The sequence below is a fragment of the Corvus moneduloides genome, chromosome 1, assembly GCF_009650955.1.
Source record: "Corvus moneduloides isolate bCorMon1 chromosome 1, bCorMon1.pri, whole genome shotgun sequence".
NCBI lineage: Eukaryota > Metazoa > Chordata > Aves > Passeriformes > Corvidae > Corvus > Corvus moneduloides.
In genome coordinates this window covers 118,064,672-118,136,760 of record NC_045476.1, presented here as the reverse complement: position 1 = coordinate 118,136,760, position 72,089 = coordinate 118,064,672, and the positions used below count along the sequence as shown (strand labels likewise).

General features: G+C 38.7%; 1 protein-coding gene across 2 annotated transcripts; it reads left to right on the top strand.

Moving 5' to 3' along the window:
* The first annotated feature begins 18,210 nt into the window (after window positions 1–18,210).
* Window positions 18,211–44,599, top strand: DSC1 (desmocollin 1). 2 transcript variants are annotated; one of them, XM_032124188.1, is made up of 17 exons: window positions 18,211–18,465; window positions 20,919–21,003; window positions 23,513–23,715; window positions 24,190–24,309; window positions 25,491–25,646; window positions 26,525–26,669; window positions 27,852–28,018; window positions 30,189–30,323; window positions 31,230–31,415; window positions 32,828–33,087; window positions 33,294–33,436; window positions 34,595–34,810; window positions 36,383–36,616; window positions 39,265–39,386; window positions 40,467–40,703; window positions 41,340–41,385; window positions 41,471–44,599. In XM_032124188.1, exons 1-16 carry the CDS (start codon window positions 18,427–18,429, stop codon window positions 41,376–41,378), a joined length of 2,487 nt encoding a protein of 828 aa, XP_031980079.1. In that variant the 5' UTR covers window positions 18,211–18,426; the 3' UTR covers window positions 41,379–41,385; window positions 41,471–44,599. The 2 variants fall into 2 exon arrangements, with proteins under 2 accessions (XP_031980079.1, XP_031980072.1); XM_032124181.1 differs by lacking the exon at window positions 41,340–41,385 and having other exon boundaries at window positions 18,212–18,465.
* Window positions 44,600–72,089: the final 27,490 nt, after the last annotated feature.

The following is a 72,089-nucleotide window of genomic DNA, read 5'->3' as shown; positions in this document are numbered from 1 at the left end:
TCAACAACGCAATAATGTAAAGATAAAAGCTTTTCAATGTCATTTGCTCATAGCAACACAATGAAGAAGGAAATTAAAACAGTTTAATTTTTTTAATAAGATGTTCATTCTTTTGAATATCAGACAAAACTAGAGATCAAATGAAAGACAAAAAAGATACATAAACCAAACTGATTACAAGAAAGGGTATAAATTAATTAGACCAAAAAGTGTTTTGGTTTTGCAGACCTCTTTCTCTATAATCTCAAAAAGCCATCTAAAATAATAAATGTTAAACGTGTGCCGAAACTAAAGTGCGTGTAACAACTCGTCTATGCTTACAAATGGAATAATTCAAACAGAACATGGCAAGGGAATTAGAGAAATAAAGAAACAACCACACCTATCCTTGTAAAGCATGAAAACTGAATAGCATGAAAGAGCATGAGTGAGTGAAAGAAAATTGTATGTGTGTGTGTATAAGCTACTTAAGGTGATGATATTAAATTAATGTATCACTAATGCAGGGTGGATGAGGTGGACCTGGTCAGCTTCCTCTTTCCATGACAAAATAAGATCTGATCAACACATTAATTAAGCAAACATTTCATCTGTTAATTACTCTGTTATTGTCATAGTTTTAACAATTCATGTGAATGCAAGCCACAATGCTGAGATTTTACAGGAAAGATCCTTATGACATTAACCTGATATAAGTGCAAGATTTTAATATGGGATGCAGTCAGGATGGAGAAACTCTAAGTGAATACTTTTGGGATTATAAATTTATCCAAGATGGACTCTACATAATGCAGAAATCACAAAGGGTCTTCTTTTGTGGTTTCTGTAGCCACCAAACCAGAACTTCATAACAAAATTCTATAGAACTTGAAAATTATCTCAGTAAGAACAGTGTGTCTTCACGAATGCCAAAGCATGAAGTAGAGACCGAGATATCTAATTCCATGTTCAAAGTTTTGCCCTAGTAATGCAAGGCAATGTTAAAAGTTTTTTAAAGTTGGACACATACTTGGAGATTATATTTGAGCATTATAAAGTAGATGGGAAAAAAAGTGACCAAATGTAAGCCATGTGGAAGTCATAATCAAGGTGAAATATGTGAAGTTATCAATAAGTATATACTGGTTATGCAATTTGAAAACAGCTTTTGGAGTATAACAGTTCTATGTATATTCTAGCACGTATACTGAGACTTAAGAGTGCTCCAACATCAAGCAGAGAACCCCAACCATATCCTGATGGAAAAAAAGGAAATCATCCCACGTTCCCATCATCACTCCTTCTCCTCTGTGTCCTGATTTCCACTGGATGGGAACTTGTGCATGTGGACAGCCCGTTGTATGACAACAGGTCACAATGTAGTTCTCGGCACAAGCACAAGGCCAAGACTTCAGGAAGAACTGTGGACACCCAAGCTCGCCAGTTAAATCGTAGAGTCACAGAATGGCCTGAGTTGGAAGGGAGCATAAAGATCCTCCATTTGCAAGCCTCCTGCCGTGGACAGGGGCACCTTCCACCAGACCAGGCTGCTCAGAGCCCCATCCAATCTGGCCTTGAACACTTCCAGGGATGGGGCATTCACAACTTCTCTGGACAACCTGTTCCAGTGCCTCAGCATGTGCACAGTAAAGGATTTTTTTCTACCATCTAATCTAAACCTATTCTCTTTCAGTTTGAAGTCATTTCCCCTTATCCTGTCCCTACATGCCCTTGTAAAATGTCTCTCTCCATCCTTCTGGTAGGCTCCCTTCAGGCACTGGAAGGCCACAATTAGGTCACTCCAAAGCCTTCTCTTTTCCAAGCTGTATAATTCCAGAGAATGTACTGTTAGCTAATACTAAAATTATGCCAAGCATAAAAATGCTTCTTCTTTCTTCAATTGTCATTAGAACTTCCAATTGGGGTGTCTTTGGTGTCATATAGTATACAGATGTAACAGTTAATCTCCATTCAAAATTATGAGAATTTAAACAGAAAAAACTGCTACAGTACCTGATCTTTTGTCCTTTCCTACATTTTGGGTCAACTCCTCTACCAATAGGCTCAGTAATTTGTGCTTGAGTAATACTTTCGGTCTTAGGGAGTAATTATTCGTAAAGGTTTCTGGTCTTGGTTTAAGATCTTCAGCAGCACAAGTCTCCAACTCCTTCACTCCTCTTTTTTTAGCATGCTGAGCTTTTACAATCTCTCACCATGTAGAGTACCTACCAATTTTCAGATCCTAAGCGCAGCTTTTTAGCTGTTGCTTTCAAATTCTTTACCATAAGAATTAGGTACTTTGTTCTAGTAGTGTTCTCACCACTGTATTGGATACAAATGTATATTTTCTGGCTTTTTCTCCTAATCTCAATATATATGTCATTATATCTGAGGGTCATATTAACTCTGCTTTGTTGACTCCTAGCAGTGGAAATTTGTGTTCAGTTGCTGCTTCTGTATAACATGAAAAAGGCCAAGGTACTCCACACTTTCTTTGTCACTGCTTTTATTGGTAAGACCTGCCTTCAGGAATCCCACATCTCTGAGGTCAGACGGAAAGTCTGGAGCCAGGAAGGCTTACCTTCAGTGAAGGAGGATCAGGTCAAGGAACGTTTAGACACACTGAACATACACAGATCCATGGCACCAAGTGCTGGGGGAGCTGGCTGATGACATTCCAAAGCCACTCTCGGTAATCTTTGAAAAGCTGTGGTTATTGCGGGAGGTTCCCAAGGCTTGGAAGAAAGCAAATATTATTCCTATCTCCAAGAAGGTCAAGCAGGAGGATTACAGGCTGGTAAAACTCACCTCAATCCCATGGAAGGTGATTGACCCTGTAATCCTGGAAGCCATACCCAAACATTAAATATAAGAATGTGACTGGAAGGAGTCAGCATGGATTTATGAGAGACATCCTGTCTGACCAACCTGATGAAGTGACTACCTTTCTGGACAAGGAAAAAATTCCAGTGAATATTGTTTGCTTTGACATTAGCAAGGCTTTTGACACTGTTTCCCAAAACATCTTTAGATGAAATACTGAAGTATGGGCTAGATAAGTGGACAGTGAGGTAGACAGAAAACTGGCTCAATTTCTGGGCTCAAAGGGTTGCAGTCAGATGCACAAAGTCCAGCTGAAGGCCAGGCACTGCTGGCGTACCCTCAGGCTGGCACTGAGGGATCTGATACTGCTAAACATCTTCATTAGTGACCTGGACAGTGGGACAAAGTCATAAGTAGGACAGAGACTGTATCCTCAGAAAGTTTACAGATGACCCAAAACAGAGGAGGAGCTGATACACAAGAGGGTCACGCCAACATCCAGATGGGATGGGGCAAGGGGCAAAGAGTCCAGCAAAGGGCTACAAAAGTGATTAATGTCTGGGAGCATCTGACTCTGACATGGAATCATAGGGTGAGAGAGCTGTGACTTCTGAGTCTGGAGAAGTCTCAAGTGGGATCTTGTCAATGTGCATAAACACTTGAGGGTTGGAACAAAGGAAGCGGACCCAGGCTGCTCTCAGGGATACAAGTGATGCCTTAAGAGGCCCAAGGGACAATGACAAAATGAAACACAGGAAATTTCACTTAAGCAAAAGAAAAAACTTTTTTACTATGAGAGTAGTGAAGCACTGGAAGAGGTTGCCCAGACAGTTGGTAGAGTCTCGATCACTGGAGATACTCAAAATCCAGCAGGGCACAGTCCTGAGAAACCTGCTCCAGCTGGCCCTGCTCTGAATACAAGGTTTGGATAAAATGATCTCCAGAGGTGTCTTCCAACCTCAGTCATTCCATGATTTTGTGGTTCTGTAAATTACAGGATATAGGTTCAGTAGTTGACGTGATATAGTATTATATTGCTGGGTGCACCCTAACTGTGTTCTTCCAACAAATAGGCACCTTTTATTTTAATATAATTTATTTTTTTATTTTCAAGATATGGTACAAGTAGAAGAAAACTTTAAAAGCCTTCAGGGGTAATTTCCCTAGTCTTTATTAATTGCCAATTGCCTTCAGATATCACAACTAATTTGATAAGAGAAAAATTGTTACAGAAATGCATGAAACACCACAAGCCAATCATGTTAGGGCCAGAACAAATAATAGGACAGCTACAAAGATAGAAGTAGAAGGTAAAAGAGCTTTAAAGATGGGTACAAGATGCCTTCACGTAAAGTGACAGGAAAAGTAGGAGTGGTAAGTTACTAAAAAGGAAAAATAAAAGATTATGTGCTTATTTTTTAAGAATCTATTTTTTTATATACATTTTCCCCCAAAATGATAAAAGATATATTTGCTTGATTTTTTACCATCAAATATAGGACAATAAATTGGGATCCGTAGACAGGTAGTGACTGAGAGTAGAGGGGATCATCTCCACAAATCCCCTCACCACGAAACATTTCTGCAGGGGGACGATTTTACCCTACAGAGGAGTGAGGGAATTTGGGGGAATGACTTATGGAGAACTCAGTAGCTAAACTCCAGAAGAAACACTCTTGGACAGTCTTTCAAACTAACACAGACCAGAATTAAAGGCTACTAGTAATTTCAGGTGACTGGAAACAAAATAAATGATTCATAGTTTTATGAAAGCTGTTTTGAGATAATTATTTATCTGAGTTATGGTAGGATAAAGACTGGGCAGCAACATGTTTCTGGGCATGTATATCTCAAAAATAATCACAGAAGTGCTTGAGGCACCTCAACAATGTAGACAAAACTAGGTGGTGGCAAAGGGCATTTCACATGCGAGTGAGTTGGGATAGAGGAATCTGGGAGTTCAAATAGACACTGTATATCTGCTGAGGTAGGAAGGTTTAGAGGGCCTCAGGAAACACTGGGGAAGCAGCATAGGAGGAAATAGGAAAGGTCTGTGGGGATTATGTGGCCTGTGAGAGCTCAGCAACCTTCCAGGCAATGAAGCTGGGGAGAGGCCTGAGACAGACCATGGAAGTTTCAGAAGGCTCTAGAGTGTCAAAAGGCTCCAGAATTCTTTTCCTGCTTTTGTCCTTGAAAAATCCCTCATTTACAAGCTGATTTGATTTCAAAATCACAGATAGCTGCCAACATAACCCGCCCCCCAGAGAGTTTTATGGAAGGGTTACATGCGTTACCCTCCCATGCTGGATGCCATGTTGTGTGCTACGCACATCTGCTCCTGCTGTGGGAAAAAGGAAAGGATGAGGCTGGGCTGGGGGCTCAGGGATAGAAGGGGGCTGCTGACCTTCAAATAAAGCCTGAGAGATGAGCAGAGCAAGATGCAACAGCTGTTGCAAGAAGGAGGTAAAACCAGCTGGTGACCATTGATCTGAACTGGCTCTTTGGAGACAACAGGCACCAAATTTAGTGTAGGTAGACAGGGCTGTGTAGTCATCCACTTCCTCTGTCTCTTACAAAGGCTGTTTAACACTGTCCCAGAAGTTGGCCACCCTATGTACCTGCTTATTTTACTCTATCCTAAAGCCAGCTGTGCAATAAGCATTTGTAAAACTTAGGAATCGACGTAATTTAAAAGAAAATCACTGGAGTGAGAAATATACTACATGTATTCCTGTGTGTAGCAAAATCTGGTAGATCAATGTACCCTAACGACCAGTGAAGTCACCCATCCAGCTGCAGCTATGTCAGCGAGGACATCACATGATTTTCAACGTCAGCTACACAACATAATACATCTTTACATAAATCTCTAAAAATGCATGCTCAAGACTCCATTTGACTGACTCAATGCCAGCTTTGACTTAGCTTCTGAATAATTTCTACATTTCCTTAAATAATGTTTAAGAGATATGTGTAAGAATAACGAATTTTACATTTCAATACAATTCAACTAAGGAGCTTTCATTTCCCCTATCTTCCTGAACGATGATTCTTAATGGTCTTGATTAAGGTCATAGCTGACCTTGCAGAATGGATGGTATGTGGAAGGTATATATCCATCTTTTTTTTTTCAAACTGCACCCCTTGTCAGACTAGTGTTGATCACATATACAGGACTGGCAAACCCTGCTTCGCAGTGCTGAAGTCAACTAAAGAGTTAGGTAAACATATAGAGAAATAATCTTACAGACTTAAACTAGTTCTAAAAGAACAGATGTTACTGGTTATACCCAACACGAAATCATTCAAATTAAGATTAGTAAACTCAAAATGATACATTATCTGCTTGCCTTTCTTAGATCAATAATGCAAACAGTTTCTTTTGTTTGAAATGAAGTAATCTCTCCAAATACTTTAATTGCTTTTGTTTTTTACTGGCCACAGAAAACTGAGAAGGATCCAAATGTAAACAAACTTACTGGCCACAGAAAACTGAGGAGAATCCAAATGTAAACAGTCTAATTGGGAATTTTTCATTTAGAAGCATTAGCTAATCAGGTATGCAATTTTTTCATATGTTGTGGATAGTGCAGTAGCGTTACTGAGATCACTGACTATGTTTTCTCTTAAAATGTTCATTTCAGAGCACAGAATGAAACCATACATCGTATCATTTAAAGAGAGTATTTTTTTGATATTATGGAGTTAAATTAAGAAGGTAATAAAGAAAAACTCTCTGAAGCATTTTCCTCTAAAACTTGTCACACTGATACATATGAGTTTGATCACGAGTGTATACTTTTGAACAGAAATAAAAAGAGTGCTCATCTCATCTACTCATTATCTAATTGATGCTCTAGAAAAGCCCTCATTGCTTCATCCCATATTTAGTGAAACAGCATCTCTTTTGCAAACCTTCTCCATTACTTTTGGCAGCAATTCTAGATGCATAGAGAACAGTTAGAAAGCCAAAGTACTGCCTGTATATTGAACCTGTCACACATATTGGTAGCATTGTGTCTTTTAATTGTAGTCACAGAAGCTCCAGTTGCCATTTGATTAAAACAAATATGTCATTGGCATTTCACCGACAGTCCTATTTCCACTAACTGAATTTGCTTAACGACAGTAACACACATTTACAGAAGTTCACATGAGCTAAAAGAAAAAAAATTAGAAAGGAAGGAACATTTTGCAGTATGTCAAAACTTTGTTTGTGAAAAGAAAGTTCACTATTTTTTATTTCAGCAGCACAACATTGGGAATTGAGTTTTAAATTTTTCTGCTCCCTTCTTTTTATTTTCCTTGAGATTAACAGTTATCTGTTTCCTCATTCACAAGAGATACTACTGCCCTTTTGCAGTTCCCAATCCCCTGCACAGAGACTTTTAAAATGTTGTAATTCTCAAAAATCATTAATATCTGCATATTTTACTGATCCTCAGGGGAAAAAAAAAAAAAAGAGTAAACCCTTGGGATTATGTTGTTGCCAGAGAAGGGCATATTCAAGGACAATACATGTCCTAGGAAACTCTTTTAAAGACAATTATTTGTGTGAGAGGAAAAGGAAGAATTAAGTTAGAGCTTCACAAATTTCTTTGTCAAGAGAAACCAAAGAAACATTGGGTCTTAGTTCTTTTCTTCTAAAAAAGATGAAATGCTGTAAAACAGTACCCTGCAAACATGTCAATTTGCTACCTTTACTTACATATGAGAAAGCAAGACTCAACAGCTAATGAAATAGAACGAAAATAGAATGAAAATATACACAGTTGTCAAAAGAAGCCTTTTTGGCAAATGACTATTTCAGATTCTCAAGGCTATCAAGGCTATTTAAATGCATGCCATTCATTAGCTGAAACATTACATTTCAGGACACATTTTTAATTTTCTTTATACTATTTGCATAGTTCCTCTAACACAGTATAAATACCCTTGCATAGCATATTTGCATTTGGCAGAGCAAGGAAGCAGACCAGACATAGCACTACTAGATGTAGCAGTAGAAAATGTAGTAATAGAATTACAAAACAATAAAGCTACAAAACTAGTATCAGCTGTAGTAATATTTTCAAAACCTGTTTAGTCATTCTACTTTCTCCCTTGTGTCTGTAACATTACTTTTTTTTTCTGACATGCACAGTATATAAACATCACCAAAAGACTGTTTTCTCTAGAGTATTAAAGTTTTTCTTCTTGATTATAAGAAAATTAAGGTTTGAAGGTGTACTTATAATTTGTGAAATTCATACTTCCTTTGTTAAAATAACTATTTTTCTTAATCAGATGAACCTAAATAATAAATTTGCACAGAAGACAAGAGGAGAGAAAGACATCCTTGGGCAATTCTGTGTTTTCACATGGAATCCCAAATGGTTGTGACTAATTTTTGTTCTGGTTTTTATTCTCATGGGCAATTCCTGAGTTTTTCCTTATATTACTGTTTTATATAAAAATACTGAAAGTTGCCTTATGGAGTTTCCCTTCCAGGAAGATTCATCTTCCAGAAAAAGTTTTCATGTGGTGCTGTAGGAAAGAGAGGAGGGAGAACAGAGGAACATGTCTACAGTTCCATGAAAAGCATGTAGACTTACAGCTCTGTCTTCAACAGAAACCTGTCTGAAAGACAGACTAATGTATCAGAACTTAGCCAAATCTTTACCAGAAAAATAATAACATGCAACTTTGAACTAGATTCTCTCATTTGCCTCAACAAATTGTGTTTGATTCATTAATTGGAGTTAAACAATAGTTATTTTGGCCAGCATTCAGTCAGAATGCCACTTTTGCCTTTTGCAAGTGTTCCAGCAAGGTTTTTTCATTACTTTTATAGTAGTTGTCACATATATTCTGATCAGAACTCTTAAAATAGATGTTTAGATTTAGGTTCTTCATATTAAATGAAATTAAATGAAATTAAATGAAATTAAATATCAAATTAAATATTAAAAAGCAACTACATGGTCTTAGGCTCTGCCACAGCAAAAATTGTTCAGCAAATATCTGGGTATCCCATTCTGCAAAAGTTAATGGATTTTTAAAAACAGTATTCGTGAGGAAGCTGCAGTATAAAATTGAGAATAAGACTCACTTCTGTTGTAAGCCCTAGCTAGCTCTCAATATCATGGTGGAGAATGGAATTACAGTCTATAATCAAGAACCCTTTAGAAAATCTAGTTCATCTACCTGTCCTTTGTACATCCACCAGAGAACATGACAGAGACTTCTTAGAATTTATTAAAAAAGGTTTAGATCTTTAATAAAAAGCTATATCTTGCCACATGCTATGCCTGCCTGGGGAGAGAAGGAATGTTACTTTGGTCTGTGATAGAAAAAAGATTCAGAGTGTGAAATATTCTCAAATACTCTGATCCAAAGAATTAAAATATCAGGCATTCTAGGAAAAAAAATGCAAAAACAAAGAAGGAATTCCAAAACAAGGGCTTATGATTCTTGCATCTGAGGAGAAGTTACTTTCTGATTCTAAGACAATATTGATGATATCCCTTCCTGTTTTCTCTCTTTGATACCTTCCAAACCTGGAAGAAAGGGAATTAAAATTCCCCTGAAGTCTACACTGTGCATCAAAACTTGTAAAAATTCTTTCCTGCCTTATGTACAAATTAAGTGAATCCACTATCCATAGGATAAGTTGAATTCAATAAAAGACAATGCAATAAATATTGCCAGCACATTAAAAGCAAGTATGAGTCTGTAAAACCCTTCATAAACTTCCTGAGCATCATATTTAGACAATGAGGGTTTCTTGCCTACTACTTCATTTGAAAAGCACATACAGGGTTTCCCTCTTTGAATAGTTACAGACTTTATAGACACAAAGCCTTTTGTAAGATCATTATGCCTAAAAATCATTCCATCTTTGAATAGATAAAGATATGATTAAAGAATAATCATATCTTCTCTAAAACTTCTACTTTGATAGTTTAAATAACCTTTTAAACTTTCTAAAGTACCTCTTCCTATTATTATATTAGCCTTTCTCTATTTTAATTCAAATTTATATTATTTTATAAGCATGGAACATCTTGTTAATACTATGCACTGTAATGCTGAACTTCCTCAGTCTTTACTGAAAGTTCTCCTGTGATCTTCCAGTAAATCCAGTTCCCTCTCTTTAAGTGACAACTCCAGTTGATAAGCCTTCAATTTAAACCAAAAATTCTGGATTTAGTCTCCATATGCTTTACTTTCTACTATGCTATTTTAGCCTATATTTTTAATTCCTGTTCACAATGTGCAATCCACCTGTTCCTGTCAACATTGGCTGGATTTTTCAAGTGTTACACCATCCACACCATGGTTTATTAATACCAAGCTTTTTTAAAGCAGTGTCACAAATAAAGATATTAAGCAGAACTTGTTCTAAGACTGGTTCTTGGAAAATATAATTTCTAGCCTCTACCCATCTGGACAACTCCCTTATCATTGTAATCTTCCCTTCAGCTACCATGTTAATAATTTCACAGTCCTTGTTTTAATTTCCACTTCCATTTGCTTTCCTTTGATATCAGTTTTAATTCCTTTGAGTCACCGCTTAACTTAAACATAGATTATTAAATTGACTTCATTGATCCCACCTGAAGGATATAAAAGAAAGATGTAAATCTACTTTTGCCAAAATCATAATGAATTTATCTTATTTAAACTCCACGTTCTTGGTTACTCTTCCATACAAAACCTGCATATTTTATTAAGGATTAATGAGGGATTCTTTCGGATATTCCATTTTGCCTTATCAGATACATGTATCACACATACTATTTTCTAATGGGAAGCAATAAAGTAACATGACCAAAATTGCAGCTTCTTTTAAAATAACTGTTGCTGGACACTATCCAGGCTGTTCAGATTTCACACAATACCTGCTTATTTTTGAATTCACCATGGATGTTATAATTTCCATTTCCTATTCTTGTTGGATAATCTTTTCTTCGTCATATATATAATTTCATCTATTAAAACTGGGGCAAAGTATTAAGATGTGTGACATTCAATGTCCCCTAATCTCTGCCTGATTCTCAGGATATGACCCCACTTGTCCCCTTCATTTTATTTCTAGAGTACTGTGGTTAGAAACCTTCTTATAATTTCGTTTCATTCCTTTGAAGGATCTAGCTCAGATAGATATTTTGCCCTTTTGACTCCATTTTTGTACTTTCTGACTTACTCACTGATAATCTCATTTCAGTAAATTCCTTGATCACCTACTATGTCCTGTTTGAGGTGTTTAGTGGTCCAGGCAGGTCCATAGTAATTTATTTTCTACAATTTTCTACTTAAAACTCAAGCTCAGACTACTGAAATTTTCTCTGTATGTGATTCCATGTGTCATTTGCATTTTAGTCCATGAGTGCCTCTTAGTTGCTTTATTGCCTCAAAATTTGGAAGCTTTGATTATTACCAATCTTTGTCTACCCTGCACTTGAACCTATTGTGGGAGTTTTGAACCTACCTGGGCTTGCTCATTCCAAGAACACTGTCTCAAACTACTTTTCTCTCTGGTCAGTCCCCACTCTTGAATTTATGAAGATTCATGGCTTTTAAAGTAAGTGTAATATGGCAGTTATATTTTTCTTCTTAGTAAAGAAATCCTGTCTGGTATCGTCTCCAAGAACACCTAAGCTGCTATCATGGTATAATTAATACTGTAAACTATTAGCATTTTTTTTGCTAAACCCATGTCTAGGAAATCCATGTATCATGTATTTCTCTCATAGTTTCTGAGAGTTTTCCAACACATCTCCGACTTTGTTTTGCAGATTATAATATGTGTTAGGGAGTGCTCTTGGCTTTTTTAAAAACAACATCTTCTCTGAGTTCTTTCTCCCTATAATTTTTCTCTTACATGTAAGAAATATGACTAGGAAGTTTCAGCTTTGACACCTGTTGTGAGTAAAAAGGAGTCATAGGATTAGTAAAGATAGTACATGAAAAAACGTATGATGAGCAACACTCAAGCAACTCCTGTATCAGCCCCTCCTATGCAATTTTATTATGCATCTTTGATGTAAGACAAAATAAAGCTGGGCAGAACAAATAAATCCGGTTTCAAAGTATTTGAAAAGTTGCTGTCATTCTGTTTTTCATCTATATATATGTAACTAGGAAAATAGAGATGAAAGCATGATATAAAACTAATTCAAAACTTTAAATGTACCCAATGTGTTTTTTAAGAAGTACAAAAACATTTGTCTCGTAACACTTAATGCCCTCATGTCTGCTATATCTCCAGGAAAATATAATAGACAGACACTATGAGAGAAAAATAAAATTAACCTGCCTTACCACACCCTTTTGAAGGCCCATTACATTCATACTATCTCTCACAGCAAATAGGAATTGATGTTTAGCTGGGAAGTATAAGAAACAAAGCATGTGTGTATTGTCTTTTCCCAGTATACTCTCCAACTCTGCCAATCAGTGTTTAGGGATTTCCAAAGTCAAGCAGTCAGGACTGTGTCTCTAGCAATCACTGATGAGCATGCCTTGTGTTATTTTTTCTGATCCTTTTTCTGACATATTTATGCTTCTTTTCTCCATAACATGACAGTACTAACATGCAACATTTGATCATTTACTGTAAAAATAAACATGCCTGCTTTTACTTGTTTTTATCTTATTGCCTCAGCATTTCCCCTGATAACTTTTAAATTCTCAGCTTGCAAGAAACTGTGACTAAATAGTTCCCATTATTGTCCATATGCCATTTGTTACATTGCAAATCCCTGTCACAGTCCTTTTCCTCACCTATCTGACCTATTACCCATGGCCTCCCATTGTTGATTCTGGATTTAGTTTTATTATATGAAAACCACTTTTTATTTCCTTTCTTGATAGCTTCTCTGCCTCCTGTAGGTGCTTTCTGAGATGCCTGGACCAGCATGCAGTATTTTCAGTCTAAATTCCTGCATTTACACAGTGGCATGATTCTGTTTTTGACTTTGCATCCCTCCTCTTCCTTTCCTAATAAGTTTTCAGATTTCACTTACTTTCAAATGCCCCGGAGTAATGACTTGAGGTTTTCTGAGAAACAAAAATACCTTTACTATGAGAGGTTTCTGCATTGAAAGCTGTTCATGCTTTTTCCTGTAACTCAGGACCAAGTGTGTACGTTTGCAGAAAACAATCACTTATATTTTGGTAATAATGAAGATCAGTTAGTTAAACACTTGTTAAACACAGAAAAAAAGCTGCACTATTTTCCTACTCACAAGACATATTTTGTCTTCTACTACTCAATTTTTTCATTAGTTAAGCTTATGACACTTCACCACCAACCACTTACTTCTAAATTCTTTTGGTTTGGACAAAGTTTTTGAACTAGTTTTGAAAAATCTACTTTTAATGTGAGCTTTTTCCTTCCTTTTGCTCTTGGTTTTGGCCTGAACATGGCAAAAACCCCCAACTATAATATTTCCTTCACTGTCACTAAGAGGTAGAAAATTCTAGATCCTCACCTCCAAATAAACCGATATAGCAGTCACTATTTTCCTGGCTTTTTACCTGAAGAGACAGTTTTTTATCCAAGTGTTAAAAATTCCCATGCAGTTTTAAATAAACTATTTCAATTTAACTTAAACATTCATGATCTGTATTTAAAATTATTTAGCTAAAACAAGAACTACCTAATAAAGTGTTTAAATTCCTAAAAAATGTTTTTCTATAAAAATTTGGAGGTATTTTTCTCTAACAGCAAAGAAAGAAATTAACTAGCATTTGTTTTAAATTGCACAATGAAATACCTGATTATTTCCCCTCTGAAAAATGCATACCAAAATCAAGATCTGCTGTGACAATAGGTATACTCAGATCATGAAAAGTACACCTTTTACTAGGCAAATAGTGGTTTTCATATAAGAATAATAATGAGAATTACTAAGTGCAAACAAGAAAAGCTAGCTTAAGTACAGATGATGCATTTTATTATTCTGTGATGTAAAACTGATATAAACTAAAATTTGGATAAACATTTAAATGAAAACAGTTTCAAAATTGGAGATTAAATCTTAAATTTCAGAGTATGCTTGCATTTTAATATGAAAACAAGAAGGGCAAAAGTGTGAGGCTAAAGGCTCCGGTGTCTTATTCAATCCAACCCTCATGTGGGAATGAGTAATGTGGAAAGCTTCAGACCACTGATAATAATTATTCTCTAAATTAAAGATGAGCTTTAGCCCATCTTCTTTGATGATTATGAAAGCCAAATTTTCAAAGCTAATTGGTTTCTCAGTAAGGGTCATTGTTGCTTATTGTTCAGGCACTCTTTAGGTAATTAGTATGCCTGACCTAAATTAGGCACATTTTGCACATTTTATTAACAATGCAGAGTAACAGAAACCCCTGACCAAAATATATGCTGTGACTTTGTCTTCTGTGGTGGCCTACCAAGGAAGCAAATTTCACATCCAAGGATGCTTCCAACATAAACATCTGGCTGCAGGTTCTGGGTTGCTTGAGTAGCAAAAGTTGCGCCATCCCACTGTTCAGGGAAAAGTGGCTTCCATGTTTTCCAAACCCTTTGTTGGTGTTACATTGCTTCATGTGTAGTGAGGAACTGAGCACAGCCACAGAGAAAAATACTCTGAACTACTAAAGGAAGCAGTAAGGACTGGTTTGCCATTCTATCTCAATAGTTTGCTACCTCAGCAGTAGAAAGTAGCTGATTTTTACAGAAAAAGAGTAGAAATCATAAATTATTGAATGATCTCTCCTACCTGTAAAAATATATATAATCTCTTCTAGCTTCCAACCATTTACATTTTAGAACTTTCTGAACCAAAGATGAAACTGCTTTTAATATCCAATATCTAATTATTCTGATATTTAGATTATGAGAAAGTATGCAGTCCTTCCCAGCTCATTTTCTCTGTATTGTTACCTATTGTGTATACCTCTAACATACTCCTTCTTTTTCCCAAGATCAAGAATCTGTTCCACTTAGTCTTCATAGCTACAATCTTCTCCTGTTGTTTTTTTGGTACTGTTTTTCCTTCTACTACTCCTTTTATGAAATAGCTTAACAGAACTGCAAATATACCCTTTTCAATATATGGAGGTAACTGTGGTTACAGATCATACATAACATCAAACATGAAGAGGTTTATGTTGTTTCTTTCAAAAGAATTACTGCTGGTTTATTTCCCTTTGATTGACCTTAGTCACTGACCTCAAGATATTTGCAGAGAACTATATAAAGTCTATTCTCAGCAAGGTAGCAGCAAGGCTAGAGCCTGCCACTCTATTTGTATCACTTTAGTTAATCTTACCATTCTTATACTAATTTAAAATTTCAGTTATCAATTTAGCACCTTTTCACTCAATATGGTAACATTTTTGTTTTACTTTGGGTAGCCAACCTTAGATATGGCTATCAAGAATATGACTAATTCTCCATTGTTATTGTGTTACTATTAATCTCCTTTCCCACATCCTTTATGAAAAGATGGTCAGGTCCAGCTGCCAACTGCCCCTACAACACAACTTCCATAATTCTTCTTTTCCCCATTTAAAACCACCTATGATCACAGCAAAACCTCTACTCTGACTGCAATTTTAATTTGGGGTATTTTTTGGTGAAAGGCTTTATCAAACTTTTGGATAGAACTCTTGCACTGAACAGGTGAAACTTAGTAAATTGTGTATTGAGTCTGGTCTTACACTATGGTTGATTTTTGAGATGTGACTTCCCTCTATGACAGTCATGCTAACTCTTCTCCAGCATTTCATATGCTCAATGAGCCCACCCTTTAATAATCCCTTCTACTAACTGGACTCCAAGATAATCAAATTACAAGTAAGTTTTTTTGTTAAAACTTTTCCCCCAAAACTATCACGCATACCAGGGCTGTCAAAGTTTTACTTAAAACCATCGGAGGATTCATCCTTCAATTATGTGACTATTGTGGAAATTGGTAGGGTCTTTGTGCCCAAAATAGCATGAAACAAAGGGATGCTTTTCCCCCTCACATTCTTTTTGCTTGTCTCTAGACTTAAGGATGCACTCACAGGAACTTAAAACACAAGCATATCCATGCACACCGATGGTCAAAAGCAAGGTAAAGGAAGAAGGTTAATTCAGAGCTCCAGCTATGAGAGATTCCTCATGATCAAACAAAAGCCTTGAAATCTGCTTGTAAGCTCAGGGACACACAGCGTATAGGGCAGGGATTTACTGCAGTTACACAATGTAACTCTTCCGATGGGCAGGACAGCCCATTGTCAAATACCTCTCTGCTGTACAAATGCTTCCTGGTGATGAGGAAGGCGTGAATGACTCCAAAAAGTGCTTCGACTAAAAGGCATTTACTCACTCAGGTGGAATTTCCAACAGGATTTTCGAACAGCAGAGCAACTTTGATGCAACTGACATCAAGGAAGACCCAAGATTTTCTGGGAGAAACTCATGGTAGCACAGGAACACGAGAGACCAACCCAAGTTGTGTCAACGCCGATGGCGTATCCAGCCCAGTGTGCTTTCTCTAGCTGTGGCTGTAAGCCAACAGCCAGGAAAAGCAAGAACCCAGCAGCCTTGGGCTGAGGGTGCCACAATCCCATCTCATTATTATTCCTGCCTATAGCTCTCCTTCCAGTATTTGCCCTGTCTTCCCTTGAAGTCCTGCTTCTCTCAACCACAGCAGCACCATCACCTTCAGTGTAGGGGTCCAGTGTGTTACTGCAAATACTGAACAGCATGTAGGAGGAGGAAAACACGAGTGGTACGAAGCCAGGCCAGAATTTAAAGATTGTTAATTAGGGCTTTGGAATAGACAGTCTGGGTCAACCCAATCTAGGCACCTATTCTGACAGATGTGGGTTTGTCCCACACTGACACTAAACAAAGAATTAAAAAGCTCAAAAATGAAGTTTTGACCACAAGGTAAATATTCCGGGTTGTTAGGTTTGGATGGAAATTATTGCAGGTCCAGACAATTCATTCCCTTTCTATGTCTGCAAGTGCTTGAATGGAGCATGAGGAATTAAAATAGAAATTGGGCCCTGTGCTTCCCACAAGGCTGGAAACCTCACTAAGGCAAAGTGGAGGGTCTGGTGAGGCTGCAGGGGGCTGCGGGCTCCTACTCTGTGCTTATCTGAACACCTGAAGTGGGACAGCCAGGTATGTGAGGTTGCTTCTTAGGACAAATCAGGCTCTACCAGTTCAAACAAAACAAAAAAAAAGTGTTACAGCCCTTTTTCCTCTGCTCCCACAGAGTCGGTATGCTGGAATTCAGTGCAGTGTTGTTATGTTTATGGTGCAACCATCAGCAGAGCCATCCTACAACACCAACATGCCCTGGAGTACTGCAGCACATAGCTGTGAATGATCATAAGTTATCACAGGTTACCACAGGTTATCATAGTGCCCTGCACCCAGAATGCTTTGTATGTAACCAGTTCGTCACACAGCTCTATGGATGCCCACATGACTAGAGGGGGAACATGGCCATGCTTTTAGGCATTCCAGCATTCTCATGCTCACACAAACGTGCACATCCCACTGCCACCGCCCGATGGTTTTACCCCTCCCCACCTTCTTGCCACCTACAGTCACTACTGGTGACGTCCAGCAGTGAATGTCTCATGCTGTCAGATGCAACTGATCCTTCCTTATTAGCTTGAAACTGTAAGAAACAGAAGGTTTATTTTCCAGAATTTTTGCTCCTGAAGTGTGAATTGCAATGTACACAAATGTAAACAAATACTGCAGTCTACTCGATCCCCTTTTTGGCGTGCTTCGGCACCGGCTACAACTCAGAAATAAATAAAATGTAGCCGGCAATAGAAACAGAATAGAATTCCTTGCTTCAGGCTCAAAGGTCTTTTGAGTGCAGGCTGTTCCCATGGGAAGCCCACCTCCTGCGCGTGCAACCCGCGGCTCCGGGTTTGTTACTGTTATTTCGGCTTTTATTCACCTGCAGCCACTCCGAAGAGCTCCAGGAGCCACAGGCGAGCACGCTCGGCCTCACATAGATCAGTACAATCGTCCCAACAAGAAGAAATCCGGCCAAAAATCCAAAACTTTGTCTCTGGGCGCGGGGCACTTTGGCCCGCCATGGCGGCCGCCGGCCGGCACCGCCCCGACGGGAAGGGACGGGACGGGACCCGCCCGCGCGGAACCTGCGCCCCGCGGAGCGCGGCCCGCACGGAAAGGGAACGCAAGGGAAGGGCAGAGAGAAGGGAGGGGAGGCGAGAGAGCCGCGCCCGGGAGCGGCACGCCGGGGCGGGGGCAGAGCTGTCCCGGGCGCGTCTCCCCTCCGCTCTGCGCGCAGCCGGCGCCGCGGCGGGGCGGGGTAGCGAGGGGAGGGGACGGGCAGCGCCTCGCCGCGGAGGTGGGCGGCGGGCGGGCGGGGTGTTCCAGCGCCGTGCCCGGGACGGGCATTACCCAAAAGGCGAAAAAAAAAAAAGGGAGTAATTAAAGTCGCCGCTGCCGCGCGCGGTCCCACCCTCCCCACCGGCCGGCTCCTGTGGCAGACGGGAGGGGACAGCAGAGCCGGGATCCCGCGGAGTCACGCCGCCAGCTCCGCGGCCACTTCGCACTCGCTCCCTCGCCCGCCGTGGCAGCACCGACGGCCGCGGCTCCCCCCTTCCCGCGCAGCCCCGCGCACCATGGCCCCCGCAGCCCCCCGCCTCATCCTCGGCCTCCTGGTGAGTGAGGGAGCCAGGGAGTGGGATCAGTGGGATCAGTGGGATCAGTGGGTGCGCACCGGGGGGAGCGCAGCGGAGCGGGCCGGCCGCTCAGGCACCCGGCCGCGCCTTTCCTCCGCGCTGCTCCTGCTTCACCGCGGGTGCGCAACGCACCGGAGAGACTTCCGAGCGGGTGATCTCTCTCTGGCTCCTGACTCCAAGTCGGGTTTCTCCTCGGCGGGGCCCTTGCGATGGGCGCAGAGCAGCAGGGAGGCTGCGCGGCCGCGGGATGCACCTCGGGGGGCTTCGGCGCGAGGAGGAATGCAGTGGGATGCGCAGCTCGCGTTGGGACGGGTGGTCGGGTGCCTTTTGGAGCCTGCCGTGAGGTTACGCGACGGGCACACGCTCGGGTCGCTGATGCTGCTGCTGGTTATTCATAGAAAAAATAAACCGCAGTTCTTTTTATTTAAATCTCCCCCCTCTGCTTCTCACCTGGTTGTCCCTTTGCCGTGGGAAGGATTGTGCCACAGCGTGTTGAGCTCCTTTGAAAGAATTAGTTGTGCATGGAACACTTTTCAGCGATTTCCTTTGCCTTCAGTTTATTGTATTTGTACATAATTATCAGCTCCAGAAAGGTCTTTGCCGGGGAGAGAAGGGGAGTTCTCTCTCAAATTTTATTTTAATTTATAGTAGATGAGTAAAAGTGATTTGTCTTTTGTTTCCTACCCCCTTCTCTCCCTCTTATCATTGCATTCACAAAAAGAGGGCAGATGATCTTTTGAGCCTGTGAAAGAAAAATACTTGATAGTGTTGAAGAACTGAATTTATTATTTTAATATTAATTATATATGCACATTTTAATGTTACTATTTCAGATACTCTGTACCTGCCTTTGCAAGGATATTCAAGTAAAACCCAAAAAAATGCAAGCAACTTTACTCTTACATTTAATGAAAAAAATAAAAAATAAAAAAATTTTTCTGCCAAGCAGAAAAAAACAATACCCAAAGAAAAAAAATCCTGAGGTGTCTTCTTTGCGTAAAGTGAAAGGACATCACATCTTATTTTTACCTGATGTTTCCTTATGTCTTGATGCCCATGAATAACTATCAATTACTTTTGTTTAATTCCTCAATCGTTCTTTCTACTGACAGCAGACTGAGCTTGGCATTACTATTTAAAAATTAGATGTTATTGATTCTTAAAATATTTCAGAACAGTGTAAAAAGATGTTGCGATTTCAATAACTTAAAAAATAGTGCAAGGTCTTTCAGGAGAGAGTGTTTTATTAAGTGTGTGTTAATATGGAAAGCCTACTAATACATAAGAAGGGATATTTAAATTATTTGTATATATGCATATTTTTATATCTCTGTATATATATAAGGAACTATATGAAGAGCTTTTATGGCGCAGACACTGCATTTTTTTTTCTGAAGGGTCCTAATGTCTTTAAGAGTTTAAAGTATTTTTATTTAAATATTTTCTTAATAAGCATCACAAGTAATTTTCAGGATTTCCATTAACTATTTACTCCTTTATACCTTTAATTCTAAAGGTATGTGCAAAATAAAAGTGCTTTTCCATTTTTGCTGGACTTTCATCCTGAAAGAGTAAATGCACATAAAAGGGTGGATAGATTTATTTACATTTTTCTACATCTTTGTTTAATTGTCTGTGTGATTTTTGGATTACAATTTTAAACCTAGAGATAGAAACTAGGCAAAAGCACACACATAATCTGAGATCAGGATTCATTTGCTCTATGCTGAGGAAAATCTTTGTATGTGATTCTTTTTAGAAAGAAGTCTGGTTATCTACTACTCATTTGAATTTTTAGGAGGACCTATTTTGTAACTGGTTATATGGGAGTGGACTGCAATACATGACATTTTATTTATGTCATATCTAATTGCTGAGGCTAGATTTAATTAGTTTGTTGAGAATGCACTTTGGAGATGCAAAGTGATATATATTAGTGCAAGTGTCATCATGTGGTTTTAATGAGACACTTGTCCCTTTAATGTTTAGCATCACCACAGTTCTACCAAACTGAGTGTTGATGAATTAAACCTTAATATTTAGAGACCTTGGATCTAAATTGGCCAGGAATGCTGTTGGAGGGAGTGCACAGCGAAGCTGTATTTTATCTTTTCTCTCCTGAAATAGTAGTGTGGGCAAAATCTTCTAGTCAAAGAGAACTCTTGCCGTTAATGTCAGTGGTGCAGTGATTTTAGAAAAAAACAAAACATGAGCCATGGACAAATCCAGGAGCAGTAGTCAGATCTTGTTTCCAGTTTAAAACTTTCTATGCTGTGCTGCACAGTACCTGAATTTTTAGGGAGGAGTGCTTTCTGTGCTGTTTCACTCGCTTGTCGTAACAAACAAACAAACCAAAGTCAGCATCAGTGTCTAGTTCAAAATACCGTGTAATTATGTAGGGTTTTTTCCTGATTTCTTCATTTGTTTTCTAGGTGCTGAGTTTGTGCTGTGAAGCTTGCAAGAAAGTAATTTTTCATGTTCCTTCTGAACTAGAGGCTGACATGTTAGTTGGCAGAGGTGAGAAACTATGAGATTCCCAGCTTAACAACACAACATTGCACCTTTGCTGGAGATGCTATTACCAGTGGAGGAGACTTTTTTTATGGAATGGATGGATGACTGGACAGCCAGCTAAACAGCTGGATCAGCCTTTTTATGAAGGATACGCCCTATGTTTGTTACGGATTTGAACACTGGCTCCATGCATCCATTTGACTTTTGCATAAAGAGCTATTGTCAGGGTACAGTATTTAAAACTAAAATGGCAGAATTTAATATTTTCAAAATTTGGAATCTGAAGCTTACCATTTAAATAAATGCTTGATATTCCCAACTGCACCCATAACCCATGGTCATATGAAGAAGAAAGTCATGTGGACAATTGAAAAGATGAAAAAAAGAAGACAAAGCCCACTTTATCAGGCACCAAGAGGCTGCTGCTCTGTGGAACACAGCTCAGCAGTGCTGGGGCATTCAGGGCATACGAGGGGCTGTGTTGCAGAGGTATCCTGCATGCACATTCTGTTTGGGAGAGTGCTCCCATCTGACTGGACAGTCTGTCTCAGTTTAGGGCAGCTTGCAGGTGACTGGGAGGAATGGGAGAGACCAAAAAACACCCCACACCTTTTTTTTTCAGACCAGTCTTTCAAAGGCAGCTTTGAAAGGTGTGGCATAGGAGGCGCTAAAGGATTCTGTGCTGCTTGAGACTGAGTTTGAGGATTTAGAGGTGCCCTTTGTGAGTCCTATGACAACAGGGGAATATGCTCCAAGTCTGCAGTCCTAATCCACATTTCTATAGAAGGAACAAATAAAGTGAATTGGTAGTTCATCACAATTGCTCAGAAAATCTAGCTTTATAATGGAAATTAATTGACCTTACTTTTAAATTTTAAAATGAAGGCTGCTACAGCTGTGTGAGTTTTCGTAGACTTCAACATTTCCGTATGTAAATAAACTTAATTTATAAAAATAAAACTTCATGTTACTGCAGTGCTGTGAAAGAAATTGCATAACATGGAACTTAAACTTCTTTTCCCCCTAAAACTTTTAACACAATCATTATAGCTCAAATGACATTACTTAAGCATTTATGGAGAAATATTTTGCATTGATACAAGGACCATACCTTGACAGTGAAGTTAGTCAGGATTTTCCTGGCTACTATAAGGGTTTTTTATATCTTATACCAGAGGTTTTAAAGAAAAAAAATCCCACAAAGCTATAGCTAACTGAGCGTAGTGTTGACTCATATAACCACCAGAAACAAAATCTCCAGCCTGGTATTTTTGGAAATGAAGTGCTGTAATAGCAGCGTAAGGTACATTTAGGTGAGGCTATGATATTCTCTTCAATACTCCATTTGCACTGTACAGATGAAAGAGGATGGGAGTCACTGCTGCAGTACCATAGAAAGTCTGGGAAATCTTTATTTGTGCGTTTAAAGGACAGACTCAAGAGGAAGAAGAAATCACGTATTTAAAATTATGCTTCCCACTTGTTCTTGCAGTTTTGAAGGCAAAATGAAATGTAATTTATTGAAAATGTCATCTTCATATACAGGATGAAATTCTGAATCCTTGTGAATTTTGCAAACAGCTTTCATACAGCAGTGTTCCACCCGCTATGATACCATTGAAAGAGTAGTGCAAAGTTTTCATTTTGAGAATGTGACACACGTCTTGTACTCTGCAATGATCATTTGTCTGGAGTTTGAGTCTCTGACTTCCATCCTTTTCAGGGTACCAAATCATTCTTGGTTAGGGCTGTGGTTATATCCTGATTTTGCTTTTTCTCCAGCTGTAGTGCTAAACTACTTGCTGGTGAACTGAGTTCACTGAAGTACAAAAAATCTATTTTAGCCACAAGTGATAGCAAATGCAATGAAAAATACCTGGGAAGTATGCTGAAATTACCTATATGGGACTCTATCACATACATATTAAAAAATTGCTAATTGTTTGTTCTAGAGTTAGTCTTTATCTCTCCCATCTGTCTGCCTCATAATTTAAAGGCCTTTGTCCTCCAAAGCCTATTAAATCACATAGTACCAGTCAGTGCTTTCCTCCTGAGGGCAAAACTTCCAAGATGTAATATCACCATTGGGCATTTGCATTAATTAATCGTCTTCACTGATATTGTAGGGCATGGAGCACGAGGCAAATGTAATAGCTACTGGTCCAATAATGGGCATGTCTGCAATGTTTTTTGCATTTAATGTACATAATTTCATCTCTGATGCTTCTATAGTTTTACCAGTTTCATAGTGTTTTGTGAGCAATATCCACAAAGCAGCCATGTCCTTTAGGAAACACTGATGAACAAGAGTGGAAATTAATGAAAACTTGGTTGGATCTGAGTGCATAAATAGGTTTTAAAATCTGTGTGATGCTTAAATACTGAATGACAAGCTTTTGAAGACTATGTGTCAATAAATATAATTTTTACTTGGGGCATGGGTTTCTTTCGTTTTGTGAGGGATATTGGGTTTTTGCTGTTTGAGTTATTGTCTGAATATTTTTTCTTACAGTTGATCTGAAAGAATGCCTTCAGTCTGCAGAGTTTATCAGTTCCAGTGATGGTAACTTCAAGGTTCTAGAAGATGGTTCTGTGTATACAACGTCTGCTCTTTCTCTGTCTGCTGAGAAAAAGACTTTTACCATATTACTTAAGGACATTCAAGAACAAGTTCAAAAGAAAATACACGTTAGCTTGGTGGAAGAAGAAAAAAAGGTTAAGTTCTATTTCAAGATACCTTACTTATTTGAAATACTTTTTCACAGAGTACAGCTTCATGCCGAGTATCTGTAGTTGAATTTTAGAATTCAAATAATCAGGCAAAATACTGGTGGAGAGTGTATTTTTATTTAGCAATCGTTGATTACTGTGTTCCTTTAGTCAGCAGATTTCCTTTCTCAAATGGGAGATGCTAGCAAGTAGCATAATGAGGAATGTCAAGAATCTTAAAAGCCACGTTTGAGGAATTAAACCAGATATTATTCATGCAAAGTATTACAAGAAATGAAAAAGCTTGGAATATTATCACAGATATAATCAGAAATGAAGACCTTGGAAAAACAAATTGTCAGTAGGAAGACTGGAATGGAGGGAAAAAGATGGAAATGCAGGATGGCAGTTAAGCAAAAATATATGCAGTTAAGAATATATGGATGTATTCTCATCTGTCTTTTTATCTTCTCGTCCCAGACACCAAAGACCAGGCATGCTAGAGATACAGTTCTCAAGAGAACCAAAAGAAGGTGGGGCCCTATTCCATCTGTCATGATAGAGAACTCACTGGGACCTTTCCCACTGCAAATACAGCAGGTACATTTTGTATGAACCTTAATTTTATGACCCATGCTAGTTTTGTATGTGACTTTTATGATGAAGAAATGAGTTGTGTTGTATTCCCTACCGATGACATTCCTGCTATTATTTCTCCATCTTGTTCTGTCCTGTTCATTGTATATTTCATGATCTTGTGCCTGAAATAACTTGCAATCTTAGTTGTTGGAGTGAAATGGAATTGTGCAAAAGTTGAAAAAAGGAGAGAGACTTACTATCAAAGAGAGCTCTTTGGCCTGGAAATCAGTCTGTGTAATTAAAAGAAAAGCAGCAGCAAACAACCCTCCACTAAACATTGCCTAGAAAAAGGTTTTGTAAACACAGGCTGGGGTAAATTTTGCCTGCTTGTCTACATCCTTTTTGGAGCTCAAGGTGTGTACCTTCAGCCTTGAAGACTGAGTATGGCCTGTGTTGTTCAGAAAAGTACTTACTGGAAGAAAACAAGTAGGCGTGAAAGAGAAATGCAAGAACTAAAGTTATCATAGATCCATCTAGCCTTCACTAGATTACAGAGTGCCTGGTAGCAGATGTGTAGAGACAAGTGTAATAACAGAGTCTGTGTAGAGCAATCATTCTTCTACTAATCTTACCCTCCTAACTTCTGACATCCAGTAAATAAGGAAAGTATTTTGAGAGAAGGGTGTTTATAAATAGATAAGTCTAATGTTGCCTCCTTGGTGCTTGTAATGACATGCAGATGCTATCTGAATTGGCATATCTCTTGGACTATGTGGTCTTTCTTCCTCCTTTCCTTCCTTCACTTTTTTCTTCTTTATGTGCAAACCATGTTCTCAGTGAATGCACTAAAACTGAAGTCTCTTGAACAGCTTCAGAAATAAGCCCTCTGTATCTGAATATGCCTCGTGTGTGAAGTATTCTAGAGAGATTTGATCTCAATTTTTGTTTCTTACATACTGCCATTTCTCTAATTCAATAGTTCTAGATATTTATGAGTTTGAATTAATTCCCCTTCTCATGTACACGCATTATAAAGGAAGGCAGTCACATGGCAGGCTGTTCTCCTATTCTGTGAACTGTAAATCAAGTTTGTTTTTTTGTTTCAGAAGTTTTTGTTTGTGCTAAATATGATCATGAAAAGGGGGAAATGTATTGAGATGCTGTTACTGTTTTTCCTTGGGCTTAAAAATGTCTTCTTATAGGTCCAATCAGATACAGCTCAGAACTACACAATTTATTATTCTGCAACTGGACCAGGAATTGATCAAGATCCAAAGGGTTTGTTTTACATAGAAAGAGAAACTGGAAATATCTTTGCTACTCGTGCGGTAGACCGTGAACAGTATCCAAGTTTTCAGGTACAGGCCTATGTTGTGTAAATATAATTAAATATATATATTTTCCTTAATCTGTCATGCATATATTTGACTATTTGACAGTTGGGTTGCAGGGGAGATGGCAGAAAACAAGATCTGGAATCACATGAGTGATATCCTTGGTGTTGAAGAGACAAAATCAGTAGCAAGTAAATAAATAGCTGGTCACTTGGATCTTGAGTTTTGCTTTTCACTGCTTAATCTCTAATTGCAGCATAAATATAGTGAGCTATTGGATTTGTATCACTTCTAGGAAGAATTTTTCAGGGAATGTTTAAAATATCTGCAGAAAAACAAAATAAAGGTAAACTCTAGACAGCTGTGGTTTTCTGAGTTACGCTGTTCAGTTCTGTTAACAAGGTACACTGCTCTCTCTACTGGCTGAGAAGTGTAAGAAGGCAATTAGTAGAAACAGCTTCCAAATAGGTAATTTTCAGTACCTATTGCTGCATTTTATTAGATTATGTTACAATGGGCAAATAGTTTTGCTCTTACTCTTGTTTTGTTGTAAATAACATCTAAATTTTGGTAATTGAGGTTGCCTTGTAAACACCTGAAATAAAATGTGTTCAAGAAACTTGGAAAAAGTGATAGAGTTGGAGGAGGGGTCAGGGAGAAAGTGGTTAAAATACTTGTAGTGTGTGAAGAATGGAAGGGGGAAAGATTGGAAAGCATTCAAAGGTTTTGTTTTGCTTTCACTCTAAAGATACCAGTCACATCCCCTTCCATGTGCCTGAAGAGCGTGTTCTTGAGAAGGATGGGCTTTGCACACTATATTTCATTTCATTTTATTGACTCCTCCATTGAACTAAAACTGTAATAATACTGCATGTTTCTTAAGCACTGAATTTTTCTTACAGATCATTTGCTTTGCAACCACTCCAGATGGTTATTCACCGGAAGTACCACTTGTGCATACAATCAGGATAGAGGATGATAATGATAATGCTCCATATTTTACACAAGACCTTTTTGAATTTTGTGTCCCTGAAAATTCCAAACCTGGTAAGAGTTGTTTTAAATCACTGAACACACTTACCACTACTCAACTCAGTTACATATCAGTATGACTAGATGTAATCCCGCCTTTTAAGACATTTCAGTGGGATTTCCTGGGGAGTATTATGTTACAGCAAAGGCTGAATTTGCAAAGAGCAGCTGAAGATTTCTTAATGATTAGAAATTCCAAATTGTCATCTCAGTCATAGTGAAAAGTGTTGTTAGAAGAAGGTTTTAAAAACTGTGATTCAGTGTACCTAAAATGATTTGAAAAATTTAAGAATGTTACTTATCCAAAAAACATCTGTTTCTATAAAATGTTTTTAAAAGTCTCTTAAACAATTAAAAAGGTGATTTTCTAAGGTGTAAAATTCCTGTGGTTAAGGTTACAGTGTATGTCCAAGCTAACGAACTAAGGTGGGACTTTTCCTGGGAGAGGGCAGGGTTGGAGAAAGTTTTGCTTTTGACCATACGTGTAAAAGGCTGGGATTTGCCTGTTTCTTCCTGTGCTGTGTAACAAACAACAAAAGCCAGGAGAATGATGGACCCCAGAAAATAAGGAATGCAAGAGCCACGGTTTCCCATTCCCCATTCATCTCCTAGGCCAGGATCATAGAGTGGGGAAAGCCTGATTTGCTTCACAAAAAAGGAAGCGAGGTGTCTTCCCCATTATCCCAAAAACCCACTTGCATTTCATTCTCCGAACTGCTGTACTTCTTACTGTGTGAGCTATTGATTTAAAGAGAAGTTCCAAACCCACTGGGGCTATGGGGTGTGGTACAGCATTGCTGTGTGAGGTGGTAGTGCAGTTTGACCCATGTCAGAAAGCTCCAGCCCCCTGACAAGAACTTTTCAGCTGTGTTTGAGATGCTTAATTGGAAGTCAATGTCAAAAACACTAATTGAAATAAAAACTTCCATTATTTCTTTTGATTATTCTTTTTTGACAGCTGCAATAATCACAACTTTGTCTAAGAATGAAAAAAAAAAGCCCAGATGACGAAATAGATAATTTTACACCATTACTTTATTTTTGCTGCTATTTATTGTGCTTTAGATACCATTTTCATTTAGAGCTAAATGATCAAATAGCTATTTTCACATGTTTAAAACAGAAATACCCACTCAAATAATTTTTTACTATTTGCAGATTTTTCTGGAACTAAAAATTGCTATGTTGTGTTCACAGGTGTTGTTGTTGGAAAAGTGATTGCAGAGGACAGAGATGAGCCTTATACTCTGCATACCACGTTGAAATACCGCATTGTGTCACAAACCCCACCAATTACCCCAGCGTTTTCTTTACATGGTGACACTGGTGTCATCTCTGTATTGCTGCCACAGCTGGACAGAGAGGTGATCTTTCCTGGAACATTCTCAGCTGTCATCTAGTGCACACAGATAGCTTCTTAAGCTCTTGTGAGACCCCACCTGCAGGGCTGCATCCAGCTCTGGGCTCCTCAGCACAGGAAGGGCATGGACTTGTTGGAGTAGGTCCAGAGGAGGGATGTGAAGAAGTTCAAATCCAAAAGTTGGAGCACCTCTTCTGTCAAGACAGGCTGAGAGAGTTGTTCAGCCTAGGGAAGAGAAGACTCATTACAGTATTTTAGTTCTTGAAAGGGGCTTATAAAAAAGGAGAGTGACTTTTTTTGCATGGGCAGATAGTGATAAGACAACATGAAGTGGTTTTAAACTAACAGAGGAGATATTTAGGTTAGATGTTGGGAAGAAATTCTTTACTCAGAGGCTAGTGAGGCACTGGAGCAGGTTGCCCAGAGAGGTTGTGGATGCCCCATCCCTGGAAGTGTTCAAGGCCAGTTTGTACAGAGCCCTGAGAAAACTGAGCTAGTGGATGGAAGCTCATAGGATGGAATCTCATGGCATTGGCAGGTTGGAACTAAATGATCTTCAGAGTCCCTTCCAACCCAAGCCCTCCTATGATTTTATGAAATGCTGGCATGGAAATCACCAGACGTAGCTTCTGTTACCCATTTTTTGTTAATGTCTCTAAGGACCTTCTGAAGCTTTTCAGAGACCTGTAATTAGTCCAGAGAGTTTCTGCATAGATTACCATATTCTAGCTAACCTTGGCAGAGAACTTCCTACTGCTCAGCTGTTCAACCTATGACTTTTTTATTCTTTCTGTGTTCAGGAGTCCCATAAGCTACTTTTTCCTCCTAATTAAGATTGATTTGCAGTGCTTCTTGCTTCTTCACAGAGAAGATGAACCAGGTTCTCTGGAAGTAGTCAATCATCCCTTATTACCTAGAAATATCTCCAATAGTTGAAACCTAAACAGTAATATACCGTTTCTTAAAAATAAAGTGCCACCCATTTATTTTTAGCAGCTAGCTTTCAAGCAAATAAGATACAAGATTTCTTTTTTTTGAAAGAATGTCATGTGAGAGATAGTTTATTCTAGAAGAAAAATGACAGGCACGTGTAATTCAAAATAATAATTCTAGCATAAGACAGTCATTCTAGAAAACATTGCTACAGGCACATCTTTTCTGAAGATTGAAGGAGTTATATTATGGCATACTTACATTATTTCATGGCTGAAAGTCCACATAAAACAGAATGTTGCAAAATATTGCACATGCAGATACAGTGCTCAACTTTTTTAGCCAGAGCAAATTGCAGTGATTGTGAGTGTCACTGTGACTACTAAGGAAGTTGTCACAGTGAAGAAGAAAGGATTGAAAAACTAGTCCACTGCCTATCTTTTAAAGATAAACTTATGAAATACAACATGAGATTTCTTTCCTGCACCAGAGAAACTGAATGCTACTTCCAGGCATTCAGAACTAGAGTTATTGTCTTGATTTACAGACTTACTCTTTTTATGCCTAATCCCTCTGTACTGTCTTGCGTTCCCTCCCCTCCACCCACACTTTTCTTCCCCTTGGTTGTTCACATTAAAAAAAAGCTTTCTGCTGTTCTGGCTCAAGTCAGGGATTTAAGTGGTCTGCTTATCAGGGAGCCCCTTGGAACTGATAAGGACATTGACTCCTTCAGTGCCAGACTGAGAAATGGCAGGCATTGCCTTATCCTGTATTGCCCAGACAGAGGCTGGTCGCAGCACAGTTTTCATTCATCCTCAGTGAAATAAGAGACGTGCATCGAAACACTTTACCTGCTAGCAACCTAAGGGAATACTCTGTTGCTGCAAAGGGCAGACAAATAACAGCTGAAAGTGTGTCGTCTGTATCTTCCAAAACTTCAGGTTTTTGGAAAATAATGCTGATGTTGTGAGAAGCTTTCTTTGATACAAGATATGGCATGCACGTTACTAACAGGTGTTGAGCTCAGCACTGCTTAGCCACGGAAAAATATTTTGCTGCTTTTCCTTTTGAGCTATAGTGAAAAAAGCCCCAAAGTGAATTGTCTCATTTTGTGAGGAGCACTGAATTTAGAGCAATGTTGTGCAACAGGAGTGAAACATTTAGTTCTACTCCTCTGTGTAACTATGCAATTTAAAAAGTGAGTATGACAAACTTCTCTATGCTTTTATTCTTCTTTTTAGCTCGTACCCAGTTACACTTTGTTAGTTGAAGTGAGAGATATGGCAGGTCAGCCTTTTGGTTTGTGCACTACAGGAACAGTTGTCGTCAAAATTGAAGATACAAATGACAATGCACCATCCTTTAAACAGTTACAAGTAAGTCTGCATAAGTAAAATGTCTTTATGAAGGTCAAAAAAAAAAAAGTATTTTCATCCCCTTTCTAATTTCCTGATGGACAGTCCCTCAAATATGAAATCTAATGCCCTGAGACAGTTAATGCCAATATAAATGTATTTGCTTATTCCAGCCATGTATATGATTCAGGGCAAAGAGTATGTCTCAATAACCGTGTACACATCTCATAAACTACAGGAGATTTTGTAATACAAAATGTATGAACAAAATGTATGAAAAAATAATTCATTATTCATAAGGATTACATGTAGTTTACCCTTTCTGTTCACTACTGTAGAATATCATCAGCAATATTAATTGAGAATCACTCTTATCTGCTCTTCTTTGGCTTGTAGAGAATAACACAGCTCTTTAAAAAGATAAAAAAATACAAAAAATCTTTTTATCTTTTGCCATCTGAGTAGAGATGTATTTAATCCTTCTTGGCTTTTCTTCAAGTTCTTGTTGGTTTGTTAATTTATATATTTTTTAATTTAGCCCAATGCCTTTTCTAATTCTCAGCTTGATCATGTTGTATGCAAATTAGAATCTATAGCTGATGTAACTGAGGGAAACTGCTAATTTACCTTTCCTGGAAGGAGAATTCCAGAATTAATTATGTCAGTGATAGTTTGAGTGTATGAAGAAGCTGGTATTTCAACTGTGCTGTCAGGAAAGGTTTACTGTTTGATGCAGGGTATAAGGAAGGAGTGGGAAAAATATACTAATTTATGGAAACAAATCAACAAAATAAATCAATACAGCAGTTTGGTAAATTGACCCCTTAGGTTGAAGTAGTCTTATTTAAATATGGTGTTCTTCTAGTCCTGCCTCATGCAACAGTATTCTCTGATTTAATTTTTTTTTTTTTTTTTGTGTACTCCAAGTATGAAACACGAGTGGAGGAAAACAGAGTGAGTGTAGAAATACTGAGAGTCTCTGTTGTTGATCTTGATGAACCTGGTTCACCTGGCTCAGGAGCAGTATATGAAATTATAAGAGGAAATGATGACCAGGCCTTTGAAATTACAACAGACAAAAACACAAATGAAGGAATACTGTGTGTTGTTAAGGTAAGTAAAAATTGAAGGGCTAGAGGAAAATTTATGGATTTTCAAGTTTTGGGTTTAAAACCAACAATCTAGGAATTATTTTTATTCAAAGAATATCTGTAACTCAGGCTTATCAGACTTTCTTCTGACCTGAGCTCTGTTGAAGAGCAGATTGCATTAGGCACAGCGGTTGAGGCTTGTGTGTGGCACATAACACACATAATTCATCTTCCAGACTGTTCCTCAATTTTGTGTGCTTGGAATCCAAAGAATTTGGTTTAAAATTTCAGAAGAGCTTGATACTTTTGCCTGGTTCCACAGCTGGAGTTGTTTAGACTTAGAGATGTAACTAAGGAATGCTTCATGGTTTTTAACAGAAATAAGAGAGTGGCAAAGCAGGGAAAGGTTGAGCACCTTCTCCAGTCTTGTTCTCTCAGGGAGTTAAATAAGGGAGTTAAATAAACTCACTATTTCAGCAAAAAGCTCTCCAGGTTTTATTTTGCAGTGTCCTGACTTCAGGTTTACTTTTCTGGCATGTGAGGAAGTCCATATACATATAAGATTTTGGGTCAGTTTTGTTCGTTGTTATAAGTGCTTTGCAGATATGAGGTAAAATGCCAATTGCATTGTACTCTAGCACATCCCTTTGCCTCTTCATGCCTCTTTTTCATTACCTGTTAAAACTGCCATAAAAGGTAACTTCTAAGGACCAGAAAAGATTAATATTAAAATTTGAAATTGTAGAGATAGAGAGGTCAGTAATTGTTTTATTATTTTCATTATTGTGGGTTTTTTGTTACTTGTAATCATTAGAATTTTTTCTAAAGCTCTGTCCCTGGTATATGAACACAGTTGAAATTCCTTACATTTATTGTAACGCTGTAGTAGACTAGAGAATATTATGACTTTAGGATAAAATTAGCTCTATTAAAGGCAAATGATGACTTTGGAGAAGGTGTCTCAAGAATAAATGGTAGCTACTTAGTGCCAGCTCCTTAAATTCTCAGGTGGATTTGTAGCTACTAGAAAGAAGTGTGATTGGTTAGTGGTGGAAAGGAAATACATGCAAGCTAAAATAATGGCCAACTAAATATGGAAGAAGAAAATCTTCCACAACATTTAATTGCTTTCTGGTCTTTTAGTAATTAATTTTCGGACTATTTATCCAAAATTTTGCAGTGGTACTGCTTGTCTTGTTAGGGGTATTTTCTCAGGCCCTTTTCTTTGACTAGCTTGAAACTCAACTTTTTTTTTTAAAAATCATGTCCTTTTACTCTGTCCCTTTACTCTCCTCAAGGTGGATATTTGAGGATAGCTGGCTTCTTTTGTAAATAAATGTGGTACAGTTTCAGCTGTAATAATGGTGTGGGGAAAACAATGTTAAGTTTTGTACTGTTTGAAGGAAAAAAACCAACACTCCACCTTTGTTACAGGGACTGGACTATGAAACTGCCAAGCAAAGGGTCCTGGTGATTGGAGTCAACAATGAGGCACCCTACCTGCTGGCTCCCCATTCACAGCAACTTTCCCAGAGCACCTGCTCTGTCACCGTGCATGTCCTGGATGTGGATGAGGGACCGGTGTTTAAACCCTGTCTGTTGCGCTTGGACGTTAAAGAATGCGAAGATATTGGGACAGCTATTGGGAGATATGTAGCAGAAGATCCAGAAACTGGAAATAGTGAGGGCATAAGGTATGAAACAACCTTACTTACTGGGTTATTTTGGAGTACAGCATGGGTGGGATAAGGGAAAGGGGAAACAGTTGTTGAGGCTGTATGTATGCGTGTGCACCTGCACACCCATCAGTGTATATGAATACACGTATCTAAATATGTGTGTGTGTACATACACGTGTGCTACATTTGGGATCTTTAACAAGACAAATTATTCTTCACAGATACCGGATACCACCTGGCCAGTGTAACTGGATCAACATAGATGACAGATCAGGTGAAGTCAGAACTGTTAGGGTCTTGGACCGAGACATAGGAGAAATGAGACGAGGTCAATGCAATATCACAGTCCTCGCAATAGACAGAAGTGAGTACTTAATGTTGGCATTTTCTGTGGTCTATAACAGATGTTTATGTGCAAACTTAGTGGGACAACTGTAGTGGTTCAGACCAGTGGCCCACCTAGTCCATTGTCTTGTCTTTGTGATAGCTCTGTCAAATGCTTAGAGAATATTATTTAGCAGGGAGAGCCTTTAGAAATCAGGCAAGATCCCTGTTTTGAGAAGTTATCTGCCCTGTTTAAAATCCTTCAGTAATTTTAAAATGAGAGATTTTCCTTTGGATTATATTTCTTCTATTTCTTGACTATTCTTTTTTAAATGGTATCTCCTGGCATCTGTGAGCTAGACAACAGAGAAAGTAGAGAGGACTTTTTGCAAACAAGTTGTTGACCTTGCAGCAAAAAATTCTAACTCTGTCCAAGTCTGCATATTAAAGTTAAATGTAAATAGTACAAATCTAAATTGTGTAGAACTTCTGTTGTCTATGAAGTAAACGTGATAAAGGCATCTGCAATCAACTGTTTCTAGAGAAAGGATTAAAAAGTAGACTTGATGTAATTTCACTGGGATGCATATACAAGCATTGACCAATTGTGTATTGGAAAAACTGTAATTAGGAGGAAGAGTTCATTCACTTCTTGCATGTAGACTGGTGGCATAGTGTATGCCACTAATGAATGCCTGGTGACTTAGAGGGTAGAGGACAGAAAGAAGTCTCCTGTTTCCTTAGTGATTGTGTTCCCAGGGGAGGTGAAGGTAGGGAAAGTATAATTAATTTTCTCCTTCCTGAAGTTAAAAAGCTGGAAATCTTCACTTTCTCCTTTTGTCTCTCTTTGTCTTAGCGTCCTTTACTCCTGGCTTATGAGCTCTTTCTCCTCTTATCCTTCTGTTAGAGTAGTATGTGTTCCCACACAGACCCACCTGCTCAACAAAATACAGTCTGCACACGCAGAACATGGAGATGTGGGAGCTGCTGATGCATCTGCAACCAGCCAAGCAAAAAGAAGCAGCCAAGAGAGGGCTGTAAGAACTCCCTCTCTCTCTGGCTAAATCAGCAGTTGCTTTCCACCTTACTTCTAAACATGGGTATTACAGTTGATGATATTTAATTGTGAAAGTTTGGACTAGAAAGCAGTATGTGAATGTTAGAAGTAAGTGCTAAACCTAGTTATTTTATCTCTTAGATGGTAAAACCGGCACTGGAACAATTCAGGTTTGCATTGTGCCTGGCAACAAGAACTTCCCACGAATCACTCAAACGGACTATATCATGTGCAGAGACAGAAAACCAATCTGCCTCACGGCACAGGATGGAGATGAGGCTCCTTACAGCGCACCCTTTGTGTATCGCATAACTGACCGAAACCTGGCTTCCATGTGGAAGTTAACTCCACACGATGGTAGGTTAAAGCTTCCTCCTCCTCACTCAGCTGCAGGTTGCCAGAGGAGGCTTTGCTGTCTCTCCCTTGCGTGGTCTGCAAGAATGGATTGGATGAACCTCTGTTTGGAATTGGTGTAGTCAGTGGAGCTACTATGGGGCTCACTGATGGTCTTTAGTGGTTCCTCTAGTTCCCCTCTAGTGGTAAGGGAACCATAGAGAAGATGGCACTGTTGGCATCCCAAAGGCAAGGGGAAAGATACCATATCTGTCTCTTAAAGCATGATTAAGAATCTGTCCCCAGCATCCTTGGGTCAGCAATCAGCTGCTGTGTGAAGTTATGATGTAAGAAGATTAGGAGAAAGAACAAAACCCGATGTAATGCATTGCATCAAAGGGGAACTATAAATTCATAATTTATATGGAACTGGAAAAGGAACTATAGATTTATAATTCATAAACTATTTAAGAATAAAATGGCTAGTATTCTGAAGAAAAACAGAACTTTTCTTAGTCTGTTATTATGGTGGAGAACTGGAAAACTGAAACTTTACCTAAAATTGATTATAGGCTGACAAAAAAAAATTCTTGAAGTTTGTTAGTACTGCTATTACCCAGCACACTTTTCGTAAAGCTGAGCTGGGTGAAAGAAAGCCTGACTATCTCCTTTAATATCTTTTTTATTTTTATAATTTTTATAGAAGTAGATGAACAATTTATTAGCAAAGGAATCACTGTTTCCTAAAATTTGTTGATTTAAAAAGTTATAGCTGGTGGTGGTTTCCTGGTGGTTACCAGATGATGGCAACAAGAGCAGCAACATGCAGTTGCTACTATGGTGACATAAATTAGTTGAAAAGGGTCTGATTCTGAAGTGCTCCGTCATATATTCACTAAAGAAAGGCAAAAGATGGAAAAGTCTGAAAGCAAAGACATCGAATTTCAGGTTTTATGTTAGGCAAATTGAAACCCACATTTTGGATGATACATGTTGTTTCATATAGCTCATCATAAAACAGCCATTATGTACATCAGTGTCAGTCTTGTACATTTTTTCACAAGTTATTTCTTTTGCCCCCTTAACGCATACGGTCATTAATCATTGCCTCTAAACAGGGCAGCAGATTAAATGGATTTTTTTTCCCCACTGGAAATAGTCATTCTCACTGAATACAGCCATAGAACTAAAGAGTAGAAGAGGTATAAATTAAGTTTACAATTAATTATTCTAATCATGCTACCAAAAATCTTTTTAATAAATGTCAGTTTAGTTGATGGTCTTTACTAGTAAGCCCAAGTAGTGTCATTTCCTATAATGAACTAAATCAACTTCAGAGTTTCAAAGCATGTGTTTTCAGGAGGTTGTATAAGGTATGCTTTTTCAGTTCTAACATTTAAAAGTTGCTGAAAGTATAAAACCTTTCAAGCTGTAGTTTTGTATCAACACATTTAATCTAACTTTAAGCTAATTTATGTGGATCTGGTAGCAGTATAGCTGTAACAGAAGGGAAAACTGTGATTATGGTCGCATTTGTAACAACTGAGTTGCAGGTTTTGTTGACCCTAGATCTGGTTTTGTCTTTTTTTTTTGCAGATAATTCTTGGTATCTTTCACCAAAGAGTGATACTCCATATGGAATTTATGAAATTCCTGTAAGTGTGACTGATAATGGAGGAAAGATAGGCGAGAACATTGTAAGAGTTAACCTCTGCGATTGTGTTACTCCAACTGAATGTGACGGCAGAACTCGTCAGCTTTCTGGTGGAAATGTTACCCTTGGTCTCTGGGCCATCCTTGCAATGATCTTAGGATCATTATTATTGCTGCGTAAGTACACTTCTTTTTAAACACAAAGTGCAATTCACTTAGCTATAAAATTAGCTGAGAGAACCTCATTCACACTTGCTTCGAACATTTTTCATTTTGCAGGTTATATAGTTGTTGTCACTGACTTAATGTACCTGTTCTATTTTTATCAGTATCACATGTTCCTGCTCTCATCTTGTGCTGTAGTTACTGTGTGTAGATTTTTGTTCATTTGTTTATTTTGTGTGAGATGCATTTTGCACTTGAACCAAAAGACTTCAAAAAAGTTCCTGAGTTCTAGAAACATTTCTGTTTCTAGGAATGCTGAAATCAATTTCCCAGAGCATTTTGTGATTTCTCTTGTGTTGTGGATTAAAATATGGAGTATCTGAGACATGGGATTCCACAAGGGATTTTACAAGAGCCCAGATAATCATGGAACCATTGAATATACTGAGTTGGAAGGGACCCATCAGGATCATCTAGACCAAATCCTGGCCCTGCACAGGACACCCCAAGAACAACACCATGTGCCTGAGAGCATTGTCTAAACGCTTCTTGAATTCTGTCAGGCTTGCTGCTGTGACTACTTCCCTGGGGAGCCTGTTCCAGTGTCCAAACACCCTCTGGGTGAAGAACCTTTTCCTCATATCCAACCTAAATCTCCCCAGACTGAGCTTAATGCCATTTCCTTGAGTCCTGTCACTGCTGACGAGAGTGAAGAAGAGATTGGTACCTGCCCCTGTGCTTCTCCTTGTGAGGAAGCTGTAGACTGCAGTGAGGTCTCTCCTCAGTCTCCTCTTCTCCAGGCTGAACAAACCAAGTGACCTCAGCCGCTACGCATATGGCTTCCCCTCAAGGCCCTTCACCATCCTCATGGCCCTCCTTTGGATGGTTTCTTAAGAGCTTAATGTCTTTTTTGTATTCTGGCACCTAAAACTGCCCCCAGCACTCGAGGTGAGGCTGCCCCAGTGCAGAGCAGAGCAGGACAATCCCCTCCCTTGTCCAGCTGGCCATGCTGTGCCTGATGCCCCCCAGGACAGGGCTGGCCCTCCTGGCTGCCAGGGCACTGCTGACTCATGTTCAACTTGCAGTGGCCAGGACTCCCAGGTCCCTTCCCGCAGCTCTGCTCTCCAGTATCTCATTCCCCAGTCTGTATATGCAACCAGGATTGCCCCAGCTGAGGTGCAGTAACATTAAAGGGCGGGTTGAATAGTTCACAACAGACCAAAACCTTGAGTGTATGTTGTACTACTGGAGGTGCCCAAAACCTCGCAGATTCTGAGAAGGGTAATATTGCTGTTAACCAGTGAGACAATGATGGTGATATATAAAAGCAAACCCAAGTCTTTTTTTTTTTTCCCACAATCATATATAGTCTGACTAATAATATCCTTAATAAACACAGAAGACATGCTATAGTAGTTACTATCTCAGGCTTCAGGTTTGGGGTTTTTTTTTCTTTCCTTCTTACCCATTTTTTGTGGTAATAGTTAAAATGTCTTGCTCCTGTTAAATCACAGCTAGCTCTTCTTACTTAAGTAGCTAGAACACTGGGAACTGGACATGTTTTGAAGGCTAGCTAGATCAATGTTTTATCTCAACAGGGCAAGTACCCAAATTTGGTATGTAGTCTGAAGGTGGAATTTTCAGATGTGGGAACATGAAATAGAGGAACTGGTGAAATATCATCTACCTCTTTTTCACTGCCTCTTGACTGCAGCACTTGCAAACAGATCCTTTACTTGACTGTGGATAGGTTTTATTCTGTGTATCCTCAGTGCTGTCATGGATGTCTTCTTCCCATCTGTCAGCATCAGGAGGCAACCTGCTGGAATCACTGATGCAGATCTCACTGACAGCTGATGCTACAGAAGCTAAATTAGCTTGAAAGTGTCTCTTGGCCGATTTTCACAGAAGTTCATATGTTCAGAGATCAGATTGCTCAGCGGGCAGTTAAGCAGAACTGTTCTGTTCTTCGTGGGCTTCTTTATTTTTAAGCTAACAAAAAGTGAAGAAAACAATGGTTCTCTGCATGAAAGGTTTAGTCATTTGTTTAGGAGAGGTATTAGTTGTACATGATTCTTTTATTCCAAGTCATTTCTGGGTGAGTCTCTGACAGCAAAAAGCAGTATTATTAAGAAGAATAAAATCAATACAAGGGATTATATAAGACTGTTCTGTAGCTTAGTGCTGGAAGTCTTCCAGGGTTCTGCTGACCTTTCCTGTGAAGCAGAAGTTTCTGATATTGTGACATTTAGCTTGCATATTAGTTCCTTATAATTTGACATCTGCATATTCAGAGATGAAAAATATCTTATGTACGACCATATTGTAGGCGTAAGATGCAATTTTTCACCTGGATTTGGATCTAAATTTTTCATTACTATGAAATTGTGTAAGTCACAGTGGTTTCATAAAGGACTCTTGCGTTTCTTTTGGGAAAAAAGGTTGTGCTTTAGAAAAATGAAATAATTCAACAATGCAGTGAATACTCCCTATGCTGTTTGAAAAAAAAAGTGAATATATACAGCTCTGAGTATGGGCATTTTTGGAAATTAATTACTTTTTGAAACCATAGTTGATGCTTAGGCCCTTAAAATTCATTATCTAATATAAGTAGATCCCATTATGACATAAAGTTTATGGTATTACTTCCTTTTTCATAGTAATCCTGATCACAATTTGTGGCTGCTGTGGTGGTGGGGTAATGCACCGGCAGGTGACTGATGATTGTGCCAATCACAATTTAATCATTTCAAACACAGAAGCTCCAGGAGAAGAAGTGATGGTAAGTTGTCTGTTTGTTTCAATGGAGAAACTTGCAATTAAGATGTCCGTAGCATTGCAGTTTGAGAACAGGACCACCTGCAAGTAAGTGATTTGGTAAAGGAAATAAGCAATCAATGTAGGGGTCATTAGATGTACTTTGCTATTTAACAAGAATTTGAAAAATCTTACTTTAGGCACAGGTGGTAGCACCATATACATTTAAACATACCTTGTAGTCGTTAGGCTGGTGGCTTGTAATTCTCCCAGATTTTAAGGATTTGGTTGGAAGTTTCAGGTGAACATTTTAATAACATTTTCTGTCATTTTTAACAATGAGATTAGATGGAAATGTATTGTTTTGCTTGTGTTGAATATGTGTTTATGGCAAAACGTTATTTTTCCTTGGAGAAGGATTTTTTTATTTAGCAGATAGCTGTTGTAAATTGCATGTGCAATTTCTGCCCTTCCCCTGAAAAATGACCCCAAATGGAGTAGATTTCATAAACAGTCCATGTTTATGCAATTTTTCTTGCTTTTGGCATCTAAACTTCTTTCCATCTGCCATGAACATAGTTCAGTCCAGGACTGCGTTCATGCACAAGAACTTCGCTCTTTAGACTCTACCTCTTTTCTGTTGTACTCCACCCCCTGACATTGTCTTCCCCAAAAAGAGGAGATAAGTTTAAAAATGATATTTCATGTTGAAAACCAAGAAATCTTATGGTGGCAAGTGTCACATTTCTTGTTGCCTGTGAAGCATAATGTGCCATTATAAACTAGTATATAGATTATATACATTTCACTGGGATAAAACCGTAGTTTTTTGATCTCACCTCGTATTTAAATGGAGATAACCTCTCTTTTCTCTACTCTGTCATAGTAACCTTTTCAAAGATGATTTATTGATCTTTATACACTAAGATCTAAGGATAGCCTTTTGTTCAAAATATCACAGTGCCAAGATGGAGACTTTTCAATTTTCAGTTGTGACTCTATCTGATTGCCGTTTCATCTTTTGAATTAAAAAGAAAAAAAAAGAAGCAAGGAAAAGATATCCTCACTACTGTATTTTTGTTTTGTTTTGTTTTGTTTTGTTTAGGATCACAATATAATTCCTCTACAAAATACATGTGATCAAGGAGGGTATGGAGTAAAAACAGGAGAGCAGCAAACATTTGAAATGGTAAAAGGAAGAGGGCATACCTTGGAATCAGTCAAGGGAGGTGGACATCAGACTCTGGGATCAGTTAAAGAAGGAGGAGGACAGCCTATGATGGATACGTGTAGATACTCCTACTCAGAGTGGCATAATTTCACACATCCTCGTTTAGGCGAAGTAAGTATTCTGAAACTGATTTTCTTTGAAGTGTAGGTTATGGTCAATATATACAGACTTTTCAAGGAAGACATGTAAATGTGCTAGGAAGGTGGCTTTCTGGCTTTGGTTTCACTTCATTTTTCCTCTCTTTTGCTCCTTTGCATCCCCGTCGGAATATTGCTCTTTCAAGGAGTAATTCTTGACATATTTCAGACATAAGTGTAAATTACTTTCTTTTTTTGGCTTAAACTATATGCAGTGTGCTATTTTTAATTTTGAATAATTTAGAGTAATTACTGAAGCTTTTGTGAGTTTTTTTGAGAATGTCTGTTTGCTTTTATTCCAGCTGCTTGCTTTGTGCTAATTTAAACCTCATACTTAACTTAGCAATGGAGCAGGAATGAATGTACAGCATTAGAAATGTAGTCACTCTGTTTCTTGGAGATCAAAAAACTCTCACTACTTGCCTAACTAGTTATGTATAAATCAGTCTTCTAATTTTCAGTGCATTTTAGTTGCTTAACAGGTTATGTAAACAGGTTCTTCCTCTTTTATTGTTACTTACGTGATGAGTAGAAATTATTTCTTTATTAAATACTTTTATTTTGTAGTCTTAATGATATAGACCAATCATGTGCATGTTTTTGTATGTAGGAATCCATTAGAGGACACACTCTGATTAAAAATAATTGAATGAAAGGTAAATCAAAAAGAACTTATTTTTTTGCAATATGTTTAGGATAACAATTTAAGAAAATAATAAGATCTGTTCTGTTCCTATCCAGAAGGTGCACCTATGCAGACAGGATGAAGAACAGAAGCATTCTGAAGATTATCTCCTTTCATATAACTATGAAGGAAAAGGATCCTTGGCTGGCTCTGTAGGCTGCTGCAGTGATCAGCATGAAGAAGAGGCACTTGACTTCTTAGATCAGTTGGAACCCAAGTTTAGGACATTAGCAGAAACATGCATCAAAAGATAAATGTGCCTTTCACTGTGCTGAAAAAACCCTGTAAATAAGTGGCTGTCATACTTTTGTGATATTAGGTACTTTGGAATTGAGGGGGGCAGAGGTTTATCCAAATTAAGACAGACTGGTGAGAGTGTAAATAACTCTTGCTTTAAAGTTACATTTTCTTACACTGGACACATTCTATTAGAAAAAAGGGATTAAAAATATTTTTTCTTTAGGTTAATATAGTAATGCTAGTTTCTACTAAGATTGCATTTTACATTCTTTGTGATTACTCACAATGCAAAACTTGGTATTCTTTTAATTAATTATCCAGCTTCAAAATTTTCTTGTATTTGGCTTTGGAGAAGGAAAGCTTTGTAACTCACTTTTTCTTTGTTTTCTTTTAATTTTGTAGAAATGAAGCAAATAATGTTGGTGGATATCAAATACCTTGTTAACTTTTAACTTATAAGAACTGAGATACGAAATATTTTTTCATTTTGGACATAAAAATACTCATGAATATATTAGAAAACTTTACATTTTGATTGAAAATTAAATATATATATATATTGTATATATGTAAAATAATATTCAAAAATATATTTTTCTCCTAATGGGTTACCACCCATCAAACTAGCTATCCTAAGGGATTTATGGCATCACCACATAGGGTATCAGCATTGTATGCGAGGATGTATTTTTCTTTTAAGGAAATAAGAGATCAAAAAAAAAAAAAAAAAATCATGCAGTAGAGGAAACAATCATACTTCAAATGAACGCAGTATAAATCTCATGTTTACTTCACATAAGTTAGTACCTCAGTTGCTTGTGAGCTTTTAAATCATATCATTGCAGAAATGATGACCATTGCTGAGAGTTTTGTCCAGTGGAGCTACCACTACCTTTTCTACTTGCCCTGGTACGGACTTCATTAAACTGTTTCTTTTTGGAAGTAGAACTTGACAGAAGATACGGCTCAAATGGATTGAGCACACTGCATTAATAATGTGGTTTAGAGATTTCTTGTTATTGAGATGCAAAATTACACTGGGAGAAGCCGTCTGTTTTGAGTGTAATACAGGGTAGTTGTAGAGGTCAGTGTTTACACACATCTCTGGCAGAAACCATCTGAATCCCATTTGTTACTGTACTAGATTAAGCATACATATACACTATATATATATATATATATATACAAACACACAAAAGTCTGAAATACCTTTGGCAAATGACAGCAGTGGGACCTGAATGCTGCCATAAGCAGCAGGTGGAACTCCACCTCTGCTTCCCAGGTTTTAAGTGTTTTTTTAATGTTTGCACTCCTGGTTAAGTAATCTGTCTTCTGCACTCTGGGAGTTCTCTTGTGCCTTAAAAGAACGTCTTGGTGCCTATGAGAAACTTGTGCAATTACTTATTTCTGTAGCTATAAGTCTGCTTTTAGGATTTGCTCTGTAAACATATGCCTTAGGGATATTTTAAAAAATTTACTATAGCTAATGATCTGTAAAAGGAATAATTGCTAACAACCAAGATCCATGCTGCTCTAAATTTCATTTTCTGCTGACTTCCAGTGATTGCAGTTCATTCCATATGAATTATGGTCAGTGAAAACCCATAACAGTATAAAAAGTTACAAACATTATAAAATAGTACTTTTAAAACCTTATGTTTCACACTGTAAATGGGCTTCAGAATATTTCTAGTAAGAACTAGCTGTGGTTAAGACTTCATAGACCAATGTTAAATATATTTTAGTGTATCATTTGAAAGTCGTAATGAATTCATCCTGAAGTAGATACACTGCCACTGGCAGGAGTGACAGTCATCAGCAGCAAAATGGTAGATGAGAAGCAAGGTGTTACAAACTTACTTCATTTAAAAAATGTGTGCTAACACTTCTCTTCTGAACACTGCTCATCTTTATCACTAACATAAATAAATTCTGTACATGGACAGTCAGATCTGTGACTGATACAAGTCAGGATTGCTCTGCTGTTGCCAGTGGAGCTATGCTGACTTTATGCCAGGTGAAGATCTGTTCCCTAGTGATTTTCTTGCTGCTTTGTGTCCTGCATCTTTATGTTTAGTTATTAGCTATATACTTTTTAAGGTAATAGTAATGTCTCCCCCTCCCTCTCTTAATGTTTGGTGGTGTTCTTGTTTGTTTGTATTTTAAATTATATAAAAATCCTGTGGTTGAGAAGGACCTAGGATAAATAACGACTGCACTCTTTAGAAAATTACTTGGAGGGTGGTGTAGAGAAACCCCTGCGAGTATGGTTTCTTTCCTCATGAACTATAGTAGTAGTACTTCTCTAAAAGAATAGACCAAATCTGTATGAGCTTAAATTGAATCAGTGTTGACTGTTTTAAGTAGATGGTTGCCAACTTACCACCCTAGAGTTAAAATAATACATTATTTAAATCAAAATAATGCTTTTCTAGTCTAATTTACCTTCAAAATGTTTTATTTGGTTTTGTTGGTTTTCTTTTTTTACATTTCAGCAAACATAGATAATTCTTTTCCCATTTTTAAACGAAGTAGAAATTTGGAATAATTTCTACTCCTTTGTCTCTTTTAAAAATTAAAAATCCGAGTTTAACCAGCTATTTCTGTAAAACCAAGAATAGATGTGAGATACTTCACAAAAAGTACTGTAAAACGTTATTTTCATTTTATCTTCTAATTACGTGAATGGAAACTTTGTATAAAGCATTAAAGTTTACAGATACCAAGTACCTGGTAACATTTGTGTAAAGCTTATAAATGGAATATTTCAAAATGTATAATTCACTTGTTGTTACTGTCTTGAATTGCCTTAAAAATTGTGAAGATTTCTTCCCTTCAGCTAGGTAATCTGCAGTCTACCTAGCTGTGTCAAAATTGTCCTAACATCATATTTTTAGGTATATTTTGTACAACAGTGAGTAATAAATTTTTGCAAAGTAAAAGGATGTTTTATAAAAACTCTTCATTTCTTGCGTATGAACCAGTTTATGAAGATAAGTATGCCTGTTTCTGAAGGGGATTGGATTTTTAAATTTTAATGCAAGTGGTTTTGGGCCACTATACTGCTGTGATGCTAGTAGTACTTGTCCATACAGCATGAGCCATAGGGTGGGTCTAGCTGGAGTTTATACTTGGCAAATTCAGGATATTAAAATTACAAAGCATTACTTGGTCATCTTGATGATAAATTGTAAAAAATACACAGTGCCTATTTTGAAAACCTCATAAGGAAAACCAGTAGCAGCAGATAACCCAAATTTTAACATGTTTGGCACATAAAGCTGCAGAATATCAGTATAGTGGGGGTTATGCTATTGTGATCAGGACACAAGTGGAATGTAAGGTTTGGTTATCTGGTTTCAAGGAAAGAGAAATTCACAGAATGGCTGAGGTTGGAAGGGACCCCTGTAGGTCCTCTGGTCCAACCTCTTTGCTCAAGCATGGCCACTTAGAGCTGGTTGTTCTGGACCACGTGGATTTTGAGTATCTCCCAAGGATGGAGACTACAGCCTCTCTGGGAAACCTGTTCCAGTGCTCAGTCACCTTCAAAGTAAAAATGTGCTTCATGATCTTCAGATGGTGCTGCCTGTGTTCTGGGCACCACTGAAAAGAGCCTGGCTCTTAACTTCAGGTACTGGTATACATTAAGAAGTTCTCCCCTGAACCTTCTCCAGGCTGAACAGTTCGTATTCCTCAGCCTTTTCCTCCAGTCTTTTCTGCGTGGAGAGAGGCTTCAGTCCCTTCATTGTTTTGTGTCCCTTTGTGCTGTTTCCAGTATGTCCACGTCTCTCTTGTACTGAGGAGCCCAGAACTGGACACAGCACTCCAGGTGTGGCCTCAGCAATGCTGATTAGAAGGGAAGGATCATTTCAACCAGGTGGCAACGCTGCAAATGCAGCCCAAGATGTCATTGGCCTCCTTTGTGGCAAAAGCACATCGGCTCATGGTATCCACCAGGGGCCCCAGGTCCTATTCTGCCAAGCTGTGCTTTCCAAGCAGCCAAGCTGCTGCTTATGCCATTCCAGCAGGTATCAGGGTGGTTAAAATGCCCCATGAGGACCATGGGAGGCTGCTTCTGGCTGCCCATGAAAAGCCTCATGCACTTGTTCTTCCTGGTCAGGGGATCCAGGGAAGACACTCACTACCTTGTCACCCACATTGTCTATTCTTTAATGCTCTTCTCAGTGGGCAAGCAGCAAACTTGTCTAGAGAGCAGGTCAGATTGACAGATGGGTCTCTCTGTCCCTCGAAGCAGAGAGTCATCCACTGCTGTCACCCACTTGCTGCTTCCTTTTGGTGCTTCTGCATGGCTCAGGGTCAGCGGGCACAGGTGCTCCTCTTGAGAGCACACCTGGTTCCTCCTTAGCTTTGAGAGCAGTTAACCTGCCTTAATATTCACTTCTTGTCTATACTGATGCCACTGATGTTTTTCAGCTCATACGAAGGATGCACCTCTTTCCAGCGCTGTGTTTTTTGGTGCTGTGAGACTGTAAGAGGAGGAGGAGTAGTGAGGTCACACAGGCAGCACGGAGAGGGTCCGTGATGCTCCATGCTGCCTCACTGAGCAGCCAGCATCAGGGGGCTGAGCTCAGCGTTTGTGTGCTGGCCATACTCATGAGATGGAGGTGGTTGCATCCTCTGTGCTGGGGAGACTGAGCTGTGAAGAAACTGGTGGGAGGGGAAAGAAAGAAGACCTGAAACTGAGTTGAGTCACCTCAATCTCAGTCAGCCTCAAGCTGGGGCTATACTTAAACATAACAATGAAAATTGGATTCAAAGTCTCTCACTGATCTTGCATTTTTCCTGGTTTTATGTATTTTCCTAAGGGGAGAGTAAGGGGGCAAAGCATTCTTTTATCTGGAGACTGTTACAAAACATGCTGTTCTTGCTCTTCTAATCCCATTCACAGCCTCCTGAATGAATATAAGACAAACATTTTAGGTTAAAAGAACTATCTTATTAGAAATGTACCTGAGATGAGAAGGGCACCAGCTTGTCTAACAGAATCGCTACTGAAAGTAGACTACCACAAAATCTATCATTGTTTGCCATGGTTTTTGTTTTGGCCTTACAAATTTTGTGATTTGTCTTTTTTTTTTAGGGGACAAATGTGTGCTTTCCCAAGAAGTACTGTTGATTTTCACTGAAATATTTATTGATTATTACCTTTCAGTATATATTCAAGTGGGACATAAAAAAACCCCTTATGTATAAAAATCAGATTTGGTGGATTTAAAATTGCCCAGGTAATACTGATGATCACCAAAGTTAAACAAGGAGATCTACAGACTAATACATTGTTTTGAACAGCTTTCAAACATCTGGAGTCTTATTTTGGCTGAGGAACCTTGAAAACTCTATGCAATTCTTTCTATCAGCGAATACCTTGAAGAAATCTGCAACTCTGAAGTACTAGCTTCATATGTTATAGAGAACCAACATTACTTATTTTCAAGCAACTCCCCAAGCAATTTGTTCTGTTCTCTGATCCCAGCCTCCTCATACTATTTTGGGACTTGTCCTCTTTAGCTCTAGCCTCCAGATCCCTTTCTTACCCCAGTTTTCTCTTCCCCTTTGCTTTTGTCCTCAGCCTTGGCCTCAGGACATCTCTGCGTGAATGCTCACTATGTATAATTTCTTACCTCTCAAAAGATCTGTTTTGTCTTTTTTCTTTTTTTTTTTTGTAATATGACAAACACCTTTGTTGCGATTTGCCCTCTCTTGTTGCAGTCCAGCTTCTGCATAATCTGAATCTGAGTGGGCTGTCTGCACACCAGGAGAGGTGTTACAGGGTCTGTGAGGAAAAGGCAAAAAACTTAGCATAAGTATTTAAAAATGTAGACATCTACAGATGAGATAATCATAATGCAGTGACTTTCTAGTTAGCAGACATTTAGATAATGTAGTTTTGGATCAAGTTCCATTCAATCTGAAGATAAAGGTTTCTATTTGGTCAAGTGAATCTCACCTCTGTATCTAATTTCAGCTAAAACACCTATGGTTACAGCAGCAACTGAAAGGAAAGCCTTGGTCAGCTTCAAAGATCCTTAGACAAAGCACATTTCAGAAAGGTCATTCTTTGCATATGAGCCAACAGACACTCATAGGCTGTGTGCAAATTGCAAATCAGACTCACGATTTGATCAAGTGGGACAGGCATGATACCAATACACATATACCTGACAGTGGAATAACCCCTGGGAAATAGTCAAACTCTATTTAAAAAACTAGAGACACTGAAACTTTGGAACAGGAAGGTTGTGTGTGTGTGTATGTGATTTTTTCCCCCACTTTCTAAGAAAGCGTAAGATTTTTGAGCAAAAGTTAAATATGCTGCTGAGAAAAAAGTCAGCCTCTGCCTAATGCCAAACAACTTAGATTTTCAATGCAAACGATCTTTATCGCTTGAAATTATTATGAGTGACTGAAAGTAGTCTTGGGCAAGCAAGGAAGCATTATGCAACTCTTTAAATACAGGTAACTTTGCTGGATCAACCTATAATTAAGGCATCCCATAACTACAACCAAACCACGACAAACTTACCACATAAATGCTAAAAATCAAATACGCTCATAAAGTCCCAACTCTTTCCTCCTTCTCTAAGGAGGCTGTAATTTGACCAGATAAAAGAGTATATGATGAGGTTTTATGATCCACCTGTGCTTGAGAACACAAAAGCTATTGGCACTTTTTCTTTGCCTCCCTAACACATGGTTTTAAGATCATCTTATATCTTGGGTTTTGTTTTGCACACAGCTCAATCAGTCACTACCTCAGTAACAAAACTAAAGGGAGGAAGTTAAACATGTAACACTAATATAAAGCAAATACAGGAAGCCTTTAGGTAGTAATCAAAGGATACCTGATTTTCTCACACTACTGATAAATTCTGTAGTAACATAAGAAACCTTTGCTGACAACCAGTGGCTGTCTGTTACTGAAGTTAAGGTTTTAGTTATTTTCTCTGAAATTAACCAGATATCTAGAACTCCAGACTCACAGTGCTGTTAACAGCCAGCAAACATTTACACAACAAAGAATCTTTTACAATTAATAATCACAAAGGGAATAACAATGTCAAAATGAAAATTCAAAAATCATACCATTATGTGGGGTAGCACTACAAACAATCCTAACCTCTGCAGTGTTAGCTTTATTAGTTTTTATCTTACAGAAATTGTATGGGGGAAAATTTTTTTGATAAAATATTAAGCCTAATGTACATTTAAGACAGAAAATCCCAATTTTTTTCTCTAACTAGTGATGTTCTATATAATTTGTTTCCTAGGACAGCTGTCTCCTTTGTTTGTGTACTGGTGACAGTATAGCATGGATCACACTGGTCTGTAACATGAATATCAGGAAAAAATGGAAAAAAGCATGCTTTACTCTTACCAGAGAAATGGTGGCAGGAAGATGTTAGAAATAGCTGTGCCCTCTTCATTCACTGTAAGGCTCACTTTTCTTTGGATGAAGTCAGGTGTAAACAGTGAGTAGATGAAACTTTATTTCCCTCATCATTATTATTAAAAGTATATCATTTTTCCAAAAACTGTTCTGGTTTCTGTTAGATGTTTGCATTGGCAGCCTATCTCAGTACTCATGTATCAGACTAAGATATAATACTCAATGTGAAGATCTCTGAGCCACCACTTTTGGAGGAGTATGCATTTCTTCCTAAGTACTCCACAAAGTGTTTAAAAAACCCATGCCATCTGCTCTCAACACTTTTGCAGTATTCACCCCTTCAATTAGGAACATGTGAGAGGACAGGTCAACTGAATTGCTTACTAAAGGATGACCTTTTGGCAGGAATGAGTGTTCCTGGTAGCAGTGTTTGCCTCAATTCTTTCATCCTTCCCTGTAGTGAGGGTGCACACCTCTACACCGTTCCCAGCCTATGCCCCAGCTAAGCAGCCCTTGCTGCTGAGCCACGGGCAGGCATTGAAGGAGGTGCCAAGCCTGGGAGAACATGCCAGGCCAGCTCTGCACTGTAGAATATTTCTGAAAACGGGTTTGCAGAGTGCAGCCAGCAATGTAATACATGCCTGCCAAGAATGCAGCACTGTAAATTTTCTGGAATTCGATACAGTTATGGAAAAACTGGAACTCCTAATATCATTTGAGCCTAGTGTCTCCTATGACAGTATGCTGGAGTAAACTGCAGGCCACTATTCTGATAAATACAAAGTTTGGAACTAATTTTCTAGACCATTAAATGCTTCCTATATTTTTCCAGGGACATATGTGTGCACACAATAATATAAGCAAAAAAGAAGAGGGAAATATGTAGATGAAGTGAAGAATGTCTTTGATGTCATTTTAACAGGAATGATGAACCTTGAAAACTGTTGGGCAGTTAAGCAGTTGCAAGGCAGTTACTTCTGTTTGAGAGATAAGAGATGGTTTAATTGGTCAAAAAAAAAAAAAAGTAGGGCCGGTGTTGTAATAAAATAAACTACTGATTTGTTGTTATTGCAGATGAAAGTTTGATTTAAGCAGGAGATAACCTGTGCAGTCAGCTGATCCTGGAAGCTGTGGTTATGTTTTCAACTGTGAACTTGTGGAAGGTGTGGAACAGCGGCTATCAGTTCCACATAAATTTATGTACATAGAAATCTGTGAGTACAGAGTCTGACAGACCTGACTGACAGAGTACTCCCTGTCCTGACATCTGTGCATGAAGCTCTTCATGCTGTGCTGTTACTGTTAACAAGGACCACAGCTATGACTGAAAGTTGTTTCTATTAATGATGGGAGCAACAGTAGGGTAGAAACCGGAACTGAAAAAGACAGGAAACAAAATATTATACAGCTATTGGTATGATAGGGTAGAAATGTACTATAATGTATGTAAATTCAGATTAAAAATGCAAGTAATTAATTGACTTTTTTGGCATTAGGATAACAGATCCGTACTCATCACATCCATCACAGGATGTGCAGAACATGTATTTCCTCTATACGGCCCACTGCAAAAAAATATAGGCAAAACACTCAACATTTATGCCTTAATAAATATCTATGGCAGCTGGTGTGGGGTCAGTAGCTCTGACTGAGGAAGCTGAGAGATGGTCCTGTGGAGGGAGGATCGTCTTCCTGAGGCCCAGTGTCTTCCCTCAGCTGCAGGCTAGGAGGGCCCATGCAGAAGCTGTCAGCTCTTTAGTGATTGTCAGCTCGTGATTTCAGCTCTGCAGGGCAGCCTCCAGGCCAGACCAGGGAGAGAGAGACGAGAAGCTCGTGTGGCTGGTTCTGCATGAAGGTAGCTTTATTGGTCCGTACTCCAGTGAAGGGGAGGCCAGGGACAGGCTCTCTCTGCCCTCACAGGGGCAGGGGGCTGGCTTTATAGGGATACAGGGGGTGGGTGTCAGAGGGTAAAGGCCAATGGGCTAGAAAGGATCTGCATAGCGTCTCCCAGAGGATTCTGGCTCTGTCTTCTTCTCGCCGTAACTGAAGAGTAGCTGCCTTCCCAGGGGAATTCTGCTGGGAGGTTTCGGCAATCTCCTTATCTCAGCAGACGTCCCTCCAGGGCAGTGGCTGGGCATACTCCACAAACATCTACATACAATATGTCCTAGAATGAATCAGAGAGAACATTGATCAATAACTATCATGAAAACAGACCTAAATTTGAAACCATGATCAACCCTTTTACTGTAAGTAAACTGAAGCATTTTTGCACAAGTTAATTATTGCAAGACACAACTGAAATGGAGTTAAAATAAAATTTGGAAATGATTTTCCATCTGCATAGATCTGCTTGGTTAAAAGGGAGCAATCGCTTCCTTTTAAAATATTGTTTAAATTCCAACAGCTGGATCATTATATGATAGTGCTTAAAATTGCTGGCATGAGGTGAATTTTCCAGACCCACCTTGCACACTCCATGAAAGAGTGACCAGGCTAGTCCAGCAGGGGCTGTAGGAATCTCAGATTACTTTTACATTAGCAAACGATCTGTCACACCAACTCTGGATCATCATGTTAATGTGTTTGGTGCCAAGGCCTCTACTAACACACTGAGGATGATTAGGGTAGTTTCAGGTGACCTCACTCAGGATTTAGCCTTGTTCCATGACTGGAACATCCCCTTCCGGTGATTAAAGGCCCTTTGAGGGCTGTGCACTGGTTGAAGCTTTGTATCTTCATTAGGAGTGATGAGTGTATTTAATGTACACACAGAGCATAGATTTTGGTTGAGTTTCCTCCTAAATGAATCCAGTTTGCTAGTACCAGAACTGGTCTGAGAACTGCACCACCATGCAGTAAGCTGGGGTGACTCGGACAGTTATGTCAAAGCACTACAGAGAAACATGTCAGTGTAGAAACTGCTTTGATGACTGGGGCACTCTTGCCCAATGCAAGATTTGTATGAGCCAGCAGTTTGTCAAAAGCATTTGAGACCTGGCAGCAGCTATAAACCTCTCTTCTGTCTAACACAGTAAGAAGCCATCCTTAAATTAATACTGCCTGAGGTTCATCAAGGACTTCTTATTGTATTTCACTAAATTTAGAGGTACATGGGGATATAATATTTTTCTGGTTGCCTTTAGCAACAGCTACCATATTTGTCTGTGTCACTCCACATGGAAAGACAGATTCATTGCAATAAAAGCAGAAAGGAGACAGGTTTAATAATTTAAAATCATCAAGTGACAAATTTGTTGATATAACTTAAGGTCATATTCACCCCGGGCTGTGAAACTCAAATGCACAAGGAAAACAGGATTTGTTTGTCTGGATCAACTTGTAAGTCTGTAGCTGTGCAGAAACAGGTGAACATCTTCCTAGTAAAGCACAGAAAACTTTTGATGACATAGTAGCTGCAGAATCTGGGACAACTGATAACATCATAATAAGAATGAAAAGAATATTAAAAGTAGTTCAGATCAAGGCAGAAGGCACATATCAAAACTAGTTAGCTTAAGTGTAGATAATGGCTGTGTGAATATGAGTTGTTCAAAACAATTTTCAAGCCAAGTTTAAAAAAATGTTGAAGTATTGCACCAGGTACCTCTTTCAGTTTATATTAAAAAATCATTAGCATTTTAATGCACTGAGAAAGAAATTATTCATATTTACAGGAAGAATACTATCTTCTTCTCTTTGTATTCTGAAATGAACTATTTCTATTTCTCAAAATGGTATTTTCTATGTATTTGTCTTTGTGATTTATATAAAATACTCCTTTAACTTTCAGGTAAACACAGGAAAGAAAAGTTATGAGATGAAATGAGCAGAGAAAACATGTATTTCAGCAACCCCTTCAAAATGCTAAAATTATTAGTTGCTCAATGAACAAAATTGATGAAAAGAAAAGAAATGAGGAGAGAAGGGTGAAGCAAGATGAGTGATGAGAAAGAGAAGAGAAATACATTTAAAAGTATTGCATCCATCAGCAGATGTACAAATATCAGGTTTACATTGACTTTATGAAGCCTCTATTTTTGTCATGCTACTTGCTTTAAAAAGCGACCTGAAATTCATATATATCTGTTCATGAGGTTTGCTACTTGATGTGATTCGACACTCTTACTGTGTATTGTTCTGCTGCTACAAGGCAATTTCCTTTTACTGTCCAAACATGTCTTACCAACATGATTTAATTGGCTCTCAACAAAATTGCTATGATAATAAAAATTCTCAAAGAACAACGATTGCAAAATTTCCCACAACAGTGACTCAGTTGTGAACAAGATCAAACATAAATGCAATAGAAGAAGAGAAATGTTGAGCAACTGAAGCTGACTATTGCCACACGAGACACCCAGTAAAGCTAATTTTGCCAGAAGACATGAGTCTTGAATTTACTCTTCTGGAAAGGAATATTAAAATACAATGTCCTGTGAGGCAACTGGGCCAACACAATCATCAGAAAATAATATATGAAAGGAAGATTAAACTCTAAGGAAGATTAAGCTCTTCAAAGTGAATAACCAGTTGCAGAACACCAAACTACAAACGTGATCGGTGAACGCCCGGAAGCAAGAGTTCAGAAGCTGATGGGTGGATCTTTAGTTTAGCTTGCTTAGGTCCGCGTCATCAACATTATCTCTGTTTCTTGTCAAAGTTCTTTGTTTCTCCATTGTATCTTCTTTTTCATTGTCCTGGTTTCGGCCCTCACCTGTCAGGGTCCCTCCCCACTGCCATGTAGCCCTGGGAGAGGGGCCCTGGGGGGGAGGCACAGGGTTTCCCTGCCCCTGGTCAGCCTCGTTCCCCATTGGTTGTTCTGTGTTCCCCTGCGTGGGCAAGGACCCTCAGGTCCTGTGATTGTAACAGTTCCTCGGCAGAGCCCCGGCCATGTGGCTGGAGAAATAAACATCTCTCTGAAACATCTAGCAAGAATCGGTCCCTATATATTTCTTTTCCATGGGCCTCCTTGTTTGATACGTTGTGTTACAGAATCCTCACTGTAACAAATGGTGGTGAAATGCGGGCAGAACAATCCCCAATCCCTAAGCGATTGATGTGTGAGAGAACCCTAGAAACTTTGGATTCCTCTTCTTGTTTTTGTTTTGCTATTCCATATCTAAACTGTGTAGGAACTGTGGAAAGACTCTTGGCTCTCAGAGCCACATATGGACGTTTATCTTAAACTTAAAATGATTCTTGAACAACGATTTGTAAATTTTAGCTTAATTCAAGCTCAAAAGGAACTGAAACATTTCCTTTCACGGTTGTTTAAGAACTTTTTCTATGTTTCTTGGGATTTAATTTTTACCAAAGACTTTTGGAACACCGTTTGGACACAGTTAATTTTTGAGTCAAAATATATGCTGATGGAAGAATATTTTCATGAATATTATTTAATTACTGAGACTGTTGAGCAATGTCAGCTGTGTCTTAGCAAAGGGAAGCGTACCTCAGAGTGCGTGCGACCCAGGCCATGTGGACCGAGTGCTCTCCGAGCAGCAGCGAGGCAGTTCCTGCGCATGGGTGGAGCGACGTGAGCTGCAGTGTTGGCAGTGGAGTGAGGCGTGGCGGGAGCCTGCCCGGCCCCGCGCAGTGTGTGGTGGAGCGAGCCCCGTGAGAGGAGCCAAAACACGTGCTGGAGCAGGGTGCAGGGGGGTTGTCGCTCGGGGGCCCGGCTGAGACGTGGGTGCAGTGCCTGGCAGCAGCAGCGCGGCTGAGAGCAGAAGAGATGGCGTGCAGGGAGCTGAGCAGTGCAGCCTGGCCCGGCCTGCGCGGTCCCGAATGCGACCCCGGAAAGAGCGTGCAGGCACGAGCAGCCCCGACAATTCCAACATGGGAGCGAGCAAAAGCAAAAGAGAAAGCAAAAACACAGCAAGACAGAAAACAGCAGCCACTCGAAAAAAGGGAAAGATCACCGTAGCTAAGGTTTTAGGAATAGTAAAGTGGTATAATGTTAAACAAAATTATGGTTTTATAACAAGACGTGACAACCAGCAAGACATATTAGTTCATAGAACTGCTATTAAAAAGAATAACCCTGAAAAATACATCCCAAGTTTGGGAGATGGAGAGGTGGTGGAATTCAAAATTGTACAAGGTAGAAAAGGGTTACAAGCATCAGAGGTCACTGGGCCTGATGGTGTTCCTGTAAAAGGCAGTACATATGCTAAAAATCGTAGTGATGTTAGACAGTATAAGCCCCCCCTACAGTCTCCCTTTCCTAATCCCACCTTTCCCTTTTACCCTATGTCCTATTACCCCCAATGTATTCCCAATCTGTTTTTCCACCCATGGTTTCCCTCACAAAACCATGCCTTTGCCAATTGTTTCCCCAAAAATCCCTTTCCAATGCCGAGTGGGGGATGAAGAGGGGGAGGGAAGAAATTAAACACTCTCCTGCCTCAGTTTCCTCACAAAGCATGCCCGGAGAGTCCTGTCTCCCTTCTGTAAGCCTTAAGATGTTCCAGAGAATCTGTTTGGACATTTAAAGACTCAGGAGGGTGGCTTGTTTTGTTTTGAAACTGTTCTTGTTATGTTTATCCAGTTGTTTTCAATGTTAAGCTTTAAATCTCTTTTGTTAAAAATAAACGAGTGAAATGTCGGGGTCCCTCCCCACTGCCATGTAGCCCAGGGAGAGGGATCGTGGGGGGAGACACGGGGTTTCCCTGCACCTGGTCAGCCTCATTCCCCATTGGTTGTTTTGTGTTCCCCTGCATGGGCAAGGACCCTCGGGTCCCGTGATTGCCTCAGTTCCTCGGCAGAGCTCCGGCCATGTGGCTGGAGAAATAAACATCTCTGAAACATCTATCAAAAATCGGTCCCTATATATTTCTTTTCCATGGGCCTCCTTGTTCGATACATCGTGTTACAGAATCCCCACTGTAACACTCACCTTGAGCAGTGAAACACACAGGAACACACAGCCCATGGGATGGAATAGTCCGTGGGACAGAATAGCCACAGCTGAGTATGAATTCCCCTGACATACCTGTAGTGTGGACACTGCCCTCAACACCAGGCAGTTTGCTTTACAGATCTGTTCCTATTCATCTGCGCTGTACTACGTAGACAGAACTGTGATATCACTTTTTTTCCACTCTTGTTAATATCAAGTTCATTCCCAAATACTTTATGATGTTTATATATAAAATAATAATATTCTGGTATAGTAGCTATCAGAGGAAATGAAGATTAGAAGCAAAAGAAATTATGGCAAAAATTCCTCTTAGTGTTAAGTAGTAACTCTTGAGCTTCACAGGAAAAGTGAACCAGGCTGGAATGCATGAACTTCACTATTACCTAAGATACAAATGCATGGAAGAGCAAATTGGTAGTTCTCTAAGTTTTGTGCTCTTTCAGACTTGCAGAATTTATCTCTTGGGCCAATTCCCAGTGAATCAGAACAGCAGTGGCTTAGACAAATTCTTTCACCAAGGTATTAGCACAAACTATTTCAGCTGCTTAAAACACATCAGGCAGGGAATTCACACCACTAAAATGAAGGCTGAGAGTAAAAATGCATAATGGTTCGATGTGCTGGAGAAACAGTATGCTTTTTGTATTGCAGCAGATAATTTTCTTTGCCTCAATCCTTCATTCCTGTAAGAGGGCTGGTACCAGCTACTCCAGATAATAGTAAGACTCATAGGTCAGAGGTTCACTGTGCTTACCCCATACAAGCAGATAGCAAACCAAAAGAGCCTACACTACAGAGTATGTACTCAAATGGGTTTTGGCTAGAGTACAGTAGCTTGTATGGTGCTGTGGTAGGGATTTGGGATGAAATTAGCATTGGTAAGTTTGGGGTGTTTTTGTTGAGCAGCACTTACACAGAATCAAGGTCTTTTCTGCTCCTTGCCCCACCAAACTAGTGAGGAGGTTGGGAGTGCACAAGAAGTTCAGAGGCGGCACAGTTAAGACAGCTGACCCCAACTGACCAGAACTGGGGAAAGAAGAAGGAAGAAGGGACATTTGGAGTTGTGGAATCTGTCTTCCCAAGTAACTCTGACGTGATGAAGCCCATTTTTCCTTAAGATGGCAGAGCACCTCCCTGCATATGGGAAGTGGTGAATTAATTCCTTATTTTGCTTTGCTTTGCTGTGTGCACAGCCTTTGCTTTCCCTTGTAAACTGTCCTAATCTCAACCCATGTTTCATACTTTTGCTCTTCTTACTTTCTCCTCTACCCCTCTGCAGGGGCGTGAGCAACCTATTGAGGTTAAACCATGACAGAAGTGAACCAAAAGAACATTTGATTGGAAGGTGAAGGACAGCATTAGCTGTCCTGTACAACCCTGCCTAACACGGCTGGGTGCTTCTCCAGTCAATAGATGTAGCAGCACCTCAGTATTCCACCTGGATTTTTATCATATGGTGCTACTTTTTACACTGTTTCTCTCGTGTACTCATAGGAGTGCAACTGTTTTCATCCATCGTACAATGGGAAGCATGACTTTTTTCTCTCAGAATATTATAGTTTATGTAAAACACTTCATATTTCTTTATTTCATGTTACTACAAAGGGAAAGATTTGCTCTCTATTTCAGTTGAGTTAATATGTTCTTCTCTTATCCTAATACTCATATATGACAACTGAGTGTCTCTACTGTGTTGATTTTCATAATTTTCAAGTTTCAACAAGCCATTAATATTTTAATTATAATATTCTCTCTAATTTGTTACAAGCTGATTTTCTCCAAGCTCACTTCTTAATTTATTACCTAAGAAATATTCTATAGGCAAGAATTAAATCATATCACAAGTTTGCTTTAAAGAAAAAAAACAACATAAAAATTAATGCAAACCTAGCTACATGTACTTACAGAGATAAAAAATACTTGTACCAATTCATGCTTAAAAGGAACGTAGTATTTCCAGAGCTGACTTCCACTAGATCTAGCCCTTCAAGTTTTCCCAAAGAAACCCCTGCAGAAAAGAGCACTAGAATTCCATATTTAATGTACTTTTATTTGTAGAAGTTTTTAAAAAGGGCATTTAGCTACAGACTGTATACATTCTTGGTTTAACTTCGGATGACAGGATAAAGATCCTGAATCAATTTTACAGCTAAATGTACTCCACAACAGTAAGTACAGAGTGCTTGAAAGTTTTCTTTCTCCTGTCCTACAACTTTCTACTGCTACATGTCCATTTCTTCTGCTGTCAAATCTCAGGAAAGAAGTTTAGCTGAGGTTTTTTCAGTGTTTTTTGAGGATCTTGATGGCAGTTATTGATTGAAAGAGAACTTGTGGACCTTGGATCCTCCTGTAGAAAGTGCATGTTCTAAAGCTCCATCTTGTGCTGCTTGTCAGTAAAGCTCCATCGTGAACAAATCCACTGATCATAAATATGAAAATATTTAAAATTAAATACTTCAGTGAGTCCCATGAAGACAGGCTATCTCTTACGCAATTAGTTCTAAAGCATCTAATGTTTTACACAAAGAAGAAAACACTGCAGCTACATTGGGGAGGATGTCAGAGACAACAGTTAAAGGTACGACGTTTCATATTAGAAGACCAACACTAGTTGAAAACAAGCAATTTTATTACTAATAACTAACTAGTTTTATGGTTCATAATTTAAAATATCTGCAATTGATTTTAGAAACACAATACAGGACTACATTAACTGCTAGTCCAGTCTATAACAGGACTTGGTTTACATTTTGACACTCATTCTTCCTATCGGGGCCAAAGTGGATGATTTCCCTGGCAACAGGAATCCACGGTTGAAAAAAGGAGCAAATGTCACCTTGAACCCATTCTGTCATTGTGAGCTGTAGTAGAAACTTGTGGGGCTCACTCATTAAGGAAACTTCCCAGTCCTATCATTCACAAGCCCCTCTCCAGCATTTGTACTCCCAGTGCCAGAGACTTTCACTGATGAAACGGAAGTCACTTCACTGCGGGCAGCTCCAGTGACCCAATAAGTCCCCACTTCTCTCCTCACACATCCCACTCCTACAGTCAGACCAGGTCTCCTCACCAGTTCAACCCCAGGTTTCCCATGGTGAAGTCTCAGATGTCTCATTCCATAAAGCCACAGTAACATTCATGCCACAGTAACACAGAAACAGCCTGAGCTGGTGCCTTGACGAGATCCCCAACAAAGGAACTCCTGGGCTGTTACTCCCTCACGGTCTCCCCATGTGCCAGTCTCACACCAGTCTCACTCCTCCTCACGCATCTTTGACTCCTGCCTCCTTCTCCATGCGCATCCACATAGCTGGCATCATGCCCTTTGGTATCCAAATGGTTGCAATTCCCAGTTTCTGCTGTATTTCTCAGTGTCCATTCACCTGGCTGGCATCACTTATCTTCATGTGTCTTATCCCAAAGATTGGCAACGTCAAATCTAGTTTCAGGGCTTTTTCTTATGATCAAAACATGCACTAGAAGCAGTGTGCAGCTACGAAGGTGACATACTCATCCTCTCAAATTCTAGGACAGCATTTAGGACCCAAAGATAATCAGTCATGAGTTATACACCACCTACAGACAGATAATCTATGACTCAGAAAAGGCAAAGAATGATTGTGCCAGGCAGAATTATATTCATCAAGTGAAGAACTACACCAATTTAACTTTCAGTTGTAAAAATAGTAATTTCATGGTTTCAGACTAAAAAATACGAACTAAAAGTGCAAGACAAACTTGAGTGCTTACTAAAAGTGAAATTGAATTTACCTCATTGGAATGAAAATAAAAAATTATATTGAACTACCTCTGAAACTGCGATGATTCTCGATAGACTCAAACTTTGATCTGGGGTGGTCTCTCAGCAGGTGGGGATGAACAGTGGTTGTGCATCCCGACACAGCCAGCCTGCAGCGTGCGTGGCTCCAGGCAGTGCAGGAGTTGGCCTCAGGATGGCAGCATGGGATGGCAGAAAAGCGAGAGCTACTAATCACTTCCAACCCAAACTGCGTCATGGGCTACTGCAAAGAAGCAAAATGCAGACTAAATGCTGCAGTAACAAACCACAAAATCATTTTAGGATGAAACAGAATTAAAAGGTATCATAGTCCCACATTGAGACAAAGTGATGTATCCAGTTTTGTTTCTAGACAGGTATTTCTTTTTTTGTGTGTTATGGTTTTTGTATTTTCATTTGGTGTGTGTTTGTCTGCTAGATACCATTTAATCACTGACAGATGAAAAAGGAGCACAAATTCAGATGTCCAGGATTAAACTGGGACAGAAAGGAAGTCAATAAACCAAAGGGGAAGTTAAAAAGGCAGCAGAGAAGGGCACCTTGCTCAGCTTTCAAACCCAACCCTTCTTCATCACAGCTCCCAAGCCTGCCTTCAATCAGTTTTCAAAATTACAGCCTATTTTCCTTCCTGAAGTTCATTTTGCTTTTCCTTTTGAAAAGTGAAATCTTTGAAATGGTGCCAGAGACAGCTGTACGTGGAAAGCAAAGATTTCTGCTAGAACCAGTCTCTGCCTTCAAGTATGCCTTGTCCTGCTAAGCTGTAACCTTCACCTAGTGCGGGTGGAGCAGGTCACAGAGCGCAGCAGTGCATCTTGAGATGAAGGCATTACTTCTGTTTAAAGAAAGCACAGAAAATTTGGGGCAGTGGGAAAGTAAAAGGTCACTGGAGACAATAAAACCCTTATGATTCTGAGAAGAAATACCTATGCCATCTCAAAAAGATGGTCTTTACTGGAAAAGTGATCTCTATAGGCATGACTTGTGTACAGGAAAAGCTCCCATTGCAGCGATACCCTACCCCTCAGAAACATTTGCAAGACAGGAGTTTCAACGTTTAATCTTCTCTGTACAATTTACTGCGTACAGCAACTCCTCTTCATTTTGCAGCCTGTGCTGCCATCGTGTGGCACGCTACGTGTTCATGCATTGAAAATTAAAAGAAAAAGCAAAAGCATGTTTTCCATTGTCTCTCTCTTTCATTTGCTGCTTGCCTGGCACTGACTGTCAGAAGACAGACGGAAGACTTGAATCCCCTGTAGCACCCGACACTTTTCTTCCTCTGATTCTTTTCTGGTTTTGTCCTTTTTTCTCAAAAACAGCAGAAAATCCAGCCTGTTGTGCCATTAAAGTCTTGCCAAACAGTAAAAGGCACAGAAGCTGCTGAGCCTTTGATGTTGTGGGTCATTTTCAGCTTCACTGGAAAGCATTACATAGTAGCAATTAGAAGCTAGTGAACAGAAGGTTTAAGACTTCTACTAAACCCTAAACCCTCTTTTTTTTTTTTTCCACCTCTGATGAAGGAAAATTATGTCTTTACTTGGTAATGAGTTTCACTTTCTACATCAGTTTACATAAACAGTGTGTCCTTCTCTGTTATCATAAAAGTAACTGGAAAAAGGTCCTCTCTTGGCCCTCTCTCCCCACCCAAAACAGAATAAAGGATTGCTTGCAGTGTTTTGTTTCATTCCTCAGTAGTACTAATGAAAGGACTTAATATTTGTTGAAAAATAGCTACCTAAAAAAACCCATTTCTAGAGGATTTTAGTAATTAATTCCATCTCTGACCACCTTAACTAACACATGTCCACCATCTGTTTTGTATCCTACCATGTTCCATGCATACTGTTAAGTACAAAATTTAATGCAAATCCTACTAAATGCAGGGAGAAGATCACATAAATTACAGTAAGCTTCGGATCATATCTCCTGTGGTCAGGCAATTTCTTTGCTAGTTAGACAGCAGAAGTTGCTAAAATTAATTGCTAAAGAGGAAAAAAAAGGAAACCCCAACCATACGTGGAGCATGGTCTGTGATCCAAATGCCAAAAGTCATATAAACAAACAGCTTTTGCTTTTCTACTGAAGCAATGATTCAACAGCCGAACACTGTCCATTAAATCCACCAAATTTCTAAGCAGCAACAAGAACCCAGCTACAGAACAAAACTCTGCTTTATTTTGTACAGTTTTATAAATATGATGACATATGGTTCCACTTTACATCTAGACCCTGCAGAGCCTTCCAAGTGCTCAGTGAACTGGCTCTTCTGGGAATCTGGTTAGAAGTATGTAATATTTTCACTCACGTATTTCCCTTTCACCTAACACTGATAAAAGAATATTTCTTTTCTAGGGAAGGAATGAAAGCAAAACAAACTCAAAAATCCTACTGCTGTTGGGGAAGCATTTAAAGGAATTTGCAATTGTTTTTCTTCTCTGCTGCCCACTATCAGGTTAGTGACACTTGGCTCTGGTGAACTGTATCTCTCCAGGTAAACTTTTTTTTGCTTTTGTAAACAGGACAGCAAAATGAATGATACCACCTGCTACTTCACCTAAAAACACTTTCATGTCATATTTCAATTAAAATTAATTTTATCAACTGAGGATTAGCTCCAGTAAAGAACTAAGACTCCTTTGAAAGCAGAAATTACAATGAACTACTATCTGCCTTATTTACAGAATAAATAACTGGCCAAAAAAATAAAAAAGCATTGCAATGTCTTAGCTGTAAATGTCTGCACTGAATTTGGTCTTCCATCAGACCCAACAATTCCATAGGATTAGAACTTGAGTAAGGGACAGGGAATTGGACTGCAGCTCTTACTACCTGACTACTGTAGAGACTTTTGTCTTAATTTAAGTCTATCTCTACCTAAAACTTAAGTTCCATTGAAATAAAACATCTGTCTGTAGCTGTCAAGAAATAAGAAAATAAAAGAAAAAAAAAAGTTTCTGGGTAATGCTTTCATTGTCTTAATATTAAGGACTTATGCGAAATTCTCATATATTTCTTAATGGATTTTAGCAAGAAGCAAATATGGCCCCAGAAGTTATTTTCTACTTGTTAGAAAGTTTCAGCTGAGCAGAAGTGACTATTTCTGTTGTACATTGGAACTGGTGAATTGGCTCTATCAAAGGTCTTTCTTCACTTCGCATATTATCTCTTGACAAACTTTCTCATCTTTCCAGTAGGTGCAGGATGTAGTAAACATCATGTTAACAGGCTGAGTGTAAAACTGTGGTGACCCTATCAATTGCAAATATTTAGTTAGAAGCATCATTATAAAGTGTGTTTAATTTCCTTCGGCAAGAAAACTATACTATCTGCAAAATGAAATCGATGTGAAATGAAAGGAGTAAACAACAGCTTGCAAATAAATATCATGAAGTACTCCCCACCAAAGTTTCAGTAATTACTCCATGGAGTAGGCTGCCCTTAATACAACAATTAATTAATTTTTCCAAATGAATTATGCAAGCCAATATTTTTTCTTCATTAATGTTTTGTTGGAGTCATTAAGTTCCATTAATGAATAACAAAGAAGCAATTGGAATTTTATTCTAGCTGATGTGTGCTAATGTGCTTAACTTGAACTAAATGTGTTTCCAGTATGTAATCAAATTTGAATCAATCAAATCAATTTACCACTTAAAGTCCTTTCGGAGCTGCAGCTGCTTTATATGGATGTCTGTTCTCAGAGAAGAATGCAGACAAAACCCAAAAGACTACATGACTCTGGAATGTATAACATTGTAATTAGGAACCAATCTGTCTGAGTTTTGTTAGGAGGGTGCTGTTTTCCCCACTTCAATTTCCATTATAAGTCAAAGTGGGTAAATTATTTCCTAAGAATAAATTATCTAATGAATTTAGATTTCGTAAAGCTTTGGAAGCTTTATGAATTCTAGCTGATTTCTTACTTTTTTAAAATTTATTTTTCACAAAACAGAGTGAATAAGTCAGTTAATGAAATAATTGGAACTTATGCAGCCTATATATTTTTGCCTACACATTATTGTTTTCAGGGATGGTCAATTAATAAAACTGATCAACAATGAGCAGTGCATATAATTGTTACTGACAATTTTCATGAATGCCTTTCTCCATCCAGTTCTAAGGAAAGATATTATAAATACCTAATCAGAACATGCAGACAAGAGGTTTCCTGACTTTTATTGGAGGTGCACAGTGATAAAACAAGATGCAATGGGCCCAAACTAGAAAACAGGAAATTCTGATTATTTTATTATTATTATTGCTATTTAAAACTTACAAAAAACCACCCAGCCAACAAACCAGCTCATGTACATGGTCAAACATGAGGATGCTCAGACAGGCTTGGAATCTTAGAGATGCTTAAGATGCAACCGGACATCACTCTAGGTAACCTGACTTAGCCAGCTTTGAACATGGTTTGGAACAGATGGCCTTCAGAGATCCCTTCCAACTTAATTATTCAGTGATTATGAAATTATTTTAAACAAACGTATTCAGCAATCTAATGCAAACGAGGTGGAACTGATAATATTGATACTGCAGACTTGTATTTTTTTAATAATAAGCTGATTTGACAACCCTATGGACTAGAAGTTGCAGGAGTATAGAAATATCTGAACTTTATAACCTCTTCTGAGATACCTTATATTTACCAAAGGGGCACCTATAAATACAGCAAAAATATGACATTGGTAAGACATCTCTGAAGAAAAGGTGAAAAATCTTCTCAAAATCTGTCATACTATATTTTTGACTTTTGAACATTCTTATAATGATCACTGTAGGGAAAAAAAGTGTCTCCATCGTTCTCTACATTTTCTTGTGACCAAGTTTCATAGTAGGAGTCTATCTGAGGTCTTCAGTCATACCTCCAAAACTCAGATTTAAAGAAAACCTATGTTGGTATCAAAAATTATTTGAATAATCTTGTCACAGTCATACTGGTCCTGAAAAAAGACTTCCAATAGACCTTGTTAGAGGGCACACTGTACTGTAAGTACAAGACAAGGGGACATACATAGCCCCAGGGTCTGCCAGAGGAGGTTCAGGCTGGCCATCAGGAAGAATTTCTTTATTCAGGGGGTGGTCAGGTGTTGGAACAGACTGTCCAGGGAGGACATGTAATCACCCTCCCTGAAGGTGTTCAGGAAATGACTGGATGTTGCACTTAGTGCTATAATCTAGTTGACAACACACCTGATAAATAATTGATTTGAAAATTGCCTGTGTGCTTTTACATTTAAAAAGAGATCTTGTCTAAATAAAACTGCTTATGACTTCTTCCCATCCTGTTTGGTAAGAAATATTGTAATAAACCTAAAAAGACACCCCCAAAATGTTAATCCCCAATATGTATGTGAGTGTAAAAGACTATACTGCAAATGGTGTACAGCTTTCCTTTCCAGGCTGCGTTGGACTGCTATGGAAAGCTGAGACACAGGTCTTTGCAGGCGTCTCCTAAAACAGCTTGTGAAGAGACCTTGCACAATCCTTTGGAATATATAGGAAGATAGAAAAAGAAAATCCTGTTTCAGATTTGCTGCAATGTTTCACAACACTGTTAATGTTTGCAGGCTTTTAGAGAGACAGAGAAGGAGAAACAAACATAGTCAGATGTTTAGCTTCCCATAACAATCTCAGGCATAATCAGGTTAAAAGGAACGACAAGGGAACACAGTAAAAATGAAAGTGCTTTTTTGGTTTTTTTCTATGCCTGAAAGTATTGGTGTTCTCTTTTTCACAATCTGATGCTATTTATTTATGGCACTCAGAAAGATAAAGTATCAAATTTCTTTCCGCTGGAGTTGTAAGCAGAACCTAAACGATTGTATCTATGTCTTGAAAGGGAGAAAATGATTATATAGAGCAGAGTTTTACAGATTAATGGCAGACTGGCAAATGAGAAAAGAAAAAATAACTGAGAGCAGAAATAGCTACACTGAAGAACACTATAAATAACATTCCTTGTTTCTGAATTTGCCTGATGTTCAGAAACAAGGTTTTAGCATTGTACGCTATAAAAAAAGTTAATATTAAGAAAAAAGGTTTATACTTCCAGATCGCTTAGGTGATTTTACCTAAAATCAAGCTGTGTGTTAATAAGCTTTTTTCACTTACTTCACATAGTTTGGACTAATAAAGCAGCATTACTGCATTTATTGTTGTATAATTGTGACTATAAATGCCAGATATTATCCTATATTATCTATATGCCAGAGTTTGAAATTTGTTCTAATCCTAAGCAGTGGTAAGGAAAATTAGGTTTTCTAATAAATTATTCCTCGGCATATGTTTGTGGATGATTACTAGACAGTGATCATAGCAAACTGAATCAGTGCTGTTCGAAATAGAATGTGACCAATCAAGCTTGGTCCATTAACACAAGTGGACTTGCTAGGTAGTCTAGAATGACCAGAGTCTGCCAGTGTAAAACTAGAGAAAAATCTCCATTCTTCCTGCTGAATTATGTTCAAGCATCAACAAAAGCTTTGGGTAGCCTTGGATGAAATACAGTGCACGAGGAGAGTGTAAAGTACAATCTCACCACATGCAAAATTAATTGATGTTCTAAGAAAAAGTCTTCTGCCTCAGCTCAGTTCTATGTGCTAGGATATAGCATTTGAGTGTAGTTTTCATAAATAGGAATAGTTTCTTGCCATTAAGTGGGAAAGTATCTGCCAGAGATATAAAGTGGTTTGAGCTCCCTTCCTCTGACAGTAGGAACTCCATTACTGAACCTGTAGGCAGAGTCCCCTCCAATGTCCGCACTTTGCCCACTGTCAGCAAGCTCTAGAGCAAGTTGAATATATTTTCTTTTCCTTTTTGCCTTTTTACCTTTTAGGGACATTTCTCTCATCCAAATCCATTAGATACAAGTCAAAAGATGCCATATTTAAGCACCATTTCTCTGTGAAATTGCATGGCCACAACTCTCTAATCCTAGTGCAAGAGTAATCAATATTATGTACAAGTGTTGTATTTGAAACTGTGAACCGAAACCTCATTAGTACACTGGAAAGAAATGAAGTGGTTACTCACTCAAGTGCTACTCTACTGTTGCTGAAAGTGTGGGAAGAGTAATCAAATGTGTAGGACAGTGAGGATATTTCCCATCCTATCCATTACTGATGTATCCATTGCTGATCTCTACCTGAGGCAAATGAGCATCCATTCTGAGAAGAAATTATTTTGCTATTCAAACTTAAAGAAGAACTTTATTCAAAATTCTTTATAGATTTACTGATAGCTTGGAAGTCTCCCTCTGTATGAAGGTATCATTGCAGGAAAAAAACAAAAGGAATTTAAACTTATATACAGATTTGCATTGCAAATATGACTGTTGCAAACAAGACTATTTGTATGCCTGTGAAGGTAGAGAACTAAAAAAACCAGGCTTCTTAAATGCTTCCCAAACCAACAGTCCATGAAACAAAGTGAGTAGGAAAGAGTTTATCTGAATCTCAGTGAGTCAGTGTAGGTCCCAGGAAGAGCTGAGTCATCATGAAAATGTCTAGGAGTAATGAGGAAAATACAACATGAAGTAGTTACTGCTCCTTCATGATGAGTGTGTGTAGGGAGGGGGTGAGCATCCAGGGAAAATGAAGCATAGGAAGGGTTGAGGGAGTAAAAACAAAGTTTCCTTATATTATTGCAGACAATACCAATTACTTTGGGAGCCGCCTTCCAGAGAGGCTGCCTAAACATGGAGAAAGTCACACAATAATTTCTCAGGCTTTCCAAAGCAATCTTTGCTGTTCCCCCTAGATGTGAAGCTCTCAGTATGCACCCAGTTTGGACATCATTTCTTACATAAGGGGAAAGTTTGTACAAGAACCAAGTAAACTTAGGAACTCCAGTACCTTTTTCAAAATTGACTAAGAGAATGGCTTCCTAAAACAAGAAAAATACAATTGTGAAAGATTTGTTGATTGAATGTTTCCACTTACCACTTACTCAGATGCTGAAAAGTGAATACAGCAGTGAAGCATTTTAACAATAAGAAACATCAGAAAAAAACAATAAAGAAAGGATGATTTTGCAGCAGAAAAATAACTCCTTTTACTGAATTCAAGTTAACAGTGTGTAAAGGGACTGTATAGTCTTTACAGTACTAGGTCAGATTTCTTAAAAATACCTGATTACTCCTTGCACTATCCAGATAAGACAAGCAAACAGACACTGACAACATGCAAAAAGTTGGCTATGAATACGTGACCTGAATAGTAAGGTCACTTGGGCCTTTGGGATTCTGATTTGACGCCAGCTTGTACCCTGGGAGGCATTCACACTTTTAAAAGTGGCCTAGATTCGGAAATTAGTCTTCTGCTCAATAGAGACAGAGAGTTCCAGAGGACAACTCAGAGTGGGATTTCATCTCTGGTGCTCTGCAAAAGCCTCTCTCTTCACAGAGAACAGAAGAGCTTGGGTCAACTTCAGATACCTGCAGTTTCCCTTGTGAGTACTGCTGCCTTTTCTTGTGACCTACCCTGTGCTATGCAGAAACACATCAAGGAAAGAAGACCCAGAGAAGAGTGAGAGCAGAAACACAGCATGTAACAGTTTGGAGCCATGTCTTGCATTTTACTCCTGTATTTTAAAGCAGCAGTTTATCAAAACCCTCAAGAAGCTTGTGAATACAATGGACTGATTCTTCAGGGCTATGGGAGAAACAAAACCAAAAAAAAATCTGTATGTGACTCTTCTTCACTGTCTTGCCAGGATGTACTTTGAATTATGTTTGGGATGAGCAGCCTGTTGTAAGTTAAAAGTTGCCCCGCCCCTACTTTGACCGAAGGTGCCTTCCAACCTAATTTTTCTGTGATTTCAATAAAAGTGTTAGTTTCACATTTCAGGATACTTCTCCCTTTTATCACATGCTATTAATGCTGAATCCTGTGGTACACTCACTTTCACAGTTTCCACTCCTATTAAACAAATGGCAGCCTAGACTTCTCTCCATCTGTTCCATTTGAAAATATACCAATACTGACATTACATTTAAGAAGATTGGCTTAATTAGAGAACAAGGTGCTGGGTGGAAAGAAGTGCTAATCTTCAGGAAGTCTGAAGTCTCCTGCACTTCGTTTACTGACTAGAGTCAGCATATGGACTCAAGCTGTGGTGAGTCACTGAACCTGTTTTGATGGTGACAAGTGATTCAGCTGCTGCAAACCCACTGTGGTGCTCCCATTTACTACTAGGACTTTACCTGATCTCGTTGCTCTTCATATAGCAAAGTAAATCACAGTGAAGGATAATCCTATTTTCCAGCTTTTAGCTCATTGGGAATATAAAAATCTGTTCAGTCACTCAAAACCTCTGCAATCTGCTGTATAACTGAAGAGATATATCACACATTCAGCCATCAGTTATCTACCTGACACAGAATGCACAGGATTCTGTGTACTTCTCTGTTTTGCAGCTCCTCTCCCAGTGCTGCTGGTGAAGTTAAACAACAGCAATAACAGCAATAGAAAATAATAATGCCTTGTCTCAAAAAGAAGGCTTCTTCCTTCCACCCTCTCAAACACAGGAGAACAAAACCTTTCGCCATGTCCTACTTTTCAATAGAATTTTAAAGCTGTCTGACAGCATCTCATTTGGATTAAACTTGTGGGTTACTCGAAGAAAAACTTCCCAGAAAAGTAGAATTTCTGGAGTGCTTCTTTAATGGCTTTCATTGTAAGACCATTTATAGATTTTAAAAAGCAAACCCAGAAAATATTCATTATATTGACAGACTTAGGAAAGTTATTGTACTCCTATGTAGTCTCACAGTACAAAAAAGCATTTAATCTTGCATGTCTGCCTCAAGGGTTGTCAAATGCTTTTAGAAAAAAAAGACATCTGGACCATTAGATTGTTTTATAGCCAGGAGTCAAGGAATTGCACTTTGTGGAATTTAGAGAGTTTGGAGGGCCCAACCCCTGGATATACATAACTTCTGAAAAATCTCCTCAGGGTTGAAGACAATCCCAGGAGGGAAAACTGGATGTATAAATTGTTTTAAAGGCACTCCTCAGGTTCACTTCAAAGTTGAAAACTATGTGTGATTAAAACATTTGCAAGCATACCCTAAAATGATTCAGATCCCTTTGTGCAGGAGATTTTTCTTATGAATACAATCACAGAGAATTTTGTGGGTGAAGGAAAGAGGGAAGAATCAAAAAGAGATGCTATTCACTTCCTCTGGAGTGCAGAGAACTTTTTCAGTGAACAGATGTTTATGTTTTAAGATTCAAGGGGTCTGATTTTCTTGTACCATGTATTGTGACATACTGGAAAGGCTGATAAATGTCATGGTTTAGGAATGGTATTCCCCAGTTTATTGCTCCCTCTGAAATTGTGCCAGAACTTGCTTTCCTTCCTCCTCCAGCTGGAAGCACAAAAGGCAAACATCACAGCCTGAGATAGGAACGATTTACTGAAAACAGCAATGAAAAGAGGAAACGAACAGTAATAACAAAAGTGTACAAAGAGAGGGTGATTTACTTTCCACAATGCTCACCAAGCCTGTCACAATGGAAAAAAACAGTGGACAGACCCTCGACCCACCATGCTTTTCCATGTTCCAGGAAGGAACACCCTTCTTCCCCTTCCCCCTCCCACCCCCAGTAATGACATTAGATGTTATTGAATAATAATAACAATAATAATAATAATAATACTAGGCTCTTTGTCACTCCCACATGGCTCCAGCTCCACTCCCCTCAGGACTCCAGCAAAAAATTAACCCTTGGTCAAAACCAGGAGAATAAGATAGAGCAGTAAAGAATATCACAAAAGTAGTTATTAGAGCCTTGATCCAGATCCAGCTTACATACTGTTCATTTAATAAGTTAGTTAAAAATCACCCTTCCTTGGGAGGTACCCACTAGTCCTCAGAGTGCTGTTCAGGGTATGAATTATTCTCTCCTCTGCCCTGTGGGTGAGTTGAATGCTCTGTCCTTATTTTAATATACAAAGACTAGTCCTAGTCCAAAAACCTTTGTTCAAAGTCATAGGTGGCTGACACTCCAAGGAGGACAGTTTTTGGATACCTGTCTCTTCTCTTGTCTTATTGTACCTATTTTATTTTCTATTGTCCAATATGGTGACTGTTGTGTAACAGTATGACAGGTTTCAAGCTCTCCATACATGTAGGTTAGATCCTTAAGAAAAAATACCAAAACACCACAGCCAATCATGATCTTGTGTAGCGTTGCTTTGGATTTGGTTTGGATTCTAGTTTTTTAAAATTTTTTAATAGGTGAAATATTTCCTGCTGCACCTGTAGCTTAGCTGACTCTTTTTCCATCAGGTTGTAGTGATTGTTACAGTCATTCCCGAGAACTAACCCTGTGGTGTCACAGGGAGACCAAGAGCAGCACTAAGTGACACCAAGAGCAGCACTAAACTGTTCAGCTTTGCAGGAAACCCATCTCAGAGGTTATTTGATACCCAATAAGGAGAACTCTTGTCTTAACAGAGCACAGTCAACCTCTCTTTGGGTTCAGGAATTGCTCAGACTATGCTCACAGATTTTATTTTGCAAGGTTTATGTAGTCATCTAACATACTTAATGCATGTTACCTTTGAAGGCCTTTGAACTGCAGGAAGCTTCCCCTTGTGCCCTTAATTAATTTACTGAAGATGAGAACTTCTTGTTAAAAGTTCTCATTTTACTCACGTAAAATAATTAGGAAAAGAAAACCAAAATAAACAAATATTTCTACCATCACAGTACCTTACTCAGTAGAGAAGAACCTTGAAATTATTTTAGTTCATTGTCAGGAAACACAGGTAACTCTTAAAGCCATTCTGCTGACAATTCTTACACATCTTCCTAGAGATCTGTGAACACAGAACAGAAAGTTAGATACTAAACTGATACATGAATGGGAGTTCTTATTTATTAATTTTAGTAAAATTCTAGTAAACTATTGACCACATCACTACTGATGACTGGTTCACAGAATAATAGATGAACAGTATAAGCATAGTATATCATCTTCATGGTCTTCCATTTTTTCCATTGGTCTCATTTCCCTTGCTTTCCACTGGAAAGTACATGGTACACATTTTTAAAAAGAATTAATTTCCTCCACACACTCTCTGAACTTTGCCTAATCACTTCTAAAAACGTAACAATGCAATTTAAAATGCAGCCTTCTTTAGAAGTTTACTTATTTATGGGCAGCTAAATATTTATTCTCTATATAATTTAACAGTAGACATTTATATTACGAGTCTAGTACAAGTCAGTTGAAAACTAGGAGCATACAATCATATATAAGAAGAATAATAGTGTTTATTTGTCATGACCCC

Coding starts and splice junctions, on each gene's coding strand:
- DSC1 (XM_032124181.1), top strand. CDS start 18,427: ATGGCCCCCGCAGCCCCCCGCCTCATCCTCGGCCTCCTG. Junction 25,647..26,524: donor AACAGTATCCAAGTTTTCAG/GTACAGGCCTAT, acceptor TTTTTCTTACAG/ATCATTTGCTTTGCAACCAC. Junction 31,416..32,827: donor GAATACTGTGTGTTGTTAAG/GTAAGTAAAAAT, acceptor CCTTTGTTACAG/GGACTGGACTATGAAACTGC.